General features: G+C 40.6%; 3 protein-coding genes across 3 annotated transcripts; 2 read left to right on the top strand and 1 right to left on the bottom strand.

Annotated features, from left to right (window-relative positions):
* The first annotated feature begins 41,155 nt into the window (after nucleotides 1-41,155).
* Nucleotides 41,156-41,551, top strand: LOC138890293 (uncharacterized). The gene is made up of 2 exons (XM_070173668.1): nucleotides 41,156-41,330; nucleotides 41,412-41,551. Exons 1-2 carry the CDS (start codon nucleotides 41,156-41,158, stop codon nucleotides 41,549-41,551), a joined length of 315 nt encoding a protein of 104 aa, XP_070029769.1.
* Nucleotides 41,552-49,875: 8,324 nt separating this feature from the next.
* LOC138890292 (uncharacterized) lies at nucleotides 49,876-50,415 on the bottom strand. Its single transcript, XM_070173667.1, has one exon. It carries the CDS (start codon nucleotides 50,413-50,415, stop codon nucleotides 49,876-49,878), a length of 540 nt encoding a protein of 179 aa, XP_070029768.1.
* Nucleotides 50,416-64,705: 14,290 nt separating this feature from the next.
* On the top strand, nucleotides 64,706-71,711 carry LOC104237648 (xylulose kinase 2-like). Its single transcript, XM_009791829.2, has 11 exons — nucleotides 64,706-64,857; nucleotides 65,173-65,830; nucleotides 66,045-66,133; nucleotides 66,686-66,750; nucleotides 67,369-67,424; nucleotides 67,992-68,112; nucleotides 68,197-68,271; nucleotides 68,358-68,411; nucleotides 69,198-69,292; nucleotides 69,406-69,580; nucleotides 71,122-71,711. The coding sequence occupies exons 1-11, from the start codon at nucleotides 64,799-64,801 to the stop codon at nucleotides 71,352-71,354; spliced, it is 1,680 nt and encodes a 559-aa protein (XP_009790131.1). The 5' UTR covers nucleotides 64,706-64,798; the 3' UTR covers nucleotides 71,355-71,711.
* Nucleotides 71,712-72,089: the final 378 nt, after the last annotated feature.

Here is a 72,089-nt window from a genome sequence, read left to right as displayed (position 1 = left end):
GCTGGTTTTTGTTACAAATGATTTGTTCTTCGCGTTCGTGGTAAGGGACTCGCATTCACTGAGGGTGTTCTATGAGGAGGTGAATTCTGTTCTTCGCGTTCGCGCTTTGGGTGTCGCATTCGCGATGTTGTGATGCTGTGTTCTTCGCGTTCGCGCTTTGGATGTCGCGTTCGCGTAGTTATGTCCCCAGTAGGTATCGCGTTCGTGTGGCTTATGTCGCGAACACGTAGAGCATCTTGGGAGCTGATATTTTTCTTCATCGCAGATCTGATGGTCGTCCCGCGTTTGCGAAAGAGGAGGCCTGCGCAGCTTTATAAAGTACTCTATTTCGAGGATTTCAGCCATTTTGCATTTTTGGAGCTATGGAGCTCGGGAAAAGACGATTTTGGAGGGGATTTTTAGAGAATGGATTGGGTTAAGTGTTCTTCACCCAAATTTGGTTTAATACCATGATTTTGTCTTAATTTTTATCATTTAGTCTAGGAAATTGGGATGAAAATTTGAAGAAAAATTGGAAAGTTAAATTGGGGATTTGAGGGGCCATTTGAGGTTCGATTTTGAAGTTCTTGGTATGTATAGACTCGTGGGAGGATGAGGATTCTATTGTTGTAATTTTTATCGGATTCTGAGACATGGGCCCGAGGGCCGGGTTTGGCCAATTTCGGGATTTTTGAGTTAATTCGATTATTTTCGCTTGGGCGTTGTTCCTTTAGCGTGTATTAATGATGTGGAACTGATTTTGGTTAGATTCAGAGCAATTGGGGTCTGATTCAAGAGGCAAAGGCACTGCGGGCTTGAGTTTGGACCAGATAGAGGTAAGTAATGATTGTAAATGCTGTCCTGAGGGTTTGAAACCCCGGATTTCACATAGTTGTGCTATTTTGAGGTGACGCACACGCTATATGACGAGTGTGGGGTCGTACTCCGTTGGGGATTGTGACATAGTCCGTCCCGTATGACTGTTTAACTGTGTATTTGAATGAAAACTGTTTGTTATCATCATGTTTTGGGCTAAATGCTATGTTTGAGCCTTGTGTCAACTATTTTGGACCCTTATGGGACTTTTACTACTTTTTCTTACTGTTTTGACTTAAAAATTGTACTCAGTCATGCTGCATTTTTGAAATTTCCTAACTCAGCTTATTTACTACATCTTGGCACTATAAATGATATTTAAGCTGAACACCCTGTTTTACTGATAGTCTAAGTGACTTGTGAGGTTGATGGGTAAGAGAGGCCGAAGGCCTGATTGTGAGATTGATGACTGAGATAGACCGAGGGTCTGATTGTGAGGTTAATGACTGAGAGAGGTCGAGGACCTGGTTGTGAAGATTAATATTTATGGATCGGGCTGCACGCCGCAGCGATATGTTGGATCGAGCTGCATGCCGGAGCGATATAGCGCTTGGGCTGTAGGAGCCCCTCCGGAGTCTGCACACCCCCAATGAGCGCAGTCGACTATATATATGGATCGGGTTGCACGCCGCAACAATATATGGATCGGGCTGCACGCCGCAGCGATTATTATATGGTACCTATTGAGGGTGAGTGCTGAGTGTGAGCGCTGATTGATAAGGGTTGAGTTGTGAGTGACTGAGAGGCTTCCCCTATGGGCTATATATACATGTATACGGGTGATGCTTTGCCTGAGGGTCTGTTTATGAACTTACTGGTTTCACTCCTCCTTAGAGTGAGTTTCTATTGAATATGTTGATTTAATTACTGCTTTCACTCATCTTTAGACCGAGCCTCTATTGAAATATTAAACAAATATTTTTAAACAACTTTCCTTTGAATTGAAGTTTTTACCAGGTATTCGGAATTTAGTCACTGATTTGGCTTTGTTACTTCTACTGAGATTTTTAAGTTACGAAATGGTTATAAATTTCTGTTTGCCCGAGGGGCTGTATACGAATTATGTTTTGGCCGAGGGGCCGATTATGATTTTCATCACTTTCACTATAAATTTCACTGAACTTATACTGAAAACTGTTAGAAAGGCATTTTCAAAGGATTTTTTTGAAATGGGAGTTGGACGAGGTGATTGATTTGTATCCTGTTTTGGAAACATGCGGTATCTTCTTTGGCGCCATGATGTGGTTTATATGATTTCTTACTGCTCAGACTTTATTTACTCTTATTACTTACTGAGTTGGAGTACTCACATTACTCCCTGCATATTGTGTGCAGATTCAGGTATTTCTGAACCCGGTAGCGGATGTTGATCGCTCAGAGACAGAGTTATCGAAGTTTAGCAAGGTAGATGCCCGACGTTCACAACACAACTTTTCTCCCTCTTGTTTTCATTAGACTATATTTAGTACATTTTTCGACTTTTCGTTGTATTCAAATTTTTGTAGATGTTCATGACTAGTGATACCCCGATGTCGGGCTTGTGTAATTATTCCGCTCTATTATTTTAAATTTACATCACGAGATTATTGATTAATAACTGCTATAAAAATAACTTTTGTTGAATAATGGCTGATTCGGGAGTTATGTCGGCTGGCCTAATTTCACGATAGGCGCCATCATGACCGGGTCGGTTTTTGGGTCGTGACAAGTTGGTATTAGAGCCTAGGTTACATAGGTCTCATGAGTCATGAGCAAGTTTAGTAGAGTCTCGCAGATCGGTACAGAGATGTCTGTACTTATCCTCGGGAGGCTGCAGAACCTTTAGGAAAAATTTCACATTCTTGAATTCTTGTCGTGCATCCTTGATTCAGCTTGAAATGTAACTCTTGAAATTCCTTCCACATGTTTGTATGCGCGCATGAGCGCTAAGTATCAGTTGTGCATCGATGGCTTATGATTTCTTGATCGAGGGGTGAGATGTGATCTATGTGTGTTGATGTTGGGCCACTCTGGAGGACTTGAGGCCGGGTTTTGCCTATAGTTTGAGCACCAAGGCGTTGATTGTGTGAGCACGTACTTTTGGAGTTGTATGTCCGATAATGTCCCTACTAGTGGGAGTGATGACTGGATAGCTATGTGATGAGTATGATGTGACTACAAAATGTGTGCATATGATTTGAAAGAGGCAAGAAGGGTCTGCTTGGGGGTAGTAAGAACTATCCAGTGCTTGATTTCCATCGTGATTTGATGTATAGCCCGAGTTGTAGGTGAGTTGAAGGACCTTTTCATATAGCTTAGTTGGGAAGTGAAGTAAATTTCACGTTGTGATATAAGTTCAGACTCAGGAAGATTAAGTGACTGTATAATGTTTATGCCGGTAGAAGGGTATGAAGAGATGCTAGTTTGAGGCGAAGCAGGTGGGTTATCTCCTTCGATTGTTCTGAAGTTTGCGTGATCCTTATGTCGTTTATTGAAATATCTCTGTTACCAGTTAAAGATATGTGTTACAATTTGAATTTGGGTTGCTTAAGAGAGTGGGCTTGACTATTATGAGGGTGAATGTGAGATTTGCAGAAGATTTAAAGTACTAAATGGTCTGTATTTCACAAGCTTATGAAGGATTGAGTTTAATCTTACTATGGTATTATGGCAGTAATAGAGTATATGAATTAGGAGTTATTATGTGTTTTGATTTATGACTTAGAGCCAAGTGGGGGAGTCTGCTATTGATTAATTGATTGCACGGTTATGTGCTATGTTGGTTCCAGTTTGAGGAGTATGGGTGAACCAGTTATGACTTACGGAGGTTGAGGCTGAGGATGGCTCGAGTGAAGGAAATTTTAATAAAGGTTATGTTATGCTTTATGGGTGTATGAGAATCATGGAATGACTTGAGTTGTTATTGGCAAGGATGTACGGTGTATAGAGCAGGAAGTTACTTAATTGTATTAAGGTGAGGTTACATTCTGCGGTGTCAGAGTGCTAAGGAAGCACAGGTCGTCCGATCCGTTTGATCGGTCTAATTACGGTTTTGGTAGAGTGGATGACTCTCGAGAATGGTTCTAATGGGTTCAAGATGTTACATGTAATAATTAGAGATCTTCAAGTTGTATATTTAGCTAGATCTGAGGTTTCTATTGGAGGGTGTCAAGACTCATGGTATTTCTATATTATTATGGATTCTACACATCAATATCAGGAAGGTGAAGGTAATTCGGAAGGAACTTAGAGAATTTGGATTGCTTGGTAATAGGTTGGATCGACAAGGTAACAGATATGATCGGTTCTTGGTTGCTTATGATGCATCGGGTTTCTACAGGTGTTTGTGTCAATGCTCTTAGGTTTTGATGGCCTACGTAGCTCGGTTATTTATCCGTTGTGGTGACCAGAGTTGATGTGAGATTCATTGGTAGGACGAACAGGGATGTGTGTTCTGCATCGGGTCGAAATTGTTGACTCCGAACTATTATTATTGAGAGATGTGTCATTCGATTGTTGTTGAGTTTATCCATATTCTAGAACAATCTATGAGTTACTATTCTGTGTTACAAAGAGTTGTGATTTGTTGGTTATATGTGCATATGGTGCGATTCAATTTGAGCTTTATAGCGGAATTTGAGCGAGACAGGTAATTGGGCGTTGCATGATTTGTTGCGCATTGGGTATGTTCTTTCGGACTGATATGACATTGCCTCATTTGCTTCTCCATAGTTATGGTGATTCATTTTTAGGTGCTAGGCACCAAATTGCATGTGGTTGTTGATTTTGAGCATAGTGACTTGAGGCAATTCATGTGGATCAGTGTTTGAATAGGATCGCGCATTGCAGCGAGGTTATATGGAGATATAATCCTTCGGGTTAGATTCGTGTGTTCTGTTTCTATGTTGTGTGACGAGCTCTCAGCATTGTGTTGTGGTGGTACTATCGAGCTTTCGGTACATCTCTCTCATTTGAGTCATTCTCATGATTTGAGTATGTTCGGGTTGTTGTTTATTGGTACGCGGATTGCATGAGTTGTTGTTTTAGATGGTATTGATGTGTCATGTCACCAGTGTAGTTGTGTTGGATTAGATGAGATCATTGGGGATCTAGAATGAATACAAACGTATTCAGTTTCAGCATGTTGGAAGGATAATATCGAGGTTCGATTTAAAAATTTACTATAGTTCTTGCCAAAGGAGAGGGAGCTTCATGAATGGTTGATCTGATAAATGATTACGAATCTGGGTGTTTCATTTATCATTGGCAGTATACAGAAGTGTTGGAATGAGTCTTTATTTGATAAGAGGCTTATTATCGAAATTCGGATGTTTTGAGCAACGGCTGTGATCAGAAGTTATCGCTACAAGAGTTTGAGCTATGTGGTATATCGCGTAATTGCATCTGAGGTTGGCAGGTATGGCTTGTCACAGCTTGTTCGGGCTTATTCAAAGTATAGATGTGAGATTCTGATCTTGTGGATGATTTCAGAAGTGGAAATGTGATTCTAAGGTTTATGGGCTAGGTTGGATTGTGAAATTTCAGTTACATTGTGTTATCGGACTTATATGAGATAGGGTGACGTGGGATCAACCCCGGGTATGTGAATGGTAAGGTTACACAGCGATTTGATGGTTTTCGGAACACCTCTCGGCACGTTCGAGGACGAACGTATGTTTAAGTAGGGGAGGATGTAATGACCCGACCAGTCATTTTGAGCTTTTACTTTTTGCTCGCCAGTTCTCGGGCACGACTAGCCCTGTGTGATATATTATGACTTATGTAAATCGTCGGTTTTGGTTTTCAGGGTAATTGGAATGAATTTGGAAGAACGATTCTCAGTTTGAAGCTTAAAATTTGAAAGATTTGATCAAGTTTTGACTTGTTAGTATATGATCTCGGATGTAATTTTATGATTTGGATAGCTCTGTTAGGTGATTTAGGACTTAGGATGGTGATCGGAATGTATTTTGGAGGTCTGCAGAAGGTTTAGGCTTAAATTGGCAAAATTGGGATTTTGGCATTTTCCGGTTGATAGGTGAGATTTTTATATCGGGTTCGGAATGGAATTTCGAAAATTGGAGTAGGTCCATGGTATCATTTGTGATGTGCGTGCAAAATTTCAGGTCATTTGGACGAGGTTTGATAGACTTTTTGATCGAATTCGGAATTCGAAAGTTTTTGGGATTCTTAGGCTTGGATCCGATGATGATTTGATGTTTTGATATTGTTTTGAGCGTTCCGAAGGTTGGAACAAGTTTGAATGATAATATGGGATATGTTGGCATGTTTGTTTAAGGTCCCGAGGGCCTCGGGTAAGTTTCGGGTGGTTAACGGATCAATTTTGGACTTTGGACTTGGCAGTTTTTGCTGGTTTTTGTTGCAGACGATTTGTTCTTCGCGTTCGCAGTCAGGGACTCGCATTCGCAAAGGGTGTTCTATGAGGCGGTGAATTCTGTTCTTCGTGTTCGTGCTTTGGGTGTCACGTTCGCGATGTTGTGATGCTGTGTTTTTCGGGTTCGCGCTTTGGATGTCGTGTTCGCGTAGTTATGTCCCCAGAAAGTATTGCGCTCGCGTGGCTTGTGTCGTGAACGCGTAGAGCATTTTGGGAGCCGATATTTTTATTCATCACGAACGTGATGGTCATCCCGCATTCGCGAAAGAGGAGGCCTAGGCAGCTTTATAAAGTACTCTATTTCGAGAATTTTGACCATTTTTGCATATTTGGAGCTATGGAGCTCTGGAGAAGACGATTTTGGAGGGGATTTTCAGAGAATGGATTGGGGTAAGTGTTCTTCACCCAAATTTGGTTTAATACCATGATTTTGTCTTAATATTTATCATTTAGTCTAGGAAATTGGGATGAAAATTTGAAGAAAAATTAGAGAGTTGATTTGGGGATTTGAGGGGCTATTTGAGGTCCGATTTTGATGTTCTTGATATGTATAGACTTGTGGGAGAATGAGGATTCTATTGATGTAATTTTTATCGGATTCTGAGACATGGGCCCGAGGGCCGGGTTTGGCCAATTTCGGGATTTTTGAGTTAATTCAATTATTTTCGCTTGGGTGTTGTTCCTTTAGCGTGTATTAATTATGTGGAACTGATTTTGGTTAGATTCGGAGCAATTAGGGACTGATTCAAGAGGCAAAGGCACTGCGGGCTAGAGTTTGGACCAGATAGAGGTAAGTAATGATTGTAAATATTGTCCTGAGGGTTTGAAACCCCGGATTTCACATAGTTGTGCTATTTTGAGGTGACGCACACGCTAGATGACGAGTGTGGGGGCGTACTCCATTGGGGATTGTGACATAGTCCGTCCCGTATGACTGTTTAACTGCGTATTTGAATGAAAACTGTTTGTTATCATCATGTTTTGGGCTAAATGCTATGTTTGGGCCTCGTGCCAACTATTTTTGACCCTTATGGTACTTTTACTACTTTTTCTTACTGTTTTGACTTAAAAATTGTACTCAGTCATGCTGCATTTTTGAAATTTCCTAACTCAGCTTATTTACTACATCTTGGCACTATAAATAATATTTAAGCTGAACACCCTATTTTACTGATAGTCGAGTGACTTGTGAGGTTGATGGCTGAGAGAGGCCAAAGGCCTAATTGTGAGATTGATGACTGAGATAGACCGAGGGTCTGATTGTGAGGTTAATGACTGAGAGGCCGAGGGCCTGGTTGTGAGGATTATATATTTATGGATCGGGCTTCACGCCGCAAGTGTGTGTATATATATATATATATATATATATATACATATACATATATAGGGCTGCACGATGCAACGATCTATGGATCGGGATACATGCCGCAGCGATATGTTGGATCGGGCTACACGCCGTGGCGATATAGCGCTTGGGTTGTAGGAGCCCCTCCGGAATCTGCATACCCTAGTGAGCGCAATCGACTATATATATGGATTGGGTTGCACGACACAGCGATATATGGATCGGGTTGCACGCTGCAGCGGTTATTATATGGTACCTATTGAACGTGAGTGCTTAGTGTTTGCGTTGATTGATAAGGGTTAAGTCATGAGTGACGGAGAGGCTTGCCCGAGGGGCTATATATACATGTATACGAGTGATGCTTTGCCTAAGGGGCCTATTTATGAACTTAATGGTTTCACTCCTCCTTAAAGTGAGTTTCTATTGAATATGTTGATTTAATTACTGCTTTCACTCATCTTTAGATCGAGCCTCTATTGAAATGTTAAACAAATATTTTTAAACAACTTTCCTTTGAATTGAAGTTTTTACCAGGTATTCAAAATTTAATCACTGATTTGGCTTTGTTACTTCCACTGAGATTTTTAAGTTACGAAATGGTTATAAATTTCTGTTTGCCCGAGGGACTGTATACGAATTATGTTTTGGCCGAGGGGCCGATTATGATTTTCATCACTTTCACTATAAATTTCACTGAACTTATACTGAAAATTGTTAGAAAGGCATTTTCAAAGGATTTTTTTGAAATGGGAGTTGGACGAGGTGATTGATTTGTATCCTCTTTTGGAAATATGCGGTATCCTCTTTGGTGCCATGATGTGGTTTACATGATTTCTTACTGCTCAAACTTTATTTACTTTTATTACTTACTGAGTTGGAGTACTCATATTACTCCCTGCACCTTGTGTACAGATTCAGGTATTTCTGAACCCGTTTGCAGCACAACTTTTCTCCCTTTTGTTTTCATTAGACTGTATTTAGTACATTTTCTGACTTTTCGTTGTATTCAGATTTTTGTAGATGTTCATGACTGGTAACACCCTGATGTTGGGCTTGTGTAATTATTCCGCTCTATTCTTTTAAATTTACATCACGAGATTATTGATTAATAACTGCTATAAAATAACTTTTATTGAATAATGACTGATTCGGGAGTTGTATCGGCTGACCTAGTTTCACGATAGGCGTCATTACAACCGGATCGATTTTTGGGTCGTGACAACTTGGGACTACCATAAAGCTCAAAGAAATAGAGTAAAATTGAGTGTCATCAACTAGTGGACAAGATTACCAAAAGAATAAATGTGGTTTACTCAAAATAACTATCATATGCTGGGAGGTGCTGGGAGGTTACAGGTGATTAATACAATACTCTTCTCTATATACAACCTTTGGGGAACTATTTTCATACTACCTCAAAGTGTACTAAAGGAAATTGATAGAAAGTGTAGAGATTATCTTTGGGGAAGTTCTGTAGAGAAAAGGAAGATACCTCTAATAGCATGGGATAAACTATGTATTCCAAAGAAATGTTGCGGGCTCAATATCAAAGGGTGCAACAAGTGAAATATTGCGTCTGTGGGCAAGTTATTATGGTAACTAGCAAAGAAGAAAGGCATATTATGGGTCAAATGGGTACATGGAGTGTACATGAAAACAAATAACAACATATGGGCACATGTACCTCCACTTGATTGTAGTTAGTATTGGAGGAAATTGAATTCCTAAAAGTTGAAATGATGGAGTGGTACCATAATGGGAAATATGTGTTAACTGCTTCAGGGAAGTATTCAATAAATCGTAGCTACATCGCTCTACAAGGGGATTTGACCAGACTACTAGTGGCACAACTAATATGGACATCTATTATGCAGCGGACACACATGATGATTCTTTGGTTAGCTTCTCATGGTCGATTGCTTACGAAAGATAGACTTTTGAAACTACATGTGCCAATACAAGACACTGAATGTTGCTTATGTAATGATATGGTTGCTGAAACTCAAGACCACATGTTTCAGGATTGTCGATGGACAACAGAATTGAAGGTTGCGATACAAAACTGGACATATATGATAATACCACGAGGGACTATAATGCAGGTGCTGGAAAAGATAAAAAAAAACACTGGAAGTTCTTCAAAAAGAAAATAGCTGCAACAATTTGGGGGGCCCTGATCTATCACACCTGGAAAGCCAGGAATGAAAAAGTGTTTAAAGGATTCAAAGTAAATATTAGTTTTGTGATGACACAGATACAAAAGGAATTAAGAGATAGAACAGATATACAATGAAACTCTAGGAAAGCCAGAAGGTACGATTATTTGCTGCAGAAATTTTGTAATTAGTAAATGACTAGAGGCCTATGAGTACATTGCACCCTTCCTAAAAGGTGGTAATGTGTCTAGGTGCTCTTTAGGATGTATTAATTTGATTGTTAAATGATAATATTTCATAGTTATAACCAAAAAAAAAACATAGAGTATATCTTATGGTAATACTTTATGAAAATTAATAAGAGAGTTAATACATGAAATTAAACAAACAGAGTTTTATTTTATATATAATTTTTAAAATAAAATTTTTATTCAATAAGATAGGGTACATGCAAATTGCGCGTACTCGAAAACTAATAACCTTAAAAGTGACATGATTATATAAATATCTTTTACGAAGTACATCTAACTTAAACTATGAATATTCGTTTGCACAAACTCTTTTTCTGCGAGTCGTATCACATAAGGAGTTGTGTGAACTTACTGTAGAAACTAAGGTTCAAGAGCTGTTCATGAGATTATATTGTTTTAATCGTTTTTCATCAAAATGGTATTTTTCTATCGTACCATAGTAAATTATATTTCAACCGAACCTCATAAATTATGTAACAATCTTTCTTCATTTCTATATCTTGTGTTTATTTTTGTGGCTTTTATTGCGAATTTGTTGTAACAAATTAAAATTTGAACTGTGGTCGTTGAATGCTGCGTATAATATTTTATTACTATGAAATGGAGAAATTTAGTGGATAAAATTTTTGTGTATGAAAATAAATCTTACTTGGTATTGTAAGGTTTATGAAAGACGACAAAAATCACATTTTATTCTAAATTTTCTCTTTATCTATCACACCATTACGTTAAGTCTACTTATGATAACATGGAATTTTTATAATAAGAATTCTAAATATGATAACATCAAAAATAAAGTAATAACAAGTTGTAATTAACTTATTAATTTAAATAATAACAGTATAATAAATTATAATACTGTTAGTACGAACATGCTTGACAACTGCATACACGCATTTGAACTTCACATTGACCCTTAACAAAAGTGGTACGATCATGGTATTTGTTACATTGAATCTAACAATCATCATCACTTGTACAAGATCCCCAATCCTCGCCAACATTGCCCAGCTGTCAACTCTGCATGAGTTAAAATATTTTAATTAAGAGTTTATGATTCATTAACAAAAGCAATTAAAATCAAACAAAATGAAGATTCTTTTTTTTAATTCATATTTTTCTGTTTACCGTGAAAATGGTAACAATAATTAATTTGTAAATGGGACTCTAAAAATACGTGATCTATTTTTATGCTAGTTGTTAGAGCAGTTGATGCTAGGCGTATGAAGTTTAATGACGAAATACAAGTTAAAACAGGGCAGCAATCCAACCGAGGGGCTTGCTACCCGGGCTTCGGGTTGATCGATGAAAGGCCTCGAGGTCGATACCCAGCTCGAGCTCGAGCTATCGGGGTAACCGGGAAGGGGATAACAGTTAAGATATAATTAAAGAAGGCTCTTTATGGCCAATATCAAGCAATAAATGAAGAACAAGTATGAAAGCAATAAATGGAAAGAGTAGCCTCCAGCAAGTAAGTTAGAGAGAAAAAAGAGAGAGAGATATTATTAATCTTGTGTAGAATGGTTGAGTGCCCCCCTTTACAGAGTGTTGATGAATCCCCTTTTATAAGAGGGGAGGAATCCAAACTGAGTACAAGATACGTTGAGTGAAAAAGGGAGTGGGATGGGACAGCTAACTAGCTTCATGACGTCTACGTAGACCAACATTAGGCTGCCCAGGTAGACTTAATCGGCTCCGGATGCATTCTTAGGAAGCCTCCCATGCTCGCCGGGGTCTCGGCCAACATTATTTACAGGCCGGGTGTCGACAAATATTGAGGGAAGTATTCGGCTCGAGGTCTCGAGCCTCCGAGGCGATCTCCTGAAGCACTTTGTCAACGAGAAATTGGTCCCCCCGATTTCACTGTACACATATAGTCTCCCCGTTTCTTAGAGAGAGAAGCGATAAGAAATGATTTTGACATCCTACTCTATGGGCTCCCATAATTATGTCGTGCTGATGATGCAACCCCTCATGAGTGCCGAAACATTTCACCGTTTCGCTTTTTCAGGGCCATTCGACGTGTCGTGATTCCTCGATCTTCGGGTCATAATGTTACCGTTGATTCAGCTCCCACGAACGCATCGAATGCGCCTATCATTATGTTTTTCGAGGGCGATAATGGCGTCGTCGGTTACCTTGCTCTTTTTCTCTATAAATGGGGCGCCTTGTGATCAGTTTTTCATCCAAACATCCTCCGATATCTATTCTTTCCTCCTTTCTTCTACCTTTATTCTTTGCTGTTTCGCCATGTTTGAGTCCCATGGCCTCAATATTTTACGTCGACATCATGCGTATTACAGCCTATCTTCCGGACCTTCTCTGGTCGGGCGAAGCTGTGCTGCCTCGATGTTATTGTTGTCGTTGTAGTTGTTGTTGCTGTCTTTGTTAGCTCGGGGCGATGAAGCAGAGGACCAATTTCCTCCGACCCGAGGAAGTATTTGGATTATACACCGCTGCTCAAGAGGAGGATCAGATTATACATCTGCTCACCCTCTTTCTTTGGCTTGGCTTATTACACCCCCTTTGGATTCCTTGGGGTATGGCGGCACTTTCTACTAGCTGTCGCCTCCCAGGCGGGGACAATGTCTCAAGAAGTGGCTTTATAATAGTAATTCTGGCAGAGTTTATATCAGCCAGATTTTTCACCCCGCCGCTTCTTGTCTCCTTTTGGCTTCTCCTTCGTTACTTTGCTCTTCTCCACCGCTTTCTTCTTCTATGTCCTCCCTTTTGAAGATGCCAATCCGGGAGGGTCGAGATGAGATTCCCGAGGGGATTGGGCTTGGAAGATATTGTCTTTGAGGTCGCGCGCCTGAGGAGATGATGCTGAAGATGCCGCAATTGAGGATGCACTTTCGGGAATAAGCTAGATTCTTAGACTTTGTTGTATGCACACCCTTCTTCTTCTTTGTTTCTGTGTAAGGATCCCCTTGTGGGCTTTTGTAATCATATGTGAGGACCCCCCGAGGGCTGTTGTAAGCAAACTTTTATGAATACAAAGATATTTTCTTGACTCATGCTTTTGATACTTGCGTATTTCTTTATGTTCGCGGAGGTGCCGAATGCACGATCTTGTTTGTTATTGTTGATACTGAACCCGGATGCAAATATTCCTTCCGTCCTTCGGTTGATGAAAACAGCTTTGCGCGGGGTTTTCTTGTGGTTCCAGTCGTGTTCCGTAATAACCTTTGAGAAGAAATTTGCTCGGGGACCCATGGGCAGAGGCTGCTTTGTGATTTCTTAAAAGCAGTCTCCGAGTGAAGGCTTGCTTGCACTCGGACCATCTGGAAGCGTGTTTTAGTGTGAGTAGCCTTACGGTGCTATAGATAGATTCTGAAAGGGGGTTTTGTCCAACCATGGACGTCACCCAGAGCCAGGTCCGCACGGGCGACGTTCAAAGAAAAAACACTCATCTCTTCATAGCCTAGTTCCCTTTGATGGAGATCCTTGAAGTCATGTTCCACCCTTGTGTTGGTGAAGACGTTGTTGGCTCTCCGGAGCGTAGCCTTACTTTGACGAAGGTCCTCAAGGTCGGGTACCGTCTCGAGGCTGGAGAGGATGTTATCGATTGGCGTTCCCAATCGGTTTTCGGGTAGGCGAATCGTCGCCGCCTTTCCTACATATAATATGAGGCTGTTTTCACCTTCTCAAGGGTTTCCCCGTCTTATGCAGTTGCCATTTTCTTTTCACGCCATGTTTCTGGTATTAACATGCCTGTACATCTTTTCGCCTCTTAGCTCTTTAACTTTGCGATCGTTACAGCGGCTTATGTCGGGGTTAATCTGATAGGGAGGGGAGAGTTCTCTCCCCCCGATCCTCGAGATCATCGAGGTATGTTGACTTCATAGTGCCGGTTGATTACGCCTCTCATTGCTATTGTTGAGAACATTAGAGACTAGGCATGGACAAGTCACTTCGTCCGAGTGCTGACTGCTGGTATTATACCTTAGGAACCTGTATTATTTATTAGAGAATGGAGTTATACTCTTAGGTGGCGAGCTTTGTCCGGGGGCATATGGGGAGCGAAATACCAAGGTATGTGCGTACACTACTTTTACCTTGGCCTCCGTATATTTGAGATGATATTTTCCTCTTTTTATGTATTAACCTTGTTGTCGCAGGTATTGGAAGGTCCCTAGTGGCGAGGCTGTGCTCTTCTAGATAGGGGGAGGAGTTGCTGGCTTCCGAGCCAAGGGACGATGGTAATAAATAGGATATGCACTCGCAGTGCAATGGAGCTTTTAGCAGGGCTAAACGGGTCCGCTTCTTCGAGGAGAAAACATCGCCCGAGCATGTTGTTCCTGAAGTCTCTGGTTCCGGAGCGGTGGTTCCTCTGAGTGATCATGCTTTGCCTGAGGTTGATTCTTCCAGGACCGAGGGGACTGGACCAACAGGAGTATGCTTGGCCCTAGAGGAAGTCCATCAGCTTCACTTCGCGGTGAGTTTCAGCATAGTCTTTCTGCATCTCGTGTCTTCCTTTCCTTATCGAGTTTTTCTTCTGCAGGCTTTTGATAGGCTCAGGTCTGAGCTGCTCCATCATAGGGCTAGGCTTCGGAAAGCCCTGGATGAGGGTAGGTCCCTTAGGCTCCTCTGTGAGGAGAAGGAGGTTGAGTTGATGCACTGGCGATATAAGGCGTTCCGGAGCTTGAATTACGAAGCTATTTGATGGAGCAGGTAACCTCTTATAGTACGTGTTTCGCTTTTTTAACCCTTAAGGTTAATCTTTTGCCTATCTCAGTTGCAGAAAAAGACGGAGGCTCTAGAGTACCTTAGGGGTGAAGCCGACCGAGTTAGGAATGATTGTGGTGAACTAAGAGCTCAGGTGCAGGCTCAAGCTTTAGAGAAGAAGGGTGCCTTGGCTAAAGTTCCCGCCTTCGAGGCCTAACTCCGCTTGGCTAATGACAACGCTTCATTTCAAGTGGATGTGATCGCGAAGGTCGAGTCTGAACTCTCGAAGGGCAAGGCTGAAATCATCGATGCTCGGGCTGAAGCATCATTGAGTCATACTAAGGCTGATCAGGAGATGGCGATTGATTTGAAGGATGCTACTGATGCCCAAGCCGAGTTGAAGAGGGCCCTCGATCGTGAAAAGAGGATCGAGGAATATGTCCGTTGCAGATCCTAAAGAGAGGTACTTGAAGAGATAGGCACCAGGGGTTTTGTTCTCTTGGAAGAGCTGACTCGAGTGAGGGAGGATGAGTGTGATGCTCGGTCACTTCTTGCTGACGCTGCGGAGAGTAAAGATGAGGCTTGTAGGTCGTAGCCTCCTAAAGTGGGGCGTAGATTTTGCCATTTTGTATGTGATATTCGCAGAGCACGTTTGTAGATGGGGAACACACTTTTTGTGTATGTAAATAAAAGAAAGCCTGAAGCTTTTATCTCTTATGTATCCCTTTCTGCTTCGCTTTTGATTAGGCGAGCTGGTTTCGGAGTTGGCGAGAATCCTTAGATTTGTAACACGATTTCGGGGCTCATCTGGCAAGCCCGGAGGCTCTTATATTCTTGGTTGATGCGGCCTTTAGTGCAAGCTGGCATTAGAGCTCTTATGCTTTGTTTAACTATTTTGGGTTTAGTCTCCGAGTCGGGTTTCGACTCGAGCCTATTCGACCCTCGAGCTTTTGCGTCTGCATGGGCGGGCGACAATGGCTCTTACACCTTGCCCTTAGGTATTTGTATTTTAACTATTTTGGGTTCAGTCTCCGAGTCAGGTTGAGACACGAGCTCAATTGACCCTCAAGTTTTTTTTGTGCTGGCGACAATGGCTCTTACGCCTTGGGTCGAAGTGACCTTTTAGGTATGTGGCCCTGAGGCTCGTGAAGTTTGCGACGATGGCTCTTACACTATGCCCTTAGGTATGTATAGTTAACTATTTTGGATTCAGTCTCCGAATCGGGTTACGACTCGAGTTCATTTTAATCCTCAAGTTTTAAAAAGCTTGCGACGATGGCTCTTACACTTTTGGTCGTTGCGACCTTTTAGTGTGTGTCCCTGAGGCTAATTTGGCTGGCGACTATGGCTCTTACGCTTTTGCCCTTAGGCATATGTAGGCTTTGTTTTTCCCTCGTTAAGGTCATTTTTGAAATAGTTTTGCCTGACCCATCGTCGGTTCGGGAAGAACCTCGATTTCAAGTCGTTAGCGGTGATGTTCGAGCACCTCGGAAGGTTTATCTTGTAGGCTGAGTATCTCGAAGCCTTGTGATTTGGAGCTGACATGGTTGAAGCTCGTTTGCCTGTTGAGGGTAGCCTATTTTAACCGGTTCTTTCCGAAGTAGATTCGAAGTAATGGTCTGTGATTTTGTTAGCGACGGTCGGGCGTCCCCGAGTCGCGTTAATTTGGCTGGTGTAGCCATTTTGACCGTAGTCATATGTGTTTGGCCGGAGCCGTTTTTGATCCCGAGTGTGATAGTTTAGGCGTCTACATCGAGGGTATGCCCTTTCGGGAGTCTTACAAATGTGAACATATAGCCTAAACTTTGGGATTTTAGTTTTATGCATGTAGTAAGGTCTTACAAAATTTTCATGCCTGTTGAGGTCTTACAGTTTTGTCATGTCGTTGAGGTCTTACAATTTTGTCATGCCGTTGAGGTCTTACAATTTTGTCATGTTGTTGAGGTCTTACAGTTTTTGTTGCTATGTTGAATAGATCTTTCTAGATCGAGTTTGCTCGCTCGGGGTCTTATGGCCTCGGGTTTTTAAGTGAGTGGTGACTAGTGCTAGTCTCCGAGTCATTGAGTTTGCTTAGGCTCGAAGGCTATTGCTCGTGAGTTTGGAGTTGCCTCATTGAGGGCTTACAAGCATGGGGTTCCATCCCTTGAGGTCGTGCATTTCTTTTCCGAACTTTTGATGTCAGTCTCCGAGTACTCAAGGTACCTTCGATGTTGGTGGTGCTTGGCGATTTCCACATTTTCTTACCTGAAGGTTTTATGATTTCGGAGTTTCGACCCGGAGGTTGTCTGAGTGTCGAGTTGCCGACGTCAGTCCATAAGTGTTTGGGACGTTTCCAGCAGAGGAATTGTTACCTTATTTTGCGAAGGTGTTTTTGACAAAAGGTATTCTTTGATCGTCCGTACACGTATTCGCCGATGGGAGCCTGACTATATGAACACGGTTCATTCGATCGTTTGGCCCGGTACATTACTTTCCTACAAGAACCCCATTTGGCATTTCATGACTTTTCCGAGAGGGCGACTTTCTGGGGGGATGCCTCTCATCGTTCGAAGTTGACTGCAAAAGAAGTTTTGAGCATTTGCTGAGTTTCCCTTAGGCAGCTCGCAGACGTTGCCTCGTTAAAAACCTTGCCGGTAAAACCCTTCTTTTGGGACAAAAAACTCGGTCGAAGGAAAAGAGTGCAACGGGTACGTTTTAGAACCTTAAGGTCTTCAGGCAGGGTTAGCGTTCTGACCGCTCCGATTGAGTGCCTAGATAAGGGTTAGTCCTAAATTCAAAACAAAAAGGGAGATGGTCGTACCTTGAAGTGAGATATCCTGGCGATGCCTCGGGATTGACTTGCTATAATCGTGAGAGCGAATTTGTTTCAATTGCCCGAGGTGAAGACGCGGTATGATTCTTTACTTCATTCTGCCAAGTTCGATCGAGGGTGAGGCCCGATTCACCCTTTGGTTTACTCGGGGCGGAGGTACGAATGTTGGTACCACATCGTGTATCACGAACATTTCCCTCGCCGCATGTTGTTCCCCGTAGAAGGTTTTAATTCCGTCCATTGTTGGAAATTTTATCATCTGGTGAAGGGTGGATGGCACTGGTCTCATGCAGTGTCTCCACGGCCGCCCGAATAAGGCATTATATCTCATGTCTCCTTCTATGACATGGAATTTGGCGTCTTGGGTCGTGCCGGCCACGGTGACTGGAAGGATGATTTCTCCTTTCGTTGTTTCGCTTGCCATATTAAATCCGTTGAGGACTCAAGTGGCGAGCACGATGTGGTTGAGCAATCCGAGCTGCTCTATCACCCTCGACCTGGCAATATTAGCCGAGCTACCTGGATCCACGAGTACACGTTTTATTTGAAAAGAATTTACAAGGAAGGAGATTACTAGTGCATCATTGTGGGGTCGAGACAAGGTCTCGGTGTCTTCTTTGCTGAATGTGAGGGCGTCCTCAGGAATATATCCCCGAATCCACTTTTCTCTGGTGATGGATATTTTTGTTCTCCTCATTACGGGTTCCTGCAGGGCATCGGCGCCCCTCATGATCATGTGGATGATATGTTGTGGCTCGTTTGCCTCGTTCTTCTTAGTTGCCTCCCTTTCCCAGAACTGATTTTTAGCTCGATCGCTAAGGAGTTCCCAGATATGTCCTTTCTTAAGCAGTCGAGCTACCTCTTCTCGTAGCTGATGACAATCCTCGGTCCTGTGGCCGTGCGTGTTGTGAAATTCGCATACCAAGTTGTAATTCCTTTGCGAAGGATCTTATTGTATAGGTTTGGGCCACTTGGCATCTCTGCTTTTACTGATGGCGAACACGATATCTGGCACATCGACGCTGAAGTTGTATTCTGACAAGTGGGGCGCACCCGTTGTCACTACGTTCCGATTGAACCTGGCTCTGTTGATAAGCCCTCGAGGATCCTCTCCTCGATACACTCTCCGATCATTGCGAGGTAGGTTGTGCCTCGGGGTGTTTCTCCTATCTTCGAGGTATGGCTGATACTTTTCTTTGTTTAGATTTGGTTCATTTGCCATGAGCCTGCTCGGGTATACTAAGCCCGAAGGGGCTCCTAACTGGTCATCCTCAACCCTAATCTTCGACTGGTACCGGTTGTGGACGTCTGACCAGGTCACAGCTAGTACTCGATCAGGTTCTATTTTAGCTGTTTGAAGCCACCGAGCTTCATTCGTTCAGACCTTGAGTAAAGGCCTGCACTGCCCTGTCGTCGGAGACTGGCGATAGCTCCATCTGAAAGCGAGACACAAATTCCTGCAACATCTCATTCTCTTTGCTTGATTTTGAAAATGTCAGACTTCCTTATCACTACTTAGATGGCACCGACATGTGCCTTTACGAAGGAGCCTGCTAGCATGTCGAATGAATCTATGGAGTTAGGAGCCAAGTTGTGATACCACATCATGGCCCCCTTCGAGAGTGTTTCCCCAATTTTTTTCAACAATACGGACTCGATCTTATCAAATCTTTATATCGTTGCCTTTTACCGCACAGGTGTAGGCCGTAACGTACTCATTAGGGTCAGTGGCCCCGTTGTACTTAGGGAGTTCCGGCATTCTGAACTTCTTTGGAATAGGTTTTGGGTCCGCCTCCTCGAGGAACGACCTTTGTATGAATTTTTTCAAATCCACGCCCTTGAGGACCGGGGGCGTACCCGGGATCTGGTCGACCCTAGAGTTGTAGGTCTCGACCTTCCTGTCGTTGGCTGCTATCATTTTCTCGCCCCATTCGATCCTTTTGGTGAGATCCTCAAGCATTTTTACTATGGTCGGGTCAGTTATCGACCCGTTATTGCTCGATCTCTCGGGTGCCTGTTCAGCTGGGGGTGCTATTTCCGGCGCTACTGGGCTGGGAGTCTTCGGATGACTTTGTAACTGAGCGATAGCCAACTGTTGTGCCTGTAACATTTCAAAAATAACCTGAAAACTAACTTCTTGTTCCTCCCGGGCAGGGGTTTTTTGGGCTTCCTGTTGGTCGTCATGTCGTATGCTCCTGTCGGTGTGTGAGGTTTCGTTGACCTGCTGTGCATCCTACGAATCCACGTCCACTAAAATCAGTCCGGGCGCGTTATCGGGATTCTGCGGTGGCGCGCCAACAACTGGAACAGCCACACCATTTTCGTCATGGTTTTCGAGGTTGTCGTTCTCGATTCTGTTTACTGAGCCAGACATTTTGTCCTGAAATCAAAAGATCTTGGACGAGAAAAAGTGTGAAATATAACTTGAGTTTTTGTAATGAAACCAACAAGAAAATAATCACTACTATTTTTAGCCCTACGGTGGGCGCAAAACTGTTTACCGTGAAAATGGTAACAACAATTAAATTTGTAAATAGGACTCTAAAAATACGTGATCTATTTTTATGCTAGTTGTTAGAGCAGTTGATGCTACGGGTATGAAATTTAATGACGAAATACAAGTTAAAACGGGGCAGCAATCAAACCGAGGGGCTTGCTACCCGGGCTTCGGGCTGATCGATGAAAGGCCTCGAGGTCGATACCCGACTCGAGCTTGAGCTATCGGGGGTAACCAGGAAGGAGATAACAATTAAGATATAATTAAAGAAGGTTCTTTATGGCCAATATCAAGCAATAAATGAAGAATAAGTATGAAAACAATAAAAGGAAAGAGTAGTCATTTTTGCTATTAAAAATAAATGAGCTTTGATATTATAAATTTGATACTAACTTTTGCTAATTCAATTAAAAGAAAATACCCACCTAGTGATGCAAAGGTGAAGACCATGAAAGTCATAAGGACAAAGATTTGTGATGTAGTCATTTTTGCTTCTCTCAAATGCAGTAAAGTCACTATTTGAATAAGGGGATTAAAGAATTATGTTTCTGAATGTTTTTATAGCAGATGTTACATGCGTTTTTTTCCATGAACCCGTTACTTGTAAAATTAAATTCTAAGCATTAAATTCTTCTAATTAATCTTCAGTTTCTTTTTTATTTAATGTCACTCGAACAATAAATAACTATGATGATAATTGACAAATTTTCATAAAGTGCTATATATAGCTTAGAACCTAATGATCATATGTAACTATAGTTTGCCTAATTACTACACAATTAATATAAACTTTATATACAAATAATCATTCAATCAATATGGCCTTTAATTATAGCAGCAATCGTGTCGAATATAATGAGTTACTTCCTTTTTCACAATCGGTATTTGGTTTCCACCGTTTCAATTAATCCGAATTAGTGTCGCGTATATCCTACTAAAGAAAAGTTGCTTCCTTCAAAAAATTTCTTTATTCCTTGGTCTTACACTCGAGATTTCTGATTGAGTGAAGAGATCTTATCCGTCACATCATGACCAATGGTAAATGATGATATGCAATCATTTTCTTGACGGCAAGGTACTTCGATCACTAACATTAATTACATAAATGGAAAATAATATCTATTTGAAGGGTATTTGACTAACATAAGGTGTTCAATAGGTTATGATTCAAATAAATTTAACGAATTTAGAGAATTACCTATGTATTCCACCAATAAGAATTTATAATTTCATTTCATATGTTGTTCTTTGTCTCCAACTTATTAAAGGTTGTTTGAGTTTATTTCGTTAAAACAAAAATTCGTTTTACAGATCTTCAAATTTTATGTGATTTACTAAAAGTAGATATGTTTATATCATCTTGCATAAAGTATTCTATTACATGCATTCATTAGCGGAGCTACGTATAACTAAGGGGTATTACCTGACACTCATTCACCAAAAAAGTAGACTGTGTTACTAATTAAGTATAAAAATTCTATTTAGTGCACATATGTCATGACCCAAAATCCGTTAAAGACTGTGATGGCGCCGAACACCACTATCAGGCAAGCCAATACTAAATAATTAATTAAATTCTCTTCTTTATATTTTTGATATCATAAATTTCCTTCAACTTAACTAGTAAAAGATGAACTTTACTGAATAATAATAATATTTTCCAATTTCAATACTGAATCACATCATCATTCCAGAACCCGGTGTCACAAGTGCATGAGCATCAACTAGAAAAAATAAAACAAAACACATCATCCATCTGGTATACAAATTTGGACAGGAGAGAAAAATATAAATACTCTGAAGGAGACTCTGCTGGCTGCGGAACGTAACATAAGATGCAACTCACCTAAGTCCCTGCATCAACCTCGCTGTTGCGCCCACGAGGCCACTATATGTGTATGTGTCTGTAAAATAAAATGTACATCAAGAGTAGTATAAGTACGAATACAACGCGTACCCAGTACATATCCAGTCTAACCTCGTAGACGTAGTGACGAGAGGTCGACTTCGATACTTACTAATGGTCCAATTATATCAGGTACAGTAAAGAGGTAAATAAATATGGGACAAAGCAAATAAATGAATTAAATAAACATAAAGTTACGTGATAAAAATTTTCTCTCTTTACAATGAACTCAAGCTTCCCATTAGAAATTTCCTCCTTAACTGGAGCAAATATAAGGGTGTAGTGGACCTCATCAAGTAGATTATCATAAATTCAAATCCGAATAACTCACGAGTACACTGGTTGCTTGCCGAATATTATGCACGATTCCATGAGGATATGATATAGGAAATGTCGAGGCGTACGACCTGATCCAACATAATAATTAAGTTGTACATTGTCGAGGGTCGAACGACACAAACCATAGATGCATCTATTAACCTGCAGAGGCGAACGACCCGCTCCCATGAGAGTGTGGTACATAAATCCTACCGAGGCGAACGACCTGATTCCATAAGAGTGAAATACATAATTCTGCCGAGGCGAATGGTCCGATCCCTTAAGAGTAGTGGAAATTTGCCCCGCTCACGGAATATAATTGCGAGGCGATTGCACATAGAATTTCTCAAATAATTATTCTTATAATATTCTTTAATTCCTTTCAACATATAAAATCCAAATGAAATTTTCAAGTCCCCAAATCCTTAATTTCAACTCTTTTCAAGGTATTTAATAAGCATACTCGATCTAAATTCCTTCAAGGCAAGTAAATAACAGGATCAAATAACGGTATCAGCAAATCATAGTTTAAGCCTAGAACTACTCGGGCATAGGCATTATTAGTAGCTACGTTCATAATCTCGTCACCTCGTGCGTACATAGCCCCCACAAATAGAAGCATATATTAATTTAGTTCACCTATGGGGTTAATTCCCTCGTACAAGGTTAGAAAGGAGACTTACCTCGCTCCAAAGTTCCATAACCGGCTCCAACATCGCTCTAACACCTCAAACTGGTGTCTGTCGCTCGAAAATTAGTCAAGTAATGTGCAAACAATAAAAATATACTCTAATACTCATAATAAATCAATTTGTAACAACTCCCAACTCCACTCGAAAAGTCAATAAAGTCAACCATCGAGCTCACATGGCCGTATTTTGAAAATTATTGAAATTAAATATTACCCATAACACGTATGTTATATATCAAAATATTCATCCAATTTCGTCCATGATCGACCCTCAAATCAAGGATTTACCATTTTTCAACTTTGGGGCTCAAAATATCAATTTCTACAATTCAAACACTGATAAAAATAGAAACCAACAAAAATAATCATGAAGAAACATCAAAATAATGGTCAGATATTTACCTCCTTATTAACGAGAACAACGCCGCGAAAATCATCTTAAACGGAGCTCTGAAACTCAAGATATGCCCAAAATACTAAAATTCTCAGTTTAAAACACTGTCCAGGCGATATTTCTTCATCGCCTTCGCGGGAGACCTTTGCATTCGCGAAGAGCAATTTTTTGCATTCACCGGTCAAACCGGAATTCCTTCTTCGCGTTCGCGGAACCTCACTCGCGTTCGTGTCGCGTCCCCTTTTTCTCGCGAAATCGGGTTTCGATATTTTGGGACAACTCCTTTCCTTTTGGGATAGGATAAGGAATTTGAAGAGTCTCCACCTAACAGATTAAGGTGCGTTAGTGCACCTAGAACGGTTAACTCATATAACCAGTTTACATCACCAGAGATCGGGCAGGGGCTCGAAATTACCTTGAGGGGAAGGTGTTAGACACCCCTCGAAGTCCACAACGATGGGTCCCGACTGAACTTAAATTAAGTGAATTAGTCTTATGGGAAAATAAAACAATTTAGACAAATAGATATTAATTTAAAATAGGAATTAAAGGGGTCCTAGGTTTTTTAGCCTATAGGATCATTTCCATGCAATACTTGGTAACTTTCCCCAATATACATGATTTCTAAGCGAATTACTGATTTTTAACTCATGAAAACTGATTTCATCTCTTTAGGTTCTATAGGCATGCTTTTCTAATTTGCAGAATTAATTAACTCATATAGACATGATTTCTAAGTGTCAAAACTGATTCCTTTTATTCCTATAGGCACGGTATCTAAGTTGAAACTGATTTTTACCTCATATAGGCATGATATCTATTAATCACATATGGGCAAAATTTTAAGCACGTCGTCAGGAAAATGTTATTATTCAAACAGATAAATCCTATAGGCATGGTCACTAATGCATGTAAGTTAAAATGTGTATGGATCTTATGTACAGGATTTCTAATGCAAGGGACCTATAAACAAGATTTCTAACATGCGAGTGAAATACAGAACAAAGCAATCAGAAAATCCTATAGGCATAATATCTAAACAAGTAGTAACATTCACATAATCACCAATGAACCTATAGGCAGGATTTCTACCCGAGTTTCAAATAAAATATAGAAAAAAACCCAACTTTCACTAATAAACCCCAGACTTATTACAGAGATTATTACATCCCCTAATGAATAAATTACATAACAGTATCCATTACACTATAAGGAGCCTTAGCAGGCCCAGTATAATCCTGGGAACCAGGCCTTCAAACGTAGCAACTTTGAAGCATGATGGTAGTCCATCCATAGCACATAAAATTAGGCTCCTGAGGTGTCAAAGTTCCCCAAGGGCCTCAGGGACCCCAGGCAATGCTCACACCAAGACCACACTTAAAGAAACAGTTCATGAAAAGAATGGAAGACCATCCCCAATATATCAGAGTTCAGAGGAGTCTCAAGGACCCTAGGCAGTGCTCACAGTGGGGGTGGTAGGAACCTAAATAACTAAGAGTAGAAGTTTAGAAACCAGTATATAGAGGGTAAGGGGGAACAAGTTTAGAAATTAGCACATACAGAATAGTAACAGAACTGCACTAGAGAACAAACAAAACTCATGTCCAGCATATAGTTCAACTAAGTTGATATTTGTTCAGACTAGATACTCATACCAGCATTTAAAGTAATCATAAAAGCAAAGATACTTGAACTAACATACAGAATTAACCACACATTATATGCTTACAGTATCTAACAATAGTCAGAATAGGGAACATATAGCTGAATTGGAAAGGGTTTCACATTATTGAAAGTAACTTAGTCTAGCATTATCACTAAGTGGGATCATGTGGTCATATAGAAAACAGAAGCATGCTGAAAATTTAAATAGACTAATTGAATAAGGCATATAGAACATAATAGAATAATAGGGGTTAAGGCATACCAATTGAGAAGAAATAAAATAAAGATGCAGTAGCAGTTATGTTCCAGAACAATTTCGCCTTGGCTTTCAGCCGGCCAAATAATATCCACTTAGTACATAAATAAGAACAAGAGCAAGAGAGAGAGCTTAAGTTTTGGAGTAAGAATAGGAGAGTTCGAGTGTCTTTCTAAAGGGAAAAGGGGAAGGGTTTTTATAGCATACAATAGAGTAAAACAAATAAGGTAATTGTCCCGACCCAAAATCCACCAAGGGTCGTGATGAAGCCCAACACCGTTGTCAGGCAAGCCAATGCGGAAGTATTAGTAAATTTTTATTTTACTTACTCAAATCGGTTACAACATTTCTTAATTTGCAATTAAAACAGGTGATGATAAGCAATACGTAATAATAATTATACAACCCAAAAGAACTGTCTACTAATGTGTGTGCCAAGACCTGGTGTCACAAGTAGTGGGCATCTAGTAGAATGTACAAAAAATTAATACTATCCTACTGTCCAGGATAAAATAGACAGCAAACGTAAAGAAAGACCCCATCAAACTGCTGAACGGCACAAGAAGGGAGCAACTCACCGTGGAAGTCTCGGTCTTAGAATCAGGGGCGCGCACTAGTCTGATAGCTAGATATACCTACCTCAGATCTTGTACAATTAAGTATGGAAGTATAGTATGAGTACATAAATAATATGTAACTCGTAAGAATCCCGTCTAATATCGAAGAAGTAGAAACGAGAGGTCGACTTGATACTCACTAAGGTCAAATAATACAATGAAGTGTTACACTAAGCATGGAAGTCACAAATAATCAACAGTTTGTAGCAAGAGGTAATATGTCATGTTCTTAACAATTTTACAATTAGCCATTTACATTTCAAATATTTAGCCGGTCAAATCATGGATAAGATTTCATATAGATATCATGCGCATACTATGCCGAGGTCGACGGCCGATCCAACAGAAAATAAACTGTGCACTGCCAGATGGTCGAATGGCGCGAACCATAGATGCATTTATTTCTACCGAGGCGATCAGCCCGATCCACAAATATCAATTAATATCAAGAAAACACATGAATGCGCATTTAATTCCAAGAAAATTCATACAAGTGTCCAACAAGTGTATACATTTGCTTATATTCCTTTCCAAGTCTCTAGCATGCCCTAAGTGGTCACATTAGCAAGAAAATATAGAGACATTCACAAATATAACATAATACGGGTCCTAGACTACCCAAACAATTAACATAATATTAGTTACGCACGGACTCTCGTCACCTAGTGCGTACGTAGCCCCCCCTCCCCTGCATTTAGCAGCAAATTACTCAATTATTGCACCTATGGGAACAATTCCCTCTTACAAGATTAGAAAGGAGACTCACCTCGCTCCAAAGTGCACTTCCAATCCCAAGAACGAGTCCAAGCCCTCAATTCGGAGCCGAACGATCCCAAACTAGTTAAATAAGGTAGGAACTAGTCAATATAGACTCACAAGATTGAATTCTAGCTATTTAAATAATTTCCCATTCTTTAACACAAGTTTCCTAAAATTCGACCCCGGGCCCACGTGCCCGAGTTCCGAAATTTTTCGAATGGAAGTTGTTCTCTATAACCTAAGGATCAATAATATATGATTTATAATTTATTCCATAATAAATTATGTGGTTAAATCAAACTTAACCCTAGGTTTTGCTCTAACCCCTTGATTTTACCTAAATTGTAGTGTTTAATCTACATAATACACAAGTATTAAACTAAGAATAGGTGGGATAAACTTACCTCAAGATGCTAAGTGGAAGTCTTCTCTCAAAAGCTCCCAAAATCGCCAATGGAAGAGTGAAAATTGGTAAAAATTGGCTTAGAACCCGTATTAAATGAAGCTCACTGCTTCAGCAATTTCTGTATCTGCGGTCCTGCATCTGCGAGAAAGGACCGCATCTGCGAAAGGGGATAAAAGGGCTGGTACCGCTTATGCGGTTTGGCCGGGCCTTCCCTGGGACGCATCTGCGATAGATGGACCACATCTATAGTCTCGCACCTGCGGTCCACCAACCGCAGGTGCGGTTATGACAGAAGCAGCAGCTTCAGCACTTCTCAAAAATTTCAACTTCACTCGAGCCTCGTCCTATTGACGCTCGGAGCTCCTGGGCCCCGCCCGAACATACCGACAAGTCTGAAATCACGAAATGGACCTACTCGAACCTTCGGAAATCCCGAAACAACGCTAAATCTAAGAATCACACCTTAAAACCAATTGAATCAAATTTATGAACTTCAAGTTCTTAATTTTCCTCTAACGGGCCAAAACACTCTTAAACTACTCGGATTGATGCCAAAATTTGCGGGCAAGTCTTAAATGATATATCGGACCTGTACCGGGCTTCAGAACCAATATACGAACCTGATACCCGTGAAATCAATCATTAATTAGTTTCTTTAAATCCTTAAAAATTCATATTAACAATTTCTAATAAAAATTCATTACTCGGGCTAAGGACCTTGGAATTCGATTTCGGGCATATGCCCAGGTCCCATATTTTCCCATGGACCCTCTAGGACCGTCAAATCACAAATCCGGGTCCGTTTGCTCAAAATGTTGACTAAAGTCAAACTTAGTCCTTTAAGAAAATCCTAAGTAATCAAATGGGCATATTTCACTCAAGACTCTTCCAAATCCCGAACCAACTATCCCCGCAAGTCGTAAATTAGCTAAAGCAAGCGCAGAAAGTTTTATTTAAGGGAACGGGGTTCTAAAAGGCAAAACAACCAGTCAGGTCATTACAGTAATAAACCAATCACACACAAATAAGGCATGGCAATCAATTAACAGTCAGCATGAATCAATTAAGAGGACAAAATCAAATAAGTACCACTTAGTTTAAGGAAAATCTCAAATGGAATCAATCATTGTTTGAGAATGAGGTTAAATAAAGTAAGAATTGATTCCACAGTCAATTAAGAGTCATAACACAAATCAGCCATTAGTACGGGTACACAAATAAGGTAAGAACGAGTAAGAACTTAATAAAAATACGGGTACTAAATTCAAAAATCAATTTAGGCAAGTAAATCAATTAACACTTTAATTAACAGAGCTAAGGTAAACGGGCAAGACCAGATAGATAGAATCAGTAAGAAAAGTGAAATAAGAATTGGAACCCTAATTTTAGGGTAGTAAAATCAGTTAGAATAATCAAAGGAGGGTAACATGCATATAGACAACTATAGGAAAATAAGAATCATAACAGGTCTGAGCCCTAATGTTAGGGCAAATAAGCTGGTCAGCAAATTCCCAAAAATCACAGTAGAGTGCATATATACGTGCATAAGAGAACATTAAAGGAGATACTCAACCAAAATAGAACTAGGACAGATCTTAAAAGATCTGAGCCCTAACTTTAGAGTAAATAAAAAATAGTACGAAAATCACAGGAGATTGCACAGAATTTTTAAGAAGATATTCAACCATAAATGGAACTAGAACAGATCTTAAAGATTTGAGCCCTAGTTTTTAGGAAAGATAAATTAGATAGAACTTTTAATGAAAAAGTCATTGTATACGGTAAAATCGGAGGGTCCAATTTCTCGTCATTAAGGGGTTTCAGGAAGTCGTATTGAGACCTCGAGGCTATGGGGTTGCGGTCGAGTTCTCTCCCTCGATGTTCATTTATGCTCGACCCAATGATAGTGCAGAGGATGGGGAATTCCTAAGGCGAGCAGGTAACACAGACAGTGTCTGGTATCGTGTCTAGCCATCCCATCTCCGTACCTTTACAATTAATGCATTCTGTACCATGTTGTATTTCCCCTCCTATATAAAGGGGATCCTCATCACTTTGTAAAGGGCTGTTGTTGCTCCAACTATTCTACACAAGATCAATAACAATTCTCTCTCTAATTTACTCGCTCGAGACTACCAGTTTCATTTATTGCTTTCGTATTTTTTCTTCATTTATTTCTTGATACCTGCCATAAAAAGCCTCCTTTAATTATATTCCAACTTTTAGTCCCTTACCGGTTACCCCCGATAGCTCAAGCCCAAAGAGTCGACCTCGAGGCCTTATCGGTTGGACCGAGGCCCGAATAGTTAACCCCTCGGTTTGATCACAGCTCTATTCTAGTTCGCGTCTTATCCTTTGTCTTCATATATCTAGCATCAAATGCTCTTACAACTAGCATAAAAATAGATCATGTATTTTTAGAGTCCCATAAACAAATTTAATTGTTATTACCATTTTTACAGTAAACAGTTTGGCACCCACCGTGGGTCTAAAAATAATAGTGATTATTTTTTTGCTGGTTTTGTTACACAACGCAAGTTATCGTTCACACTTTTTCTTGTCCAAGATCTTCGATTTCAGGTCAAAATGTCTGACTCGGCAAACAGAGTTGAGAACGACGACCTTGAAAACCATAGAGAAAATGGCGTGGCTGTTCCAATTGTTGGCGCGCCACGGCAGAACCCCGATATTGCACCTGGGCCGATTCCAGCGGACGCGGATTCGCAAGACGTGCAGCAGGTCGACGAAACCTCACACACCAACAAGGGCATACAATATGGTGACCAACAGGAAGCCCAAAATACCACAGCCTGGGAAGAACAGGAAGTTAATCTTCATGTTATTTTTGAAATGTTGTAGGCAAAACAGCTGGCTATCGCGTAGTTGCAAAGCCATTCGAAGACTCCCAACACAGTAGCACCAGAAACTACTCTCCCGACTGAAAAGGTACCGGAGAGATCGAGCAACAACGGATCAGCAGCCGATCCTACCATCATGAAAATGCTGGAGGACCTCACCAAAAGGATCGAGTCAGGCGAGAAAATGATAGTAGCCAACGACAAGAAGGTCAAAACCTATAACTTCAGATTCGACCGAATCCCGGGCGCACCCCCGGTCCTAAAGGGTGTAGATTCGAAGAAGTTCGTACAACGGTCGTTCCCAGAAGAAGCGGCTCCAAAACCCATTCCAAAAAAGTTCAGAATGCCAGAACTCCCAAAATACAATGGGACCTCATATCCCAACGAACATGTCACTGCTTATACGTGCACGGTAAAGGGAAATGACATAAAAGACGACGAAATCGAGTCCATCCTACTGAAGAAATTAGGATAAATGTTCTCGAAGGGGGCCATGATGTGGTATCACAACCTAGCTCCCAACTCCATAGATTCATTTGCCATGCTAGTAGATTCCTTCATAAAGGCACACGCCGGTGCCATCAAAGTAGCAACAAGGAAATCTGACGTATTCAAGATTAAGCAAAAGGAGAACGAAATGTTGCAAGAATTTGTGTCTCGTTTCCAAACGGAACGAATGGAACCCCGGTCTCCGACGACTGGGCGGTGCAGGCCTTCACTCAAGGCCTGAATGAACGAAGCTCGGTGGCCTCAAGGCAGCTGAAAGAGAATCTGATAGAATATCCCACTGTAACCTAGTCGGATGTCCACAATCGGTACCAGACAAAGATCAGGGTCGAGGATGACCAGCTGGGAGTCCTTTCGGGCTCAGTATATCCAAGAAGACTCCTGGCGAAGGAGTCAAGATCGAATAAAGAGAGGTATCAGTTGTACCCCAATGATAGGAGGAACGCCCCGGGACATTATCTGCCTCACAACGATCGATTGGTGAACAGAGGATAGAACCCCCAGGGACCCATCAACAGAGGTGGATTCGATGGGGACACGGGGCCAACAGGGGCACTTCGCCTATCAGAATACAACTTTAACGTCGATATATCGGATATTGTGTTCGCCATCAGCAAAATCAGGGACGCCAAATGGCACAGGCCTATACACTCGGATCCTTCCTAAAGGAACTACAACTTGATATGCGAGTTTCACAACTCGCACGGGCACAGAACCGAGGATTGCAAGAAACTCTAGGAGGAAGTGGCCCGGCTACTCGATAATGGACACCTTCGGGAATTCCTCAGCGACCGAACTAAAATGTAGTCCTGAGAAAGAGAAACAACCAGAAATAACAAAGCAGACGAACCCCAACACATCATCCATATGATTTTTTAATACACTCCCTCGGTCGTATTCAAATGAAGGACCACATCACATCCGCCAAACAAACACCGGAACTCTAAAGCGCCATCGCCACTAAGGTATAATCATCTCCCCATTTTTTCTATCTTTTACTTCACGATAACTCTTGTACAGGCCGTCGAACAAAGCAGTCGAGATGCCGATCTTGCTCGAGGACCTCGAGGTTTCGAAGAGTCTATTGCACTTTTTTCTTTCGATCGAGTTTTTATCCTGAAATGGATTTTTGCCGGCAAGGTTTTTAATGAGGCAATGTTCATGCGCTACCTAAGGAGGACCCAACAAGCTTACAAGGCTTCTTTTGCAATCAACCCTGTACAAAGAAACGACAAATGAGGTTCCAATAGGAAATGATGCACCAGGCCAAACGGTCGAACGAACCGTGCCCGTATAAGCTGGGCTTACGGCAACAAACAACATGTATTTACGCCAAACAATCAAAGAATATCTTCACCAAAAGCATCTCGTACTCTAAAGAAAATTCAGCATGTTCACAGCAAGAATCCCTCCATAGAGTATGTCCCAAAATACTCAGAGACTAGCGTCAATAATTTGATACCCGCATGGCCTTAGGATCATAACTCCATGCTCATAAGACCTCAATGAGGTAATTCCAAGCTCACGAGTAACAGCCTCCAAGCCTAAGCAAACTCGATGACTCGGAGACTGTCGCTAATCGACATTCACTTAAAAACCCGAGGTCATAAGACCCCGAGTGGTCAAACTTAGTCTAGCAATATCTATTTAATATAGCAACAAAAACTATAAGACCTCAACAGGCATGACAAAACTGTAAGACCTCAACAGGCATGATAAAACTGTAAGACCTCAACAGGAATGACAAAACTGTAAGACCTCAACAGGTATGACGAAACTGTAAGACCTCAACAGGCATGAAAAAACTGTAAGACCTCAGCAGGCATGAAAAAACTAGAAGACCTCAACAGGCGTGAAAATTTTGTAAGACCTTACTACAGGCATAAAACTCGATCCCGAAGTTTAGGCTATATGTCGCATTTGTAAGACTCCCGAAAGGGCATACCCTCAGTATAGACGCCTAAACTACCACACTCAAGATCAAAAATAGCTCCATCAAAACACAAATGACTATGGTTAATACGGCTACACCAGCCAAATTAACGCAACTCGGGGACGCCCGACCGTCGCTATAAAATCACAGGCCATTACTTCGAATCTACTTTGAAAAGAACCGGTTAAACAGGCTACCCTCGATAGGCAAAAGAGCTTCGACCATGTCATCTCCAAATCACAAGGCTTCGAGCTACTCAGCCGATGAGCTAAACCTTCCGAGGTGCTCGAACATCGCCGCAAATGACTTGAAATCGAGGTTTTTCCCGAAACGACGATGGGTCAGGCAAAATCATTTCAAAAAGTCCTTAACAATAGGAAAACAAAGCCTATATATGCCCAAGGGCAAAGTGTAAGAACCATTGTCTGCAGCCAAAAGAGTCGTAGAGCCACACACACTAAACGGTCGCGACGACCAAAAGCGTAAAAGCCACTGTTGCCAGCTTAAAAATTTGAAAGCTTGAGGGTCAAAGTGAGCTCAAGTCGTAACCTAATTCGGAGACCGGATCCAAAATAGTTAACTACACATGCCTAAGGGCAAAGCGTACGAGCCATCGTCGCCAGCTTCATGAGCCTCAGGGCCACGTACATAAAAGGTCGCTTCGACCCAAGGCGTAAGAGCTATTGTCGCCAGCCCATGCAAATATAAAACTTGAGGGTCGATTGAGCTCGAGTCGAAGCCTGACTTGGCGACTGAACCCAAAATAGTAAAAAAGTGTATGCCCAAGGGCAAAAGGTAAAAGCCGTTGTCGCCAGCCTAATGAACCTCAGGGTCGTACCACGGGTTCGAAGATTCCTACTAATTCAAAGGTCAAATCGACCTGATTGAGATCTTGACAAGCAGAAACACAAAAGACACAAATTACGGGGTTCCCTCTTTTTTACATACAGGCGGTGAAATACAAGCTTCATCTACAACATATTATAAAAGCTATGTGCACGAGAACAAGACAAGATTTGAGATAGGGCTTAGCCTCATGCAAGATTTGAGACAGGGCTTAGTCTCATGCATAGAGAAGGCAATGCTTACCCTTATGCAAATATGGAGGCAAGGCTTAGCCTCATGCAAGAAAGGGAGACAATTCTTAGTCTTATGCAAGGGAAGGGAGTGCTTAGCCTTATGCGAATATGGAGGCAGGGCTTAGCCTCATGCACAATTTGAGACAGGGCATAGTCTCATGCAAAGAGAAGGCAATGCTTAGCCTTATGTAAATATGGAGGCAGGGCTTAGCCTCATACAAGATTTGAGACATGTCTTAGTCTCATGCAAAGAGAAGGCAATGCTTAGCCTTATGCAGTGAACAAATTGCAAGTAGGAGTAGAATATTTCTTAGATGGACATAAATTTGCGCTTGGCAGCCCGATTGTTATGAGGATAGTGATTTTGATATGTGTATATTTGCGAATACTCCTGTTATGTTCACTGTGCCTGCATCTAAAGAAAAATCGTGAGTTTTGAGGGAAAGGTTAGTTCGAGCCTTTGTCTGCTTGCTTTTCTTTGCTTTGTGATAACTAGGGATTATGATGCAACTTAAATTCCTTCTTGCTTAAGTTTTGATTAGAAATGTGTATAAAATAGTCCTAAAGGCTCATGTGTTGCACTTGATTACAGGGTTTGGTTAACAAGGTGGCAATTTGTCAAAAACCAGCTCAAAAAGGAGTGAAACATGCACAAATACCAAGAACAAGGCCAAGCTCAGTCTAACAGGATGAGTGCGGTCGCACACCATTCTGTGCGGTCCGCAAAGATAAAGTTCAGAGAGCATGGAATTCAGGCAGCCATGCAATGTAGTCGTAGAGTATTTTATGCAGACTGCATTGACTTTATTGCGGCCGCACTCGACTTTGTGCGGTCCGCAAAGCTCAAGTTCAGAGAGGTGCTATTTTGGAGGAACCTGGCCAATGCAGTCCGCGGTCCATTTTATGTGGACCGCAATAGAAGCCACCGCGGCCGAGGAGCATTTTGTGCAGTCCGTGGTGAGCAACTTCAGAGAGTAGATTATTTAGCCAAAAGCCTTAGTGTGGTCGCACTCGATTTTGTGCGGTCCGCACTAGCCCCGCATGAGTATTTTTGTCTAGAATTTTCAGCCTAGTATAAATAGTTTCTTTTCCCATTTTTAGGTCATCAGTTGTATTTTGAGATAGAGTTGCGCTCGTGAACACTTCTTCTTTCCATTTTGAGTAATTTTAGTTCAATTTCATCATTTAATCTTCAAGTTTTATCTAGTAATTATTATTATGGGCTTTTCTTCATCTATTTCTTTGTTTTCTTCCATAATCATGAGTAGCTAGACCCATTAGCTAGGGTTGTGGCTCAACCCTAGTGTAGGTAATTGATGGATCTTGTGTTTTAATGCTTGATTGTCTATGAGTGTTTAATATTTGAACTAATTTAGGGTTTTAATGTTGAATTAGTGGTTGCAAACACTAGTTTATACCTAGTTGACTTTGGCTCTTCTTGAGAAAGAGAGCCTAAGTCTATGAAATTGGTCCAACAAGGAATTGGGGAGTATTCAAGAGATTGATAGCCCCAATTAAATGGTTAAACCTAGATATATTAATACCCGACTTAAACCTCAATTGCTTGCACAAATTGGCATACCCAATTGGTCTTGAGAAAGTCAATTCGGGCAAAATTACTCGAACTACCGAGAGGTATAGAGTGAGTAGAATCGTGCAATGGTTATATCATACTCCCCAAATGTGACAATCTAGCCTTAGAATCAAGAATTTGTCAATTAACCACCTAGGAGAAAGTCACCACCCTAGTGCCTTTTATCTATTTGAACAACTTTCAATGGTTTAATCATAGCTTTACTTAGCCTAATTTAGCACTTAGTAGTATAAAATTAGAAGTAAAATCAAAACCAACAATGTTTAGAAGTGCAATTAGGAACAGATACACAACTCCAATTTAGATAGAAACTCAACTCCAATCTCTAGCTCCCTGTGGAAATCGATCCCGACATTCTCGGGTAAAAGCTGCTTCGACCTCTCTTGCTACTTTGTAGTAGTACAGGGTTGGCCTCGATCACTTTTTGGCACCGTTGTCGGGGAGCTAACGGTTTTGGCTATCTATCTAAATAGTTTTGTGTATTATTCTTCTTTCCTTCTGTGTTACTAATTTGTGTGTGTCACAACTTCAGGTACTAAATGGTAGCAAACAGCGCACCTCTTGGAGATATTCCGCCGGGGGAGGAGGTAGATGACAATATTGATGATGAGGTCCCTGTGGTACCTCAAGCTCAAAGGACAGGCCGACAGGCCAATGACAATATTCCAGACCCTCCCCCGCCACCTCCAAGAGTGGCTCCTCGAGTGCTTCCAAACCAAGGCTATGCAAGTGCAATTGTCCCACCCCGAATTCGGACAGGCAATTTTCAAATTACCAATGTAATGCTAACATTGCTGGAGCAGCGTGGGTATTTCACTGGCGCTGCCAATCGAAATGCTTACAAATATCTCAAGGGTTTTGTGGATACCTGTTGGGGGAGCACACAAACTAATGTGTCCGAGGATGTACTTTGGTTGAGACTCTTCCCATTCTCACATAGAGGGAAGGCGTTGGATTGGCTTGAGCGACTTCCCAACCATTCCATCACTACCTGGGATGAGTTGGCGGACAAGTTCATTGTAAAAAATTTCTCATCGGGGCATATGGCAGCATTGAGAGATGAGATCTTGGCTTTTAAGCAGGAGCCCACTGAACCATTGCATGAGATTTGGGAGCGCTATAGAACAATGGTAAAGGAATGCCCCAACAATGATATGACTGAGGCAATGATCCAGCAGACTTTCTACCGGGGCATTAACATAACAAACCAGTGCATAGTGAACCAACTTGCTGGGGGCAACTTCATGAAGATGTCTTATGATGAGGCTTGTGACATTCATGACGAGATGGTTGACACTTCTTCTGCTTGGAAAAGTAGAGCCAATGTGCCCCAGGGTGACCCCACGATCACTCATTTGCACAAAGAGTTACATGATCATAGGTAGGCTATAGCTGAGTTGATAACTACGATGAACCAACTAGCAAAGGCACAGTTGCAACAAGTTCAAAATCCTCACCAAGTGAATGCCATAGAGGGTATCAACATGTTAGTCAATAAAAGAAGACAAAGAGGTCAACAGAACCAAGAGAATTCAGAGCAATTTGACAATGATTGTGGTGGATTCCAAGATGATGGTTATGATGGGCAGAATGAAGAGGTGCAATACGTGAACAATTATCAAGGCCAAAGGGAAAATTCTTCCAAACAACAACAATGGAGACCCCAAGGCAATTGGGACAATCAACAACAACAAGGTAATGATAATTAGGGGAACAACAACCAAAACTCCAACTGGGGCAATCAGAACAATCAGGGTAATTGGAATAGGAACAATAACAACTGGGGTGGTAATAACAATCAAGGTGGGTGGAACAATGGCAAACAAGGAAACCGGGGGCAAGGCTTTCAAAGGCCCCCAATGTACCAACAACCGACAAATCCGCCCCCATTTCCATCCCAAGGTCCTAGTTCTTCCAACAATGACATGGGGAGAATTGAAATGATGTTTGAACAAATGATTAAAAAGAGTGCGAATTCCGATGCTCAGTTGTCTTCCCACAATATTTCAATTAGAAATTTAGAGGTGCAATTAGGCCAAATCTCACAGTCCTTGAACACTCGCCCTAAGGGCGCTCTATCAAGTGATACAGTAGTAAACCCGAAGGGTGGGAACAATCATGTCATGGCGGTAACTACAAGGAGTGGACGAGGCAGTGACGTGAATGCCTCCAAACAAAAGCAAATTTTGAGTGATGAAGTTGAGTTGCAAGAAGATGAAGTTCCTTTGGTGGTTGAAAATGTGATTGATGAGAATGTGAATGAAGAAGTAAGGATTGATATTCAAAATGCCGAGGTGGAAACTCAAAATGACGTGAACCCGTCTAGGGAACAAGTAATAGACATACCGGAGCCGGTTGTGCCTAAAGACAAGACTCTTTTGCCAAGGCCACCTCCACCTTATCCTCAAAGGCTCGCGAAGCAGAAAAATGAGAATCACTTTAAAAAGTTCATTGATATGATGAAGAGTTTATCCATCAATATGCCTTTGGTGGAGGCTCTTGAACAAATGTCGGGCTATGCTGAATTTATGAAGGACTTGGTGACAAAGAAATGATCTATGAATTGTGAAACTATAAAGATGACCCACCAAGTTAGTGCAATAGTGCATTCAATGGCCCCAAAGCTTGAAGATCCCGGTGATTTCACCATTCCTTGCACCATTGAGAGTGCAGACTTTGCTAAGGATCTATGTGATTTGGGGGCAAGTATCAACTTGATGCCCTACTCAGTTTTTAAGACTTTGGGTATTGGGCACCCGAGGCCGACTTCCATGAGATTGCAAATGGTGGATAGAACGATGAAGAGACCATTGGGTATTATTGATGATGTCCTTGTTCGGGTGGACAAATTTATCTTGCCAGCTGATTTTGTGATCTTGGATTGTGAGGTGGATTATGAAGTTTCAATCATATTGAGAAGACCTTTCCTTGCTACTAGGAAGGCCTTAGTTGATATGGAAGCAGGGGAACTCACCTTCCGGGTGGGTGATGAAAAAGTGATCTTTCATGTGTGTAAGTCAATGAAGCAGCCCAACAGTTCCGAGGTGTGCTCTTTTGTGGACCTTGTCATAGTAGTGATAGTTGATGATATCTGTGCAATGTTCAATGTGGAGGACCCTCTAGAGGCCGTATTGTTGAATCTTGATGTCAATGATGATGAGGGCCGAGTGGAGGTTGTGAATGCTTTACATGGGATGGGCTCTTACTTTTATGAGCCTAGGAAACTATCTTTGGACCTTGAGAATAGGAAGACTCCACCAACAAAACCTTCAATTGAGGAGCCTCCGGGGTTGGAGTTGAAGTCGTTGCCTCCACACCTCAGGTATGAGTTCTTAAGCCCTAGTTCTACTTTTCCAGTTATTCTTTCCTCTTGTCTTACTAACATGCAGGTTGATGCCACATTGCAGGTACTTCAAAAGCGGAAAAAGGAAATTGGATGGACTTTAGCTGATATTCGGAGGATAAGCACCGCATTTTGTATGCACAAGATTATTCTGGAAGATGATGCAAATCCCTCCTTGGAACATCAAAGGAGGTTGAACAAGGAAATATAAGAAGTTATGATAAAGGAGGTGATCAAGTGGTTGGATGCCGGGGTTGTGTACCCCATCTTTGATAGCTCTTGGACTTCGCCGGTGCAATGTATACCAAAGAAGGGTGGCATGACCGTGGTGGCAAATTCATAAAATGAGTTGATTCCTACCAGAACCATCACCGGTTGGAGGGTATGCATGGACTACCACAAGTTGAATAAAGTGACCCGCAAGGATCACTTTCCATTGCCTTTTCTTGATCAGATATTAGACCGACTTGTTGGGCGTGCCTTCTACTGCTTCTTGGATGGGTATTCTGGGTACAACCAAATCTTGATTGCTCTAGAAGATCAGGAGAAGACCACATTCACTTGTCCATATGACACATTTTCCTTTTCTCGGATGCCTTTTGGGTTGTGTAATGCACCGACTACATTTCAGCGGTGTATGATGGCTATTTTCACCGATATGGTGGAAGATATTTTGGAGGTGTTCATGGACGACTTCAATGTTGTGGGTGATTCATTTGATGAGTGTTTGAAAAATCTTGATAGAGTTTTGGCCCATTGTGAAGAAACCAATCTTGTTCTTAATTGGGAGAAATACTACTTCATGGTGGAAGAGGGCATAGTTCTTGGGCATAAAATTTCAAAGCATGGTATTGAGGTAGACATGGCCCTTGACAGGGCATTATGGAGGTCGAGCATTAAGGTTGTAGGTTAGGGGGAGTTGTGAATATTTCTACAGCACAATAGAGTGAGACTAGCCAGTTAGGAGTTAGACTAAGAATGTCATTGGTCGTCTATTGATGCAGGGCTTTACCTTCTAGTTTTACTATACCAGCCATCTATTTCGTATTTCGTATTTTGTATTTCATATCTCTTATATATTGTTGTTATTTTTATTACGCATTTTTATGGTACTAATATATCATCTCCTATTGCTTTTTTGAGCCGAGGGTCTCCTGGAAACAGCCTCTCTACCCTTCGGGGTAGGGGTAAGGTCTGCGTACATATTACCCTCCCCAGACCCCACTTGTGGGATTATACTGGGTCGTTGTTGTTGTTGTTGTTGTTGTTGTTGTTGGTATTGAGGTAGACAAAGCAAAAATTGATGTGATTTCAAGGCTCCCTCCCCCTACCTCTGTCAAGGGAGTTAGAAGTTTTCTTGGGCATGCGGGGTTCTACCGGAGATTTATCAAAGACTTTTCGAAGGTAGTGAACTCCTTATGCAAGCTATTGGAAAAGGATGCTAAGTTTGTGTTCGATGAGAGATATATGCAAGCCTTTGAACTTCTCAAGCATAAGTTGATCACCACTCCTATCATTACCGCACCTAATTAGAGCTTTCCCTTTGAGCTCATATGTGATGCAAGCGATGTTGCGGTTGGGGTAGTTTTGGGTCAAAGAGTGAACAAAATATTTCATCCAGTGTACTATGCAAGCAAGACAATGAATGATGCTCAAGTGAACTACACGGTGACCGAGAAAGAACTTTTGGCTATTGTGTTCGCAATGGAAAATTTTTGGCTGTATCTTATGGGTGCCAAGGTCATAGTCCATACCGATCATGCCGCACTCCAGTACTTGATGAGGAAGAAGGATTCCAAATCTAGACTGATGTGATGGGTCTTGTTACTTCAAGAGTTTGATTTGTTGATTGTGGACCGTAAGGGTAGTGAAAACCAAGTGGCGGACCACTTATCCCGCTTGGAGGAGGAGGGTAGGCCTCATGATGGCCTAGAGATCAATGATTCATTTTCCGACGAACAACTCCTTTCACTGTCGGTGAATGGTATTCCATGGTTTGCGGACGTTGCTAATTTCCTTATGACTGGAATAATCCTGTGTGAGCTTTCTTCTAACCAAAGGAAGAAGCTCAAATGGGATAGTTTGGATTTCTATTGGAATGAGTCATACTTGTTCAAGATTTTCATGAATGGTGTGATCCGAAGGTGTGTTCCGGAGGAAGAGCAATTGAGTATCTTAGAGGCTTGCCATTACTCTCCCTATGGTGGCCATCATGGCGGAGCAAGGACGGCTTCCAAAGTTCTTAGTTGTGGGTTTTATCGGCCAACTTTGTACAAAGATGCAAGTGAACTTATGAAGAGGTGTGACGAATGTCAAAGAGCGGGTGGAATTTTGAAGAAAAATGAGATGTCTCGCAATACCATTCTTAAGGTTGATATTTTTGATGTATATGGCATTGATTTCATGGGCTCGTTTGTTAGCTCGTGTGGGAACACATACATTCTTATGGCGGTTGACTATGTTTCAAAGTGGGTTGAAGCCTTGGCTTTACCCAATAATGAGGCCCGGAGTATTGTTGTATTTCTCAAGAAGATTATTTTTACAAGGTTTGGCACTTCTCGTGCAATCATAAGTGGTGGGGGTCTCATTTTTGTAATAGAGATTTTGACACTTTGCTTGAAAAGTATGGTGTCAACCACAAAGTTTCTATTCCTTATCATCCTCAAGCGAGTGGCCAAGTTGAAGTCTCAAACAGGGAAATTAAGATATATTGTCAAAGACGGTCAATGCAAATAAGACTGATTGGTCAAAGAAGTTGGATGATGCTCTATGGGTTTATTGGACTGCTTACAAGACTCTGATTGGTATGTCTCGTATCGGTTGGTGTTTGGGAAAGCTTGCCATCTACCGGTTGAGTTAGAGCACAAGCCCATGTGGGTTTTGAGGAAGCTAAATCTTGAATGGGATATGACAGCAAATCTTCGTGTGGAGCAACTTAATGAACTTGATGAATTCCGATTTCATGCCTACTCCAGCTCGTCCTTGTACAAGGATAAGATGAAGTATATTCACGATAAATATGCTCTTGAAAAGGAGTTCAAAGTGGGTGATTTGGTTCTCTTGTTCAACTCTCGGCTACGTTTGTTTCCGGGAAAGCTTAAGTCAAAATGGAGTGGACCTTTTGAAGTGGTATTTGTGACCCCGTTTGGTGCACTTTACTTGAAGAACAAAAATGGGAAAGATTTCAGAGTAAATGGGCACAGGGTCAAGTACTACCTTGGAAAAATTGATGACAGCCACGTGGTGGCACTTCTTCGTCTCAAATGATTTGATGGTAACCTACGTCGTGCCCCGATGTTAAATCAGGCGCTCCTTGGGAAGCAACCCATGTATTTTTCTTCTTTTTTTTTTTGATTCTCATTGTAGTGTAGGATTTATTTTTTTGAACTGACTGGTTGTGAGATGTTGTAGGATTGTGTTGATGTAGTGCAGAAAAAAGTAGGAAAATGACCACTCTCTGAAGTTGGCAATGCAAACCACACTCATTTTGTGCGGCTATAAAGGCCTTTGTGCGGCGGTAAGAAATCAATGCGGACCGCACTGGTAATTTGATAAAAGTTGGGGTTCTCTGAAGTTTACCACTGCCGCTGCATTGCATTTTGTGCAGTCTACGGTGGTCCACTGCGGCCGCATTACATTTTGTGCGGTCCACAATGGTCAATTTGTCAGTGTCCTATGGTTTCGAGCACCGCGGATCGCGGTGCCATTTTGTGCGGTCCGCGGTGGGTAGGTGAGCTGGGGCCCATGACATTTTTCTATAAATAGGACCTGAGGCCCTCCTTTTGAACTTTTCAAACTTTTTAATCTCAGAACCACAAAAATATTATTGTTCATCTAACTAAATTGCACGCAATCAACTACTAAGTCTCATTGATCATCACTACATCTCACTTCTGGTACCTTTAATCCCCTCTCATTTGTTTAATTTTATTATTTTCTTTGAATTTTTGTTTTTCTTAGTTTTTCTTCCTTCCCTTCCCGTTTTCTTTCAATTTTTTTAGCATAGGGTAGTTAATTTTGTTTTAAGTAGGGCTAGGTAGTTAAAACGTTGGGCAAACACTTAGGGACTCATCAATAGGTGAAAAATTGGACTAACATTGATCAAAATATGAACCCTAGGTTGGTATTGTTGCTGGGCACTCAATGCGGACCGCAGTAGATTTTGTGCGGTCCGTGGTGCCCTTGTACGGTTCGCAATGCTATTTTGTGCGGACCGCAATGGATAAAGACCTGAAAGCTGGCACTTGAGGACCGCGACCGCATTGGATTTTGTGCGGTCTGTGGTGCCTCAATGCGGACGGCATTGGCATTTTGTGCGGTCCGCGGTGCATAGATTCAGAGAATGGGTAGTCTGAACCCCACATCTGTGCGGACCGCAATGGATTTTGTGCGGTACACAGTGGCCTCTTTACGGCTGCACTGCAGTTTGTGCGATCTGCACTTTGAAATATTGAAACTATCTGCAACATACTTTCTTCTACAACTTTGAATTTCATTACTTCTATTGATACTAACAAAGCATGACTGAATGTTGTTTGCAAACAATGGTGAAATCAAGAGGCAAAGGTGGTAAACAAACAGGAAGAGGAGAGTCCTCCCGGGGTGGGAAACAAGGAATGATAAAATTAACCCCCCAAGTCAGACAAAACATAAAAAACACAAGGAGAATCATAAGGGCTGCAGACAAAGCAATTGACCAGTCGGGGAGTGAGTATGAGCCTTCCCGGGAGGCCTCTTTAGACTCCGTGCCAGAGTATGTTCCTGACTGGATAGAGAGGAAAAGGTTGAGGGATACACCTCTAGGCTCTCCCATTGCCCAAGCATCAGTGCGTATATCTTCTGAGTTGTCTGAGGGCTCAGCTGCCGGCAGTGGAAATGAATACTCCACCTCTCTTACAGCTTCACTATCCGGAGAGGGTCTAGTAGCAGAAGATGGGGAAAACGTAGAAGGGGGTGAGCCCCAAGTAGGTGGGGTAGAGAGGACTAGAAATTCGGAGGCATGGTAGGACCAGTTTGTAAGTGAGGTTGCCTACCACAAGTTCAGAGAGTGGTGGCCCGAGAGGAAATTGATACCTGAGCGTAAATTTATCACCCGAGACCTTTTGCCTCACAACCCCAATGTGTTGAGGCAATTAAGATAGAGAGCTGGATGGGACTACTTCATAGGCCATGTGAAGGAAGCCAATGATCATTTAGTGAAGGAGTTCTATCATATCAAAAAGGGCACCACAGTCACCAAAGTGCGGAACTTGAAGGTGAAATTCAATGGTAAGACCATAAATGATTACTTGGGCTTCTTGGAGGAGGATGAGTTATTGTACTTGGACAAGATGAAGTTGGGTGAAGAAGCTCGTCCGTGGTTGGCGAGTACTTGGCAATCCCAGATACCACCCCCGAGTGGTTGACTGCGGCGGTGAATATATTGAGGAGAACATTGAACTTTGAGGCTAAGTGGTGGGAGACATTTGTGTGCAGCAGGCTAGACCCTACCACCGATGACAACTCACTCCCAATTCACCGGGTGATTCTGGTTGCATCTATCATGGCAGGGTACCCGATCAATGACAGGAATGTGATGTCCCCGGTTATTACACGGGTAGTGAACGAAGGTGACAGATCTTATCCCTTCCTCAACTTCCTGATCATGTACTTGGAGGACCAAGATGTGAAAAAGCAGAAGTTTGATATGAAAGTGAAGGCGAAGGCACCTTTCTCATGGTATAGCTTACAGGGTGATGACAGCCCTAAGGGTAAGCACTTCAAGGGCAAAGCCACTACTTCGACTGCCAGTCTGAAGAGCCAGTAGTGGTAGTGGCTCTTACTCAGCCTCCTTCCACCTCAGTAGACATGGCCTCAGGTCCATCCACTTCTATAGCTCCAGAGATACCCTCCACCACTGCATACCCATTAACTGCCCACCGCTTGAGCCAGGTCCTCGCTAGCATCAACAATTGGATGCAGATAGCTACTTCTAAGCTGTCTGTACAATCTACCACGGGGACAACTCAGTCAGCACCTCCTCCTCCACAGGTCCTACAGTCCATTGAGGACACTCTCAAGGATCTTCTGGACAACCAGAAGAAGATCCAAGAGACTCAAAAATTGCTTACGGACATTGTTGATTCACATAGAAAGGCTCCCAAGGAGCTTGCTAGGGAGGCAAAGAAGATGAGGAAGACTAGGGCTTCCAAAGAGTCGGTGAAGGAGTTGCGGGTCGAGGTTGAGGGATTGAAGATGGATCACCTGCCTTTAGATTTTCTAGTGCATGACCCAGCACCATCAGCCCATCCCCAGCCACAGCAGTCCGAGAGGCCTCCTAAGAGAAAGAAGGTGATTCCCCAATCTGATGATGCAGTTATTTAGTTGGAGGACCTGTCGGGAGATTCCTCCAGCCAGCCCTAGGAGGCAGCCCAGGAGCCAGTCCAGGACCAGGTCCTAGCAGAGCCACAGACCACAAGGAGCCAATCACAGGTTCCCGAGCATACAGAGGACCCAAGGACCACTTAGGATCTCATGCAGACGGATGGCCCATAGGGAGTTTCTTTTCATCTTTCCTCTACTTTTGTGCTTATTTTGGTTAGTTGTCATTGAGGACAATGCCAGCTTTCATTTGAGGGGGTAGCCCTATTTGGACTTGGATGATTGTACATATGACAGATTTTATGATTTCTTTATTTTTTTTATCTTTGGTATGTATATAATTTCAGCATTTTATTACATTTTTCGTACTTTTTACCTTGGGTCTGTATATAAAAGTTATGTTCTTATGTATATATTCATCTCCCCTATTGTATATTCGATTAAATCCCTCTTATACATATTCATTCTACTTTCCGCATTTTTCCTTTTCTTAGCTTCTTATTTTATGTTCGTAGCTTCTTGTTTTGAGTTTTTGCAATAAGCCTTTGGTTTTCTTAATGTCACGGTTCTTCCAAAGGTGGAATTTGTGTGAACCGGGTGGCTCTTCCCGATGATGAATGGCGTGACAACCTTCTTAAGGGTTTGAGTTTGTTTTTTTTTTGCTTTTTAGTAGTTAGTTGGTAAGGGGGCCTCAAGCAAAGCTTCACTTGGGCCAACACATTTGCCTTTGATCCTATGGTCAAAAACAAATCATTGCGTATAGGATGGTGAAAGTTGTGACCTTGAGACTCTTGTGTTGGCACATAATCATCAAGTGGTTTTTCGGGACCATTGTGTGCTCAAATCTTATTTAAGGTTGTTGTGGGCCTTGTACTCTGTGTCTTTATCAATCCCCTAGCTCGTGTGGTGAGATTTGAATCGCAAGTCCAACTCCCGAGCCATTGGTCTAGAACTTGCCCTGAATGTTTGTCGAGGCAAAATCCTAAGTGTAATTTGACTAGAGACATGATTATAGGCTCTCTTTTATCCAAATGATATCTTGAACACTTCCATAGACTACCAATGATAAAATCCCTAGTCAACCATTTTGAACCTTAGATCTTTTTCCTTCAAGAACCTCGAGACAAGCCTTTACTCATTCTAAAGATATCCTCTCTTGGCACCCGATCTTTCCTTAGTACATGGCAAAACAAAATGGTAAAAAGGTACAAAATGAAGAAAAGGAAAGGCAATGAAAAAGAAAGAAAAGCAAAAAAGACAAAAAGAATGTTCAAGCTAGAAATGAATAAAGGGATTCAATAAAAGCAAAGAATGAAAGGTGTGGAAAGTTTAGAAAGGAGAAAAGATTTGAAATGAACAAGAAAGAGTGAAAGTGTGTCTCTCTAACCCCTTATAAAGAAGTAAAATGACATAAAAAGTCAAGTGAATGCGTGCCAAAATGAAGCAAAAGAAGAGATTAAGGGAAGATGGAACCTACTTAAACCAAACATTTCCTACCGTGAACCAAAAGCCTTCATTATGTCTCTACAAAAGTCCTATATGATCTCGAGTTGAATGAAGCTTACATTAGTGGTGACTCACATAAGGGGCAAGCATATGGTACTTAGATCCGGACTTGTGACTTTTCCTTGAGAGAGATGAGTGTATTTCCATTAACCTCGTTCTGAGTGCCACTATCCTAAAGGTGAGGTTTGTCTAGGGAGAGTTGAGGATGTGTGAGTTTGGGTTCCACAACGACCAAAGTAATAGAAAAGAGTTTCTTTGATGTGTTGAGTCAACTCTTGATGCTCTTGTGTCGCACTAAATCCATGGTGTTCAAAAGAGTGAATGTTGTTAATGATTCATTTGAATTGAGGACAATTGTTAGTCCCAATTGATGCTAGATAAGGTCACTTTAGGTTGGCTGAATTTTCTTGGATTGACTCTTAAGGGGTGGGTCTTATTTTGTTTGCTTGAGGACAAGCAAAAGCGTAAGTTTGGGGGAGTTGATAACTAGGGATTATGATGCAATTTACACTCCTTCTTGCTTAAGTTTTGATTAGAAATATGTACAAAATAGTCCCAAAGGCTCACATGTTGTACTTGATTGCAGAGTTTGGTCAACAAGGTGACAATTTGTCAAAAAACAGCTCAAAAAGGAGTGAAACATGCACAAGTACCAAGAATAAGGCCAAGCTCAGTCTAACAGGATGAGTGCGGCTGTACACCATTCTGTGCGGTCCGCAAAGCTGAAGTTCAGAGAGCATGCAATTCAGGCAGCCAGGCAATGCGGCTGTAGAGTATTTTGTGCGGACCGCATTGACTTCATTGCGGCCGCAGTCGACTTTGTGCGGTCCGCAAAGCTCAAGTTCAAAGAGGTGCTATTTTGGAGGAACCTGGCCAATGCAGTCCGCGGTCCATTTTATACGGACCGCAATACAAGCCACCGCGACCGCGGAGCATTTTGTGCGGTCCGTGGTGCGCAACTTTAGAGAGCAGATTATTAGCCAAGAGCCTTAGTGCGGTCGCACTCAATTTTGTGTGGTCTACACTAGCCCCGAAGGGGTATTTTTGTCCAGAATTTTTAGCCTAGTATAAATAGTTTCTTTTCCCATTTTTAGGTCATCAGTTGTATGTTGAGATAGAGTTGCGCTCGTGAACACTTCTTCTTTTCCATTTTGAGTAATTTTAGTTTAATTTCATCATTGAATCTTCAAGTTTTATCTAGTAATTAGTTATTATGGGCTTTTCTTCATCTATTTCTTTGTTTTCTTCCATAATCATGAGTAGCTAGACCTATTAGTTAGGGTTGTGGCTCAACCATAGTGTGAGTAATTGATGGTTCTTGTGTTTTAATAATTAATTATCTATGGGTGTTTGATAGGACTAATTTAGGGTTTTAATATTGAATTAGTGGTTGCAAACACTAGTTTATGCCTAGTTGACTTTGGCTCTTCTTGAGAAATAAAGCCTAAGTCTATGAAATTGGTACAACAAGGAATTGGGGAGTATTCAAGAGATTGATAGTCCCAATTAAATGGTTAAACCTAGAGATAGTAATACCCGACTTAAACCTCAATTGCTTGCACAAATTGGCATACCCAATTGGTCTTGAGAAAGTCAATTCGGACAAAATTACTCGAACTACCGAGAGGTATAGAGTGAGTAGAATCGTGCAATGGTTATATCATACTCCCCAAATGTGACAATCTAGCCTTAGACTCAAGAATTTGTCAATTAACCACCTAGGAGAAAGTCACCACCCTAGTGCCTTTTATCTTTTTGAACAACTTTCAATGGTTTAATCATAGCTTTACTTAGCCTAATTTAGCATCTTAGTAGTATTAAATTAGAAGTAAAATCAAAACCAACAATGTTTAGAAGTGCAATTAGGAACAAATACACAACTCCAATTTAGATAGAAACTCAACTCCAATCTCTAGCTCCCTGTGGAAATCGATCCCGGCCTTCTCGGGTAAAAGCTGCTTCGACCTCTTTTGCTACTTTGTAGTAGTACAGGGTTGGCCTCGATCATTTTGCTCTGGAGGCCCTATTCGAGATACCTTGGGTAACACTTGGCGGCCATGGAAATAAAGTTCGAAAATATGCACTTATTTGATGAAATAGAGTTATTTAGAAAACATAGTGGTATATAATATCAAGAAAATTAGATGAACTAATGATTGTAACACTTTATAGACATTGCGACTTCCTTGCATTAGAATTTTGATGGTCCTCCTCAAAATTCTGCCCCAGTTTGGTGAATGATCCTTCGGCTGTTCTACGTGTAACAAAGTTGGTTGGATCTGCTCTGGAATTTTGAGAATCCTTCTCAAAATTCTGCCCTAGTTACTTAACCAATTTCTAACTGTCTTGCATATGATTGCATCAGCTGGACTTGTTCCAGAATTTTGAGGGTCCTCCTCAAAATTCTGCCCCAGTTTTCGGTTCTAGAAAAATGAAGATTTTATTAAGATATGACTGAACCCACAGGGCTGCCTACGTATACCCTCTTAAATGGGAATCAGGTCAAGCGTAATTCAGTTACATCAGATGAAGGAATGTAAACAATCTAAACATGGTATCTCTTGACTGCATCTGAATTGATAGGTTTTGGCCAGACTTCTCCGTCCATTTCTGCAAGTATGAGTGCTCCTCATGTTAGTACCCTATGAACCATGTAGGGACCTTGCCAGTTGGGTGAAAATTTTCCTTTGGCTTCATCCTGATGTGGGAAGATCCGTTTCAGCACCGGCTGCCCCGGTGCGAATTGTCTTGGTCTGACCTTTTTTTTGAAAGCTCTGGACATTCTATTATGATAAAGCTGACTGTGACATACTGCATTCATTTTTTTCCGTCTATGAGGGCTAATTGTTCATGGAGGCTCCTTATCCATTCTACATCACTAAGTTCGGCTTTTTGTATGATTCTTAAAGAAGGAATTTCTACCTCGGCTGGAATGACACTTCGGTACCATAAACCAGTAAATAGGGAGTGTCCCCAGTTGATGTGCGGATTGTGGTACGGTACACCAATAGGGCAAAGGGTAACTTCTCGTGCCATTGTTTGTGATCTTCTACCATCTTCCTCAGTATCTTCTTGATGTTCTTGTTGGCAGCTTCCACAGCTCCGTTCATTTGAGGCATGTATGCTGTAGAGTTTTTGTGCTTGATTTTGAAGGTTTCACACATGGCTTTCATTAGATCACTATTGAGATTTGTGGCATTATCAGTGATGATGGACTCAGGAACCCCGAATCGACAAACAATACAATCTCTGATAAAATTTGCAAAGACTTTCTTGGTTAGAGCTTTGTAAGATGCAGCTTCCACCCATTTTGTGAAGTAATCGATGGCCACTAAAATGAACTAGTGCCCGTTTGAAGCAGTGGGCTCGATTGGACCGATGACACCCATTCCCCATGCAGCAAAAGGCCAAGGTGCACTTGTTGCATTGAGTTCATTTGGTGGTACCTTTATCATGTCTGCATGTATCTAGCATTGGTGGCATATCTGGATATACCAGATGCAGTCTGTTTCCATGGTCATCCAAAAATATCCTACTATGAGTATCTTTTTGGCTAGAACAAAACCGTTCATATGTGCTCCGCAAGTTCCGGCATGTATATCCTCAAGCAATCTGGAAGCCTCCCTTGCATCAACACACCTTAACAATCCTAGATCAAAAGTTCTTCTATACAGGGTTCCTCCGCTTTGGAAGAAGTGATTGGACAGCCTCCACAGTGTGAATTTTTAAGTATGGTTCGCCTGTTCTGGGTATTCTCCTTTTGCCAAATATTCCTTGATGTTGTGGAACCAAGGTTTTCTGTCTATTTCTTCTTCAACATGAATGCAATAAGCCAGCTGATTATGGATTTTTGCCGGGATGGGATCGATGAAATTCTTATCTAGATGTCGTATCATTGATGACAAGGTGGCTAGTGCGTCTGCGAACTCGTTCTGGACTCTTGGAATATGTTTGAATTCTATCTTTGTAAACCTCTTCATCAATTCTTGCACATGATACAAGCATAGTAGTATCTTGGTGTTTTTCGTGGCCCATTCTCCTTGAACCTGATGTACTAGAAGATCTGAATCGCCAATTACCAGCAACTCTTGTATGTTCATATCGATGGCCAAATTGAGCCCCATGATGCAAGCCTCATATTTTGTCATATTGTTGGTGCACGGAAACCTAAGCTTTGCAGATACCGGGTAATATTGACCTGTTTCTGATACCAAAACTGCTCCAATACCCACTCCTTTGAAGTTTGCAGCCCCGTCGAAGAACATTCTTCATCCAACATAGGCTTCAGCAATGTCCTCTCCTACGAATGACACTTCTTCGTAAGGAAAATATGTTTTGAATGGTTTGTATTCTCCTCCCATAGGATTTTCAGCAAGATAGTATGACAATACTTGTCCTTTGACTGCCTTCTGAGTTACATAGATAATATCGAACTCACTTAACAATATCTGCCACTTGGCTAACTTCCTGATTGGCATGGGCTTCTAAAAGATGTACTTCAGAGGGTCCATCCTGGATATGAGGTATGTGGTATAGGCACAAAAGTAATGCCTCAATTTCTGAGTTTTCCATGTCAAAGCATAGCAAGTGCGTTCTAGTAGAGAATACCCTGCTTCGTAAGGTGTGAACTTCTTACTCAAGTAATATATAGCTTGCTTCTTTCTTCCCGTCTCATCATGTTATCCAAAAACACATCCAAAAGCCCTATCTAATACGGACAGATAGAGTAGCAAAGGTCTTCTGGGTTTTGGAGGGACTAGGACTGGTGGCATGGACAAGTATTCCTTAATTTTGTCAAAAGCCCTTTGACAATCTTCAGTCCAACTGGTTTCAGCATACTTTTTCAACATTTTAAAGATGGGTTCACATATAACTGTGGATTGTGATATGAAGCGGCTGATGTAGTTAAGATGTCCTAGGAAGCTCATCACGTCCTTTTTGCTCTTCGGTGGTGGTAACTCTTAGATAGTCTTAACTTTGGACGGGTTCAACTCGATTCCTCAGCGGCTGACAATGAATCATAATAATTTTCCTGTAGGAACCCCGAATGCACATTTTGCGGGGTTCAATTTTAAATTAGACCTTCTTAGCTTGTCAAAGAACTTCCTCAAGTCTGCCATGTGATCTGTGACTCTCTTGGATTTGATGATGACGTCGTTAACATACACCTCTATTTCCCTGTGTATCATATCATAGAAGATGGTCGTCATGGCTCTCATGTAGGTAGCCCCAGCATTATTTAGACCGAATGGCATCATTTTGTAGCAGTACACTCCCCATGGTATAATGAAGGGTGTTTTCTCTACGTCTTCTTCGTCCATCCAAATCTTATGATAACCCGCGAAGCAATATACAAAGGATTGGAGTTTATGTTTTGCGCAATTGTCGATCAGAATGTGTATATTTGGCAGTGGAAAATCATCATTGGGACTCGCTCTATTTAAATCCCGATAGTCAACACACACCCTTACTTTTTAATCTTTCTTCGGAACTGGTACAATGTTGGCTAGCCAGGTTGGGTACTCAACTACCCTTAGGACTTTGGCTTTGATCTGCTTAGTGACTTCTTCCTTGATCTTTAGGCTCATGTCTGCTTTGAACTTTCTGAGTTTCCGTTTCACCGGCGGACACATTGGATTGGTAGGCAACTTATGAGCCACTATAGATGTGCTCAGGCCAGTCATGTCATCATATGACCATGCAAAAATATCCTCATATTCTTTCAAGAAACAAGTGTATTCTTCCTTTTCTGACGGTGATAGGTGAATGCTTATGCGAGTCTCTATGATGGTTTCGGAATTTCCCAAACTGATTGCCTCGGTTTCGTCCAGATTGGACTTAGTTTTGTTCTCAAAATTCTCAACTTCCCTGACAACTTCCTCAGGTATTTCGTCCTCTTCATCTAAGTCACTATCCTTATATTGTATTATCTCATTACATGTCACAGTCATTGGTTCATCAGGAAAAGTAATAATAATGATGTAGAATAAAAAATATAAAAGATAATAATGAATACTAAATAACAATGCATTATTAAATTTTGAAAATATCCAAAACAGGTACGGCTCAATGACTTGAGCAATTATTTCGAAACAAAATGCGTCTTTAAAACAAAATACTAAAAATATCTCAAATGCATAGCATGGCTATTAAAACAAGTCAGGTTAATTGCCAAGCTACCCAGGAACTCGGCAGGCCGAGGATGGTGTGGCAGTCCAATTCTTGAGAACAACTCCTTTCTCCACGGTCTGAATAGTGAGGTCTTCTTCCTCCTCCTCCTCAACTATCACATTACAATCCATATTCTCGTCTTCTAAAAACAAGTTCCTCAACCCAGCCAAAGCTTCCTCCTCTACGGATCCCCATATTGTATCGGTCTGGTGAAAAGTATGACTCAGGTGTGGCACTGGCTTCTCGAGAGGGTAATAAGGACCACTCCATGGTGGCGACTAATCATTATATTCTTGCCAGGTGTACAGATATCCCATCCCGAAAGTTGTGCCGTAACGCTTCAACTATAAAAGTTTGGTAATGCCCTGGAGTTTCTTCCCAAGCCTTTTACCCGGTTCATAACCAAACAATGCCAGTATGCTTTCTATTTTGTTACTCCACTACTTATCCTTATCAATTGCGTTGACATGCTCAATGCGGTGATAAGTTTCTCCACCCAGTCTTCTTCTATTCTCGATAACTGGGATAGTTTGACTGGTGTAAATGGGGTTACTTCCATCTCCGTGAATAATTACCTCCTGATGTTTCCATTCAAACTTCACGGTCTAGTGTAGCGTAGAAGCTACAGCTCCAGGAGCATATATCCAAGGTCGTCCCAATAGAAGATTGTATGTAGCTGATATATCTAATACTTGGAACTCAACATCGAACCAAGTCGGGCCCATCTGCAGACAAAGTTTAATCTCCACAATTGTGGCCCTCTGAGACCCATCAAATGCCTTCACGTTTATACTCCCTACTCGTATCTCACGGAAATCTTTGCCCAACCTTTTCAGAGTAGTCAATGAACAAATGTTGAGGCTTGATCCCCCATCTATTAAGACTTTGTCGATGAATTTGTCCTCAAATTGTACCGTGATATGCAGTTCCCTATTGTAACTCAATCCTTCGAGAGAAGGTGGGTGTGGCCCCCATGGAGGACAAGATGTGGGAAGCAAGACTCAGATGGTTCGGGCACATTCAGAGGAGGAACACTGATGCACCGGTGAGAAGGTGTGAACGACTGGCGGTGGTGGGTACGAGGAGAGGTAGAGGGAGACCTAAGAAGTATTGGGGAGAGGTGATCAGGCAGGATATGGCGCGACTTAGGGTTACTGAGGACATGGCCCTAAACAGGGAATTGTGGAGATCGAGCATTAAGGTTGTAGGTTAGGGGAAATTGTGATGTCTTTTTTACAGCGCACTAGAGTGAGACTAGCCAGTTAGGAATTAGTCTTAGGATGCTATTGATCAACTACTGATGATGGGCTTTATCTTCTGTGTATTAATACCTTACATCTTTCTCATATTTCCTATATCTCTTATATTGCTGTTACTTTGTTTTTTATGGAATTTATGTTATGTTATGGATTTTACGGTATTTTATGTTGTTTTATTATGAGTCTATTGATAGTACTAATATAGTGTCTCTTGTTGCCTCTTTGAGCCGAGGGTCTCCTGGAAACAACCTCTCTGCCCCTCGGGGTAGAGGTAAGGTCTGCGTACATATTACCCTCCCCAGACCCCACTTGTGGGATTACACTGGGTTGTTGTTGTTGTTGTGGTTGTTCATCCTCGTTGAATGTGATCTTGTGACTCTCCAGTACTTGCCCTACCATGTTGGCCATCTCTCCACTGGTGATGTTGTTGGGTGCATAAGCTTCATTTAACACCTTCATCATAGCACTCATATGCGCTACAGAATTTTGCAATAGCAACGAGATGGATATCTGGGTGGGAGTCTTGTTCAAATGATCGACGACAGAGTATTCTGTTGCCTATACTTTCCTCCAAAGATCGTCTGGTCCAGTTTTAATGATGGGTTATTTGGTAGCAGCTTCCATGCTTGTTCCTCCCAAGTTTTCGGGTATATAGATCCTTCCAGTTCTGGTCACCCCCTGTGCGACACTAGATTCTTCCATTTTTTCCTTTCCGTTTCTCTTAGCTTCGGTACGTAATCCCAGGGTATGGCGTTGGACTTGAAAGGAGGTGTGGGTTCTACTGTCACAGTGAAGGGTGAGGATACTTCTACTTTAAACGGAGTTGGTGCAATTGCAAGTGTTGTTACTTTAATTTCGAACGGGACTGATGCGGCTACTTCAACTTCAAATGGCAGCTGTATCTGTACCACAATAGGAGTGAGTGTGACTGTAGGTTTAGGGTCATCACCTTCCCAAATAAGCCCAATTAACCCCTCAGGATCCCATTCTTCATCAGTTTCTATTACATTTACCCTTTTTCCCCTATGATCTGGGAGGGAATTATTGCGGACATTTGGCATGGCTTCCTTTGCTTATATGACTTTTGTATCAATCAGGGTTTGAATCTAATCTTTCAGGGTGCGGAATTCATCGATAATATGCCCTTTCATGCTAGAATGGTATGCACAGGTTTTGTTTGGGTTGACCCACTAGGAGGAGTTTTCCATTGCAATAGCAAGAATGGGAGTGATATATTCGGCAAACTTCAATCTTTCATATAGTTGGTCAATGGGTTCAGCAATAGAGGTATATTGTCTGGGCAGCCTATGATCACAATTGGGTCTGGGTTTTTGATAGTTTTGACGGGTTGGAGGTGATTGGTAATAGGCTGGCTAGGTGTTATAAGTATGATAGACGGTAGCGGGTTGAGAATATCTGGGAGGTGAGGGTTGGTATGTAGGTGGAGGTGTTTGGTATGTGAGTGGAGATTTTGGACCTTGGGCCATCATTACCTCCCCTACTTCTTTCTTCTTTGATATACCCTCTGACTGCAATGCTTTGTTCGTGGCCTACAATGCCTCAAAATTGGTCACCACCCCATTTTTTATCCCTTCTTCAATCCTTTCTCCGAGTTTGATGATGTCGGAGAACTTGTGATTTTCGATGACCATTAACCTTTCATAGTATTGGGGATCCTAGGCCCTGACGAAGAATTTGTTCATCTGCTCTTCCTCTGATGTCGGCCTGGCTTTTGCAGCTTCTAACCTCCATCGAGTAGCATACTCGCGGAAAGTCTCTGTTGGTTTCTTTTTTAGATTCTATATGTAGAAGACATCCGATGCATTCTCTGTGTTAAACCTGAATCGATCCATGAAGTCCGACGTCATACTTACCCAATTAACCCATTTCTTGGGATTCTGACTTATATACCAAAATAGGGCATCTCCAGTGAGACTCCTCATGAATAGCTTCATGCGAAACCTTTCATCTTTTCTAACACCCACGAGCTTATCATAGGATGTTCTCAAATGTACTTTCGGGTCACCCGTTCCATCAAACATTTTGAACTTAGGAGGTTTGTAACCCTCCGGCTGAATGCACAGATCCTCATAATTCTGACATTCAATTCCTTTGCCTCCTTCAATACCCTGGACTTGGCTCGTGAGCTTCTTGAGCTCTTCGGCCATGTTCTTAATGAGCAGGTCCTTCTCGGCAAATTCTGGAGCGTATGATGTTGGTTGAGTAGAGTGAGGTAAGGTTTCCACGTATATGGAATTGTTTTGGTGGGTGCTAGTGGTTGGAGTGTAGTGGTGATCATTAGTGGAGTTTTGCGGATTAGGGATAGGTTGCGGGATATTCTGGGGAGTATGGTAAGTGGTTTGGGGGTATTGGGTAGGAAGATGTTGGTGCTGAGGGGGAGTAGGTATTGGTGGAGGATTAGGATTTTGGGGAGGAGTTACGTATTTATGGGGTGTGGAAGGATTTTGTGGACGTTGGCTTGGTGTGTTTTGAGGAGGTGCTGGGCTTTTAACATTTTGTTGGTTGACGTCTGGGACATTTAGGGTGAGGGAGAGGTTTGCCAAGTTGCGAACCTACTCAAGTTCTACTTGAAACTCCAGTATTGTCTGTTCCAATTATAGGACCAAACCATTCTAGGCCGGAGTACTCCAACCATCTGATATTTCAATATTCTCAGCATTTTCTTTTCGGATACCACTGAGATCATCCATCTTAGCCTTTCCTTTGCGTTTTGGATTACTCAGAGGAGGAGGAGGTGGATGGCATCTAGATCTGGTGTGATATGCTGATAATGCCAGTATGTGCGAACCAACCTTGGCAATGGGAATTCTGAAACACATATTACAGGATTTAAACACATATTGCGAAAACGTAAATTCACGTCCTAATTTGGGGAACCTCGTTGTGCCCGAGGTAGGCCTAACAACAAATAGATTTGGGGAGATTTAATGCTGATAAATAGCTCATTTCATTAATGTAATAAATAGGACGAACCTAAAAAAGATAATAAATAAATGAGTTATTAATGCCATTTGCCTTATTACATTTGAATTCCAAAATGACACAAAATAGATAAACCTAATCTACTTGGTCCTGAAGGGACCTTCTCCATATTTGGACCTCTTTGCTCCATCAATCAGATTCCCCAGGTCGTGCATATCCAGTAGTAGGTATGTCCTTGCTAGATGTCCTCCTTCGTTTCCCTCTGCATTATGACAATCTACGACCATTTTCCTCATCTTCCCTTCCAGCTCCATTAGACCCTGCTCCAAGTACTCCAACCTTTCTGCCGACCTTGTAGCCATTTCTTTCCACTCATTGATTGATTCCATTTATAACCATGAGGGATAGAAGAACACATGACCGGCGTGATATCGATCTAGCTCGATGGTATCCTTTTTCACGATAACCTTCAAGTGCCACATGTGATGGGCCTCACATTTGTATGGAATGGTGTCACCCTGAAAATCGGCTCTGTAATGACTCATTTTGGAGAATCATGGTATGACTTGTTTTCTACAAGCTTGCCTCATAACCTTGATAGGAATATAGGGATATATTCCCCCAACCCAATCAACACTAAATGCGGAACGTCCTTGGATCTGATGATGAATTCATCGAAAGGGAACCACTCGAACATCCAATGAACCTGGTCCTCAGTCAAATTGTTGAAAAATTGTGCCCATTCTGTGGCATTCTCCGGTTGTGCAAATCTATCTGGGATAAAGGTGGAAAGCGATGTGATTGTTCCATGGTCTTCCTGGAAACTCCTGGCGGTATTGACCCCTCAAAAGATGTTCTAACAGCCAATCTGCAGTAACAAGTTACACCCCTCAAAATGTTTGAATCCCTTCTTGCAACGATCCAGAGCCCGGTATATGTCTGCTACGATCATCGGGATAATAGTATAGGTTTGTCCCTCAATTCCCTCCATTAAAGCTCTGGTTACCATGGCCAATCTGGTGTGAATTCTATCCACTTGGCTTGGGAACAATATCATACCCAGAAAGCAGACGATGAATGCAAAAACCCTGTGATGAGTCCATCCTAGGGAAGTGATGGAGAATTCATCACGAAAGATACGGTAAGATTTGTTGTGTCTGTATCGTTCATAGAGGAAGTCAAAGGGTATATAAGACTTCTTCAGGCACTAGCAGTCCTTATTCTTTCTCAGGCCCATCATTTTCAGAAATCCCCTGGTATTGCGGTTTTCTGGTACTAGTAAACAAGGACTATCCAATGGTAATCCAGCGAACCCTCCAATTTCCTCCAGGAGAGGAGTCATTTCTATGTCACCAAAATGGAATACAGCTCTTTCTCCGTCCCAGAACATAATAGCAGCTTCGATTAACATGTTATTTGGTTGGATGTCCAATAAAGAAGGTAAATTTTCAAGAACCCTTTTCACGTGATTTTTATCGCTTGGCGAAAGATTTTCCCACCAGTCCAACAACAGCGATGGTATACTTCGGACCATACCGAGCTTGGGGACTTCGTGCCTCATTTTCTACAAAATAAATAGAGTTAAACCCTTGCCCCCTCCGGATTCGACTACTTACACATTAACGATTAGCATGTCGGCATTATATCTCCAAATAATGCACATATCGTGATTGCGTCCATTCGGATTATGTAAATCCCGGTAGACTTTGGACAAGGCTTTCTTAGGGGGTTATTATGTGGACAATATAGTAACCCTGGCTAGGTTTGACCATGATGCATGTACAGTTATTTATCAGAGCAAGGTTTCTATAGAAGTCTAGACTGGTACCCTCAAACAGACAACTTGAGGGGGAAAGACACGGAACCGTCGACTGTACCACTGATCGACTAGTTTTACCGCAAATAAGCCTTTCCGAATTTAAAGGGTGATTTTAGGAAGAGCGCAGACACTCATCAAATGCCGCTATAGTATTAATGTGCATGAATGGAATATGATGTTGAGCATGGAGTTATGCAAAAGAAAATAACATGTTGTCAAGTATTTGCATGATGAATAATGATAAAATGCGGTATTGTAATAATTGTAAAGACATTTAAGAAAAGAAAAATAAGAAGACAAGTCAGTTTCCATAGTAAAAGTGATAAAGCAGGGGAAGGAAATCATAAATGAATAAGGATAGGCAAATAAATCCACATAGAATGGGAATGGGTGTGCAAGTATTAACGGAATAATAAAGACATGCTTAAAGACTAATTCACAGACAAGTTCGTTATGGTAAGAGCCTAAAGATATCCCCAGCAGAGTCGTCATACTGTCGCGCCCCTTTTTTCTTGCAAAATCGGGTTTCGACATTTTGGGACAACTCCTTTCCTTTTGGGATGGGGTAAGAAATTTGAAGAGTCGTCACCTAATGGATTAAGGTGCATTAGGGCACCTAGAACGGTTAACTCATATTACTAGTTTACATCACCGGAGATCGGGTAAGAGCTCGAAATTACCTTGAGGGAAAGGTGTTAGGCACCCCTCGAGATCCACAATGGTGGGTCCTGGCCGAACTTAAATTAAGCGAATTAGTCTTATGGGAAAATAAAACAATTTAGACAAATAGATATTACTTTAAAACAGGAATTAAAAGGGTCCTAGGTTTTTTAGCCTACAGGATCATTTTCATGCAATACTTGGTAACTTTCTCTAAGTTGGGGTGCTACACATATCATTAACGCACAGATCATCATTTCCTTTACTACCCAATTACTATCTTTCAGATGTTACCTAAGCGCTCTAGTAGCTTCTAATGCGTACCTTATGCGTGCACTACCCGCCTCTTACTTATGGTCCTGGAGGTATTTAGGACCTTTATTTTGGATAGTTCTAGACTTACCTATGTGGCTTAAAATGGGAAAAACCTAGGTGATAGACAAAAATCAGATAGGACTATCAGATAGGGAACAAATAAGGGCTCGTGTTAACCTCCACAAATAGACACAAAATGCACGCAATTAAATAGACAACTCTATTGGTTTAGGATCCTACAGGCAGGATGTCTAGATGAGCAGAAAAGAACATAAGAAAGCAACTTATTAAAACGAGCATTGGGACCTACGCTTGCCTACTGATTTGATTAAGTTCTGAATCTGGGCATGTTTCAAGCAGCACGAGATGACAGTTTTGTGGCCCAGGATTCTTAGTAAACCTACAGGTTTGCCTAAACAGAATCCTATAGGCATGATATCATGATATCTAAAGGTTGATTAAAGACTTATAACATGATTTCTAAGCGAATTACTGATTTTTAACTCATGAAAACAGATTTCATCTCTTTAGATCCTATAGGCATGCTTTCTAATTTGCAGAATTAATTAACTCTTATAGACATGATTTCTAAGTGTCTAAACTGATTCCTTTTATTCCTATAGGCATGGTATCTAAGTTGAAACTGATTTTTACCTCCTATAGGCATGATATCTATTAATCATATATGGGCAGAATTTTAATCACGTCGTCAGGAAAAGATTATTATTCAAACAGATAGAATCATATAGGCATGGTCACTAATGCATGTAAGTTAAAATGTGCATGGATCCTATGTACATGATTTCTAATGTAAGGGACCTATAAACAGGATATCTAACATGCGAGTGAAATACAGAACAAAGCAATCAGAAAATCTAGGCATGATCTCTAAACAAGTAGTAACATTCACATAATCACCAATGAACCTATAGGCGGGATTTCTACCCGAGTTTCAAACAAAGATATAGAAAAAAAAACAGCTTTCACTAATAAACCCCATATCTGTTTATTACAGAGATTATTACATCCCAGAATGAATAAATTACATAACAGTATCCATTACACTATAGGGAGCCTTAGCAGGCCCAATATAAACCTGGGAACCAGGCCTTCAAACGTACCAACTTTGAAGCATGATGGTAGTCCATCCATAGCACATAAAATTAGGTTTTTGATGTGTCAAAGTTCCCCAAAGGCCTCAGGGACCCCGGGCAATGCTCACACCAGGACCACACTCAAAGAAACAGTTCATGAAAAGATTGGAAGACCGACCCTAATGTGTCAGAGTTCATAGGAGTCTCAAGGACCCGAGGCAGTGCTCACATTGGGGGTGGTAGGAACCTAAATAACTAAGAGTAGAAGTTTGAAAACCAGTATATAGAGGGTAAGGGGGAACATGTTTAGAAATCAGCACATACATAATAGTAACAGAACTGCACTAGAGAACAAAAAAAACTCATGTCCAGCATATAGTTCAACTAAGTTGATATTTGTTCAGACTAGATACTCATACCAGCATTTAAAGTAATCATAAAAGCAAAGATACTTGAACTAACATACAAAATTAACCACACATTACATGCTTACAGTATCTAACAATAGTCAGAATGGGGAACATATAGCTGAATTGGACAGGGTTTCACATTATTGAAAGTAACTTAGTCTAGCATTATCACTAAGTGGGATCATGTAGTCATATAGAAAACAGAAGCATGCTGAAAATTTAAATAGACTAATCGAATAAGGCATACAGAACAGAATAGAATAATAGGGGTTAAGGCATACCAGTTGAGAAGAAAGAAAGTAAAGATGCAATAGTAGTTATGTTCCAGAATAATTTGGCCTTGGCTTTCAGCCGACCAAATAATAGCCACTTAGTACAGAGATCAGAACAGGAGCAAGAGAGAGAGCTTAAGTTTTATAGTGAGAATAGGAGAGTTCGAGTGTCTTTCTAAAGGGGAAAGGGGAAGGGTTTTTATAGCATACAATAAAGTAAAACAAATAAGGTAATGAACCAATCACACACAAATAAGGTATGACAATCAATTAACAGTCAGTTAAGGTCAGCATGAATCAATTAAGAGGACAAATTCAAATAAGTACCACTTAGTTTAAGGAAAATCTCACACGGAATCAATCAGTGTCTGAGAATGAGGTTAAATAAAGTAAGAATTCATTCCACAATCAATTAAGAGTCATAACACAAATCAGCCAGTAGTACGAGTACACAAATAAGGTAAGATCGAGTAAGAACTTAATAAGAAAATACGGGTACTAAATTCAAAATCCAATTGAGGCAAGTAAATTAATTAACACTTTAATTAACAGAGCTAAGGTAAACGGGCAAGACTAGATAGGCAGAATCAGTAAGAAAGGTGAAATAAGAATTGGAACCCTAATTTTAGGGTAGTAAGATCAGTCAGAATAGTCAAAGGAGGATAACATGCATATAGACAGCTATAGGAAAATAAGAATCATAACAGGTCTGAGTCCTAATGTTAGGGAATATAAGCTGGTCAGCAGATTCCCAAAAAACGCAGTAGAGTGTATATAGTCGAGCATAAGAGAACATTAAAGGAGATACTAAACAAAAATAGAAATAGGACAGATCTTAAAAGATCTGAGCCCTAACTTTAGAGTAAATTAAAAACAGTACGAAAATCACAGGAGATTGCACATAATTTTTAAGAAGATATTCAACCATAAATGGAACTAGAACAGATCTTAAAGATCTGAGCCCTAGTTTTTAGGAAAGATAAATTAGACAGAACTTTTAATGAAAAAGTCGTAAAGAAAATAGACATGCGGTTAGATTTTAACAAAAATAAGAACAAAATTAAACAAGTCTTTAAAGATTTGAATCCTAATTTTAAGGGTAAACACGGAATCAAAAGAATCTTAGAGATTCGTACCCAAAAAGGTGAAGAATGAACGTATATGAGAAAAGGGAGGAGAGTTCGAACCAGATTTGGTCCGAAAATGAAGAGATTAGCTTTCCATGTTAGGCAAGCTGCTAAGTTATACCATAATCGAGTAGTCAGTAGCGAGATGAGACCAATAAGGTAAGAAAATCGTTGGGGGATTCCATATCTGGGTTAGATCAAAGGGAAAATGAAGTTACGTCGCTAGGATTTCAGAAGAGGAGAAGGAGAGAGCATTTAGGGGCGGCGGGTTTGGGGTTATGAGAGATTAGGGTTAGGGAGTTAAGTTTGAAGGAGTGTGAGGAATTTGGGTTGTTGATCTTGGAGATCAACGGTCAGGATGTGAAGAGGGATTGGGTCGGGTTGATTAATGGGCGTTGGTTTGGGTTGGGGTTATTGGGCTTATAGGGTATTGGGCTATCGGGTAGGTCCGAAAAAATTAATAAAAGGGGCTATATTTTAAATACCCATTTAATTTAATAAAAAAATTTTATAAAATAATTTATAAATGATAAAAATATCATTTGTGCATGAAAATAATTTAAACTAATTACTTAATATTGTAAAAATATAAAAATTTATTTTTCATGTAAATAATGTAATTATGCATATATGGGCTATTATTACAAAATTATTGCAATTGTAGCCTAAAGATACAAATATAATTATGCACAAAATGATTGAAGCTTAATATGCTAAAATCAAATAATAAATTATTATAAATTATTTGTGATGCAATTAGTAATTATTTAAATAATAAAATGCTGGAATAAATTAATTAAAATTCTTTTAAAAATACATAAATTTATGAAAAAATATTGGTTGATATTCATGCACTATTTTGAAAGTATATATGCATTTTAAAAATATATGAGGGAAAAATTGGGTATCAACAGTTCGCGAAGAACAAATCTTCGCACCAGAAACTAACAATTTTGTCTGACACGAAAATGGGCATAACTCTCCCATACGACATCGAAATTTGACGAGTCTTGTTGCTATGGTTCCATGATTACGATACAGATCTAATGGTTCAATCTAATTACAAATCAAAGGTCGTTTACTCAATATAGTTCCCTTTATACCCAAAGAAACGATGCTGAAACATCAAATAAGAGCGCGATACAACCCAAACACCTCTGAAACACACCCTAGGCCCCCGGGACCCCGTCCAATCACACAAACCAGTCTCATAATGTAACACGGACCTTCTCGAGGCCTCAAATCACATCAAACAATATCAAAATTATGAATCGCACCCCAATTCAAGCTTAATGAACTTTAGAACTTCCAACTTCCACATTCGATGCCGAAACCTATCAAATCACGTTTGATTGACCTCAAATTTTGCACACAAGTCACATTTGACATTACAGACCTACTCCAACTTCCGGAAACGGAATCCCACCCCGATATCAAAAAGTCCACTTTCGGTCAAAATCCTCAAAAACCTTTAAAATTTCTAACTTTCGCCAAATGACCCCAAAATGACCTACGGACTTCTGAATCCACTTCCGGACACGCTCCCAGTACCAGAATCACCATACGGAGCTATTCCTAGACTCGAAATCCCAAACGGACATCGATAACATTGAAATGCACTTCAATTCAAATTTATGAAATTCTTCCAAAATGCTAACTTCCACAATATGTGCTGAAACGCTCCCGGGTCATCCAAAACCCGATCCGGACATACACCCAAGTCCAAAATCACCATACGAACATGTTGGAACCTTCAAATCCCGATTCCGAGATCGTTTACTCAAAATCCAATCTTAGTCAGAATCTTCCAACTTAAAGCTTCCGAAATGAGAATTATCTTTTCAAATCAACTCCGAACTTCTCGAATTTCAATTCCGACCACGCTAACAACTCGTAATACCTGAAGTGTAGCTGCTCGTGGCCTCAAACCGCCGAACGACGTGCTAGATCTCAAAACGACCGGTCGGGTCGTTACAACATATATTATATGTTGAATCCTCTTTACTTTTTTTGTGTGTTTGATTTTTTATATTTTAATATCCCTTAATGAAAATCTTGACTCCGTTACTGCATGTATTTCAAGTCATTATTTGAGTATTTTGTGATATTTAGATCCCGATAATATGATATTTCAAGTAATTTTAGTCTCTTTTATCAATATGTTGTCACAAAGATTATCTAACTTATGAGCCTTTCAATTCGTAAAGATTGCATTACATTAACCGTGAGAGAAAATATTCCAAGAGTTTTACTAATTTCAAAATTGTAAAATGACAAGGTTTGTAATAAATAAAATAACTAAGGATCGTTTTGTTACAAACTTACAAGGATCTAATTAATATGAGATTATTTCTTCGATTGGTTGACCTAAGTAGAAATAAAGTAGGACACAAATTTGATAAGTATCCTAGTCAGATATTACCACTTTCACAGTAATCACCATCTCTATTTAAATTCGAAAATATTGTATCTTTATCTAAATCAAACCATAATCATTACCTCGTACTATAAAGGGATCCCAAATTTCATTATTGGATTTTAGAAAAAAGATTTTTATACAGCCTGTTTCCCTGTTTCGATGGCGGATTCCTCACTCCCACAAGATGCTCTTTTCCTCGGCTTTGACAGTTCTACTCAGTAAGTACCTAACTCAGTAATCATCTATATGCTGTTTTGTATTTTCTCGACTGATTTTAATATTCACAAAATCTTTGATAGTCTTATTGATTGATCATGTAGTAGTGGCTTTTTTTTCTCTTTTCAATTTAGCATATTGAATGTATATCATTCTTGATTTGTTCATTTTGCTCAATTTTGGTTAATTCTCTTAGGTTTCTGAATTTTTCTGTAATGGCATAAGTTTATTATTAACTGGGTTTTTGGGATTTCATGAAAAATAATTTAATTAGGGCATGTATGATAACCTTTATTTTTGTGTGTGTGGATTATCAGGTCATTGAAGGCTACTGTGCTTGATGCCAATCTGAATATTGTGGCTGCAGAATTAATTAATTTTGATTCTGAATTATCACATTACAAAACTGAAGGTGGTGTTTATCGTGACCCATTAGTAAATGGCAGAATTGTTTCACCCACATTGATGTGGATAGAAGCATTTGAATTGATCCTTCAGAGACTCGAGAAATCATCAAAATTGGATTTTGGTAAGATTGTTGCTGTTTCAGGTAGTGGACAGCAACATGGTAGTGTGTACTGGAAGAATGGGAGTGCCGCGATTTTATCATCTCTAGATTCTAAGAAATCATTGGTTGAGCAACTAAATGATGCTTTTTCGACGAAGGAATCTCCTATATGGATGGACAGCAGCACGACAGAACAATGCAAGGCGATTGAGGAAGCTGTTGGTGGGGCAATGGAGTTGTCTAGACTTACTGGTTCTTGTGCATATGAGAGATTTACTGGTCCACAGATACGTCGATTGTTTGAGACACAACCGGAAGTGTATCATAATACTGAGAGAATCTCCCTTGTTAGCTCCTTTATGGCATCTTTGCTTATTGGGGGATATGCCAGCATTGATCACACTGATGGTGCAGGGATGAACTTGATGGATATTAAGCTGAGAGCGTGGTCCGAAACCGTTTTGAAGGTATTCTGCTTTATAATAAGAACTACTGAGCAGCTCTAAATAAATCTAATCCTTTTGTAATATCTTTTAGAATTATTATTTTGTTCTTGTTGTTGTAGTTCTTGGTGAGTATTGTGTTAGTGAAGAAGTGCTTATTTTTTTTTTTTCATTGTTAGAGTTTGGATGAATCTTAATGATGTTGTCTGGTTAATTTGATCTTTACTTGGTTCTCCAGGCCACAGCTCCTGGTTTGAAGGAAAAACTTGGAAAATTAGCTCCTGCACATGCTGTTGCTGGACCTATAGCTTCCTATTTTGTGGAGAGGTAGAGACCGTTATATGTTTTCCTTGCATTAACTCAGTTTCATCCGAAGAAATTTAAAGTGTTTTTTTCCCGTTCTGGCCAATATTCTTGAGCTAAATCAGTGGGTGTTAATGGGAGGATTCATGTTAAGCTCCTTTGTGTCCTTACCCAGGAAGTCACTATTAATGATCATTGATATTCGGATCTTCCCAATGGAGATTACAAATGATGACGAGTTTTCATTATACCATTACTGTATCCCATAGTTTCTATTCTTTATTCATACACTTGATAATGATCAGATAACAAGCACAAATTGGGATGGTTAGTGGATAGCGGGAGAGGGGATTAGTAGATTTTAATCATCCATTCAATATAATGTCTCTATTGCCCTCTTCTCTAGCCTTGCTGGTGAAGTGGTTAGAGAGGTACTACGGTACGAAACGTGTAGCTGGGTTCACATTTCACAATGTGTTACACGAAAATCTGTGTGCTCTTTTTTAGATGTTAGAACAGATACTTTCCCTTGTATTTGCTATCTGAGAGTTAAATCTTCCATAAACCTACTTTCAGGTATCACTTCAACAAAGACTGTTTGATCATTCAATGGTCTGGAGATAATCCCAACAGCTTGGCAGGTGAGAGGATCTTTGCTCAGGATTCTATGCATGTTTCTGATAGATACTTTTCTCAAACTTCTGCTTGCTATTTGGTCATCGCATTAGGATGTTCACTTATATAGTTATATGCAAAAGCAGCACACTGCCAGGTGGTTTTGATTCTCATATCTATGTATATATGACAAACTTATGAAGGCCCAATTCAATAATATTTTCGTGCCAACTCAACATCCTAACTTTTCTCTGTCAAAGTTGATGGGGCTGGGACTGAGTCTTGAGTTACTCAAGTGTGGACGTAAAATAGAATGCTCTGATGTATTAGAATTGAGATCTGGTCATCATCTAGTTTTTAGGCTTCAGATATCGTTCAATTATCTTAGAGCTTAAGGTGGAATCTCATAAACATGCACTCGCGAACGGGTTTTGATGTATGATAATATTGATAATCCTTGACACATAATTTCGCATATGAGTAGGTCCAAAAATTGGTGTAGTTAGCTGTTTTAGAACTAAATCTTTTTTTTTGTGATTTGTGGTTCTGCCTTTGGGCGATAATAGTTTTCATGTATGTCAACCTAATAGTTATATTAGCTCATAGTTTACAATGTCCTGATTACTTGGCTTTCTGATGTTCAGGGTTGACATTAAATACTCCAGGAGATCTGGCAATTAGTCTTGGCACTAGTGATACAGTAAGTCAGTTTTTCTTTTCCATTTGTTTTTGTTGTTGTTAGTGTTGCACTTTCACTTTAACACCGTAAAAAGGGGTGCACTGCTTTTTTTTGTTTCTTTATGTTATAATAGTTCACTTTTTTATAAATATGATGCAAATAGACCAACAAAATCAGCTAATCACAAATCTCCAAATGAAGGCATGAAGGCCAAACAATGTTGGCGACACTAGACTTCATCATACATTCTTCTAGCTAATGGACTAAAATCATGACCTATGTATATTGTCCTTCTGTCATAACAACCTGGACTTACTACTTCTTGAGATGAGGGTGATCTGGACTTATACGGGGATTCATTAAGCTTGTTAAACACATGATCAAGCGGAAAAAAATTGCTTGCTTCAAGAAAGAGAATAGTCAATCCTGTTAGTATGGACTTTCTTCTGCAGAGAAGAGAGAAGAAATGAAGTGTGGATTCCAAATATTACAGCCTACTGTTCTGTAACATGATGCTGAGAATTTATTTTATCAACAATTTCAGCTAAATATGCCTGTCCATTATGCCTTTTTGTTTTTATTTTAAAGGTTTTTGGAATAACTAAGGATCACAATCCAAGCTTGGAAGGGCATGTTTTCCCTAATCCCGTGGATACTGAAAGCTACATGGTAATGTTGTGCTATAAGAATGGATCACTAGCTCGTGAAGGTAAAATATTGATATCGGCAGATAGTGGAAAAGGATTTAATACCTACAGTTGATTTTATTAAGTATGAACCATATCCTTGGCAGATATACGCAATCTTTATGCTGAAAAATCCTGGGATGTTTTCAACAAACATCTGCAGCAAACGCCTCCACTAAACGGTTAGTAAAGCACTAATGCACCTATATACTATTTTTTCTATCTTTTTTCTTTCTTGGATTTGAAAGGATTCTGATATCTAATGCAGGTGGTAGATTAGGCTTTTACTATAAGGATTTTGAGATACTGCCACCCCTCCCAGGTAAGTTCTTTTGGTATTTGATATTCTTGTTTTTATCTAAGTTGAGAATGAGGTACTTGTCGTGCTGGCATTTCTCCAAAAGTTGTATTCGTCTTTTTGCTATGGGAAAACTTGGGGTCTCTCTATTTATTACTGTTTGATAGTTCCACATTTGATTGAGGGTGAGAAGTTGAATACTTTGGCTGGCATCCCTACTCTCTATCTGGTGCCAGCAAAGGGGGGAAGGGGCTTTATTCTTGGCCTTCAGTGCATTGACCTCCTTTATTTTTATTAGAGTAAAGCTTGAGTTGCACAGTAGATGATGAAAAGTTCTTGAAAATTAGAGCTTGAACATGCTTAGGACGATGCAGGAGTTCGAGAAATAAATACCTTGATCAATGCCGAAATGGGGGTGAATATATGTATATAAACTTGTCTATATTTGTGTGTCTGGGAATTTAACCAGTTTTGCATTGACAGGTTATGCATATCACACTATCTCTGCTAAATGAGTTCTAGATTTAAAATTGAAAAGAACAGCCTTTATATGCGTCTAAAGAGAATATACTGTCAAAAAAAAAGTGAAGAATGGCAGAGGTTTATGATAAACCAATTAGTTTGCGTTGAAATAACACATGGACAGGTTGAGGCCCTCAAAACATCATGTGGACATCCTCAGTTTGTTAGAATTTAACCTTAAACATTTGATTTTTATATGTGTGAATGTGTCAAGTGCTCATGCATCTTGCTACTTCTTTTCATCAAAACTTATTAGTCGGCAATTCTAAGAAATAACTGTTCATGCAGTTGGTTTCCACCGCTATATCCTTGAGAACTTCAGGGGAGATTCTCTTGATGGAATAAAAGAGCATGAAGTGCAAGAATTTGATTCCCCTTCTGAGGTTAGACTTAAAATAGTTCTCATGCGAAGATAATTGCACGTTTTGTGCATAGATATCAAGTGGACGTGCAAGAAGAGGTAACTTACATTTATGAATCACATATTTATCTGCAGGTTCGAGCCATAGTAGAGGGACAGTTTCTTTCTAAGCGAGCTCATGCTGAAAGATTCGGAATGCCTTCTCCTCCAAAGCGAATAATTGCAACAGGAGGTGCTTCTGCAAATAGTTCCATTCTAAGCTTGATAGCTTCCATCTTTGGAAGTGATGTTTACACAGTTCAACAACCAGGTTAGTTAATCTCCTTGTTGTTTATTTTAACCTAAATACCTCATAGTTCTGCTGCTCGTGTAGCGGTCGCCTAGGTTGCTCAAACACGGGTATGGGTGTCCGATACGGGTGCGGCGGATCTAGAGATCAGATCCTTCGAGATGTAAATTCTAAGATTCGGGGATAGGGATCCTAGTATGGATACGGGTGCGGGGATCCGACTAAAATAATTCAAAAAAATAAAAATATAAAAATATCTCTAAATTATGAGATTTTGTGGAATGCTTACGTATAGCTTGTAATGTATGGATTTCTTTTTTATTCTCAAATTTTGGATAAGTAAAGGATTGATTTCCTAGATAAGGTATGCTATTTTCTTTATTTTTACCCTAGTTTTGGTTCTAAGTTCGGGAATCAAATTTTATCTCATCTCCAGTGTTTTAAAAGACGTGGGCGTTAGGTGAGGCTTTTTACATATGCCTCAGCAAGGCGTAAGTCTCGAGGCACGGGGCGTAAGCCCCATAGATATTTAATTTTTAATATTTTACAAAATAATATAATTACAGTAAAATTTTATAAACATGTAAAATTGCATAAAAATTGAAGAAAACTATAAATATGTGAAATATATATATATATATATATAGAGAGAGAGAGAGAGAGATAGATAGATAGATAGATAGATAGATAGATAGATAGATAGATAGATAGATAGATAGATGTGCTTCATCCCCATAAAAAATTAGTCAAAACAATCTATTATACGCTACTTACAAGTACGAGTAACTTGCATCGAAAAGAATAAAATTTTCTACATGGAGGAACAAAAATGATGACTAACCTGCAATTTGAACTTTAAATTTGCTGCTATGAAGGAGAATGGAGTTCTATTTGTATTTGTAAAAAAAAAATGAATATTCGTTTATTGGAAGATGTTAGCAGACTAGCGGCCAAGGGAAAGAATTGGGAAAGACCATGAATTAGGGCTTCAATCAATAAAAAAAGGTCTTGCCTTTTAAATTTAATATATTTCAGTTCCTTTTTAAAACTTTTGAGTAATTACAAGCCTACTTTTAAGATTTTGGGTATTATATGAAAGACTTATTCAACAAATTTTGTTTTTATTTGAAAAAGTCTCAGGGGCTTACGCCTTACTATAAAAATGCGCCTCAAACGCCCGGGCATATTGCTGGGCGTACGCTTCTTGAGACTTTCGCTTCATACCATCGCCTCGGGGCGTTTTTGGTGCGCCTCACCCCAGGGCTCGCCCCGAAAACGCCTTTTAAAACACTGCTCATCTCGAATTTTTCGTCTCGTGGTCAAAGTACCAAAAATTGTTTGACCAGATCCGGTACAAATCTCATATCCACATCCATACTAGTGTCACGTTGACATGGGTGCGGCACCTAAACTGCCGTGCCGGAGCAACTTAGGCGGTCACTATCCCTATCTAAGAACAACTACTGCTGCAATGACTTAATCAAGAATGACATGCGATGAATTCTCATCGACTCCTACTCTTGTTTACTGCTGGCTAATTTAAACACTGAGATGATTTACAGACTCGGCTTCACTTGGTGCTGCTTTGAGGGCTGCTCATGGTTGGTTGTGCAATAAGAAGGGTAATTTTGTGTCAATTTCATCCATGTACATGGACAATATGGACAAGACATCACTTAACTGCAAGCTCGCTGCGACAACAGGAGATCAAAAGCTTGTCGCCAAGTATGCTATGTTGATGAAGAAGAGAATCGAAATTGAGAATCGCCTTGTTAAAAAGCTGGGGCGTTTGTGATCTTGAGAGTTACCAAATCAGCAACCTCCAATAATTTGAGAGTAATAAAGATGTCAGATTATTTGACTCTTTGTTTTCCTTGATGAGAACATTCTTTTTCATTTTGGGGGTTGGGGAGGGGAGGGGAGGGGAGGGGGGGTTGCTATTTTCATCTTCTAGTTAAGAATAAGCCTATTCTCTGTGTAAACAAATTCGACAAGGCTATCAGATGATTGAATATCTGAATTCATGATGATTTGCGCCTAAGTTTTTCTAGTGATGGTATATAACTTATAACTAAAAGAATTGTAAGATAGGTGGGTTTGATGTTTTTTCTCATTTTTAATAAATGCACCCCAAAACTTATTCCCATCCTCATGGGAGATGTCTCTGTTAGTAGCTTGGGTAAATCGCGAAGGACTAGTAGGGCACGAATTGCTTCACAATCTTTTTTGAGAATTAGAAATTAGAATATGAGAAATCTATACATCCCTATTATAGGGTTCGTTTAGTCTTTTAATACACTGCTGTTAACAGTAACGTTGTTAACACAAGCTTATTTGATTTAGAAATACGCATGTCTAAAAATGAGTAATATAATAGGAGGGGTATGCAGTATATAGGAAAAAATTTGCTTTTTTGCATTGGCAAAATACGTTCTTTCCTTTTCATGTTTTCCTGCTCTTTGCCTAACACTTTCATCCCCTATTCCACTACTAATTAAGATATGTTAATTTGTGATTCGTGTAGTTGATA

The sequence above is a fragment of the Nicotiana sylvestris genome, chromosome 4, assembly GCF_000393655.2.
Source record: "Nicotiana sylvestris chromosome 4, ASM39365v2, whole genome shotgun sequence".
NCBI classification, from domain to species: Eukaryota; Viridiplantae; Streptophyta; class Magnoliopsida; order Solanales; family Solanaceae; genus Nicotiana; species Nicotiana sylvestris.
Note: the sequence above shows the minus strand (reverse complement) of the source record. Positions and strands in the feature narration are given on the sequence as shown.

Excerpts from the sequence above, each read along its gene's own strand:
- LOC138890292 (XM_070173667.1), bottom strand. The coding sequence starts at position 50,415 with ATGTTCTTCGACGGGGCTGCAAACTTCAAAGGAGTGGGTATTGGAGCA.
- LOC138890293 (XM_070173668.1), top strand. The coding sequence starts at position 41,156 with ATGTGGGTTTTGAGGAAGCTAAATCTTGAATGGGATATGACAGCAAAT. Across the intron at positions 41,331-41,411 it reads TGAAAAGGAGTTCAAAGTGG|TGGTATTTGTGACCCCGTTT; the intron begins GTGATTTGGTTC and ends GACCTTTTGAAG.
- LOC104237648 (XM_009791829.2), top strand. The coding sequence starts at position 64,799 with ATGGCGGATTCCTCACTCCCACAAGATGCTCTTTTCCTCGGCTTTGAC. Across the intron at positions 64,858-65,172 it reads GGCTTTGACAGTTCTACTCA|GTCATTGAAGGCTACTGTGC; the intron begins GTAAGTACCTAA and ends GTGGATTATCAG. Across the intron at positions 69,581-71,121 it reads TTACACAGTTCAACAACCAG|ACTCGGCTTCACTTGGTGCT; the intron begins GTTAGTTAATCT and ends GATGATTTACAG.